This window comes from Hibiscus syriacus, unplaced genomic scaffold, assembly GCF_006381635.1.
Source record: "Hibiscus syriacus cultivar Baekdansim isolate YM2019G1 unplaced genomic scaffold, ASM638163v2 tig00117012_pilon, whole genome shotgun sequence".
Classification (NCBI taxonomy): domain Eukaryota; kingdom Viridiplantae; phylum Streptophyta; class Magnoliopsida; order Malvales; family Malvaceae; genus Hibiscus; species Hibiscus syriacus.
In genome coordinates, this window is record NW_024063524.1 from 1916873 (window position 1) to 1988961 (window position 72089).

Consider the following 72089-nt stretch of genomic DNA (forward strand, 5'->3'; position numbering starts at 1 on the left):
TCCTTAAATCCAGCATGTTTGCGCTAATCAAAGTTTGGGGAGCACAAAATAGGTTATCCTTTTATATTGTATTTTAAAACAAAAAAAATGATTGTTTAATTTGAATTTTTTCTCAAGACCTTATGATAAATTAACTCTCCATTTTACCGTACCCTAGGCCATCAGGTGCAAAATAATATGATATTAATCACATCGAGTTGCAGCTACCATAATGAGCAATCCTTCATTCAAAATCTAGTAGATATCATACAATACAAAAAAAGGTATTGAATGAAGGGTAAATTGTTAGTTTTATCATTCAACTTTCTTTCCACTTTTATTTTAGTCCTTAAAATCTAAAATTTGTCTGTTTTGTTGTTCAACTTTGACATTATTCATGTTTTAATCATTAGATGTTAAATAAAAAACACATGATGACATGACATATAATACGATGATACAACAAAATGATATTATTTTAAAGAAAACGAGACTCATTAAAAACCTCTTCTAAACCTTAAGGGGAAAATAATGTCCTAGGACCTTGTATTATCAGAAGAAGAATTATTGCATACAACAGAAGTATTAATATCGACAAATTGAGCCAAGGTATTTCCAGAACGGAGAGCCCACTTAGTCAAAGTATGTGTAATAGTATTACAAACTCTACGACCAAAACACACCTTGTAATTTAAATTGGCATCCAAAATCCTACGAGCTTTCCGAAGATGATAACTAAACGTGGATAAGTCCTCCTCCGATTGAAACAGCTTATTGACCACAAGCATTATGTTTGATTTAAAGATTAAATGCGCCCACTGACACTCAGTCGGAAAAAAAGTGTTGCATTCAAAGCGTGAATCTCCGAAAGCCTAGCTTTGACACAACCTAGTGACGATGTAGCCATGCCGCAAAGAACTTGGCCAACAGAACCTCGAGCAATAACCCCACAACCAATATACGCCCAGTAGGCTCAAAAGCACCATCAAGATTGGTCTTCACATAACTTGGAGGGGGAGATTGCCACTTCGCAGGATCAATACACGAAGCTACTCTTGGAGAAGACCGCAAAGTTCTCGCTCTCCCTGACACTTGCTTCCTGACCAATAGGTAGTTGTGCTGAAGGGAGACAACATTGGTGGCCGGTATCCATGGGGTTGAATCTTGAAAATGATGTTATTTTGAATCTCTACAAAAGTCATCAAAACAATATCGTTTTAGATACCTATAAAAACGTAAAAAACTCTTTTTATTTTGTTCTCTTTTCTTCTATTCTTTTCTCCATTTTTTATTGAATCAAATTAGATTTTTATTACCGTTCGTTGTGATCGGTCACTGTCAATTGTCATCACGATGATTGATGAGTTTTAACAATTTTCACCAATTTTGTATCACCCTCGTAAACATGAATATGGTCGTTTAAAAAAATATACTCCGTTTCATGAAGCTAATGTTGAATGCTTGTTACTAAAAAAAATAACGTTGAATCCTTTAAGTTTTTGTTTTCATTCTCCGTCACCTTCATTGAATAAAGCTCAGACGTAGGTATGTTATTATCCGTGAATCTAATCCAACTTTGATGAAGTTGATTAATTTCAACTCAGTATTGCAAACATTTTAACTTGATTTTTTGTTTTTTGCGCTACTTTTAGAGTTTTGCACTGCAACTGGAAGTATTGATGAATATCAGTTTTTGAATATGTACATTATATGTGATGAAAGACGGGCATGGTTCCTTGAGTCTAATTATTTATATTGTTAAGATATCTTTACTGCTACTGATAGCGAATTACAATATGTGGTTGATAATAGCATTTTTAAGAACTTAGTTATGGAAATATGAACTTTTTTAGCAATGGACATACATGGTCGTGATCAGGGATTCAAATAGCGGTTGCCGTCCTATTTTCAGTCGCATTTATCACGATTGCGGATATAACAGACGTTATTGCGGGGATTGCGAGTATAGCGGTCATATAATAACGATCACGGAGGACATCTGATTTTGAAATAAATAAAAATTTAAGTACTAAAACAAAAAAAAAACTGATAATTTAGGCACTAAACATGTAATTTTATTGTTAAATATTTTTAAAAGATGAGATAAATTTCATTTTAAAGGATGTCAAATATTTCTAAAAGATGTATTATTTTTTCTCTTATATATATATATATATATATATATATGAACAAAAAAATTAAAAACTTTTGGGGTGTCGATTGACGCCCCTCAATATATACTCACTCCGATTAATGCAAGCGTTGACAAACTCTAGATTAATTAAAGAAAAAAAAGAGGAAAATATATTTTAATAGGATCTAAAACTACATTTACGACCAAGTGTGAACTACGTTTTTGATTAGGTCATAAACCTTCTGTCATGTATTATAGTACTTTATCCATCCCATCAAAACAGACCAAGTGTGAACTAGGGAGGTTACTTGGCCATTCAACATTTAAGACCGATCTTCGTAATTTTAATTTTCTACATTTTAATTCTCTTCATATACCCTTGATTCTCATCAAACCTCGACTCCAGCATACTATCTCTCTTTCATCTGTGCTTTCCGCCATTTAGGAACTTTAGTTTCATCTTTCATTTAGTTGACCTTGTATAACATATACATATGGTCTTGAATAGCTGTCATAATGATGTTCTCTGCGTTTTGTGTTTTCTTTAGTCTTCTTATCTTGAAAATAGATCTAATAAACATGCTTTGATGTCAATTTCTCATAATTCAACTGTAGAATTTTATACTTTCAATGAAAATACGAGAAGAAATGACAACTTGGAAGAAGAAATCAGATAAGTTCCATTCATAAAAAAATTGCATAACCCCTCTTAATACCTCATTCTTTCATACATATTCAAATTACAGCACTGACATGTTATTTATTGATCCTGTTGCATCCTTCTCATTGCTGCTAACAAACTCCTAACCCTTATAATCAGGTGTCAGTTTTATTGTCGTTGTTTATCTTTTTTTTTTTTTTGGCTCAAAAAGAACTAAAAATTACATACTATTCTCTAAAGCACTAAGTTGCTTATTCAATTGTAGGAGACGAAAATTTTGGTCTGGAGGAGTATCCGCAAATGTATTATGCTCCGTCAAACATGGTTTATACGAACCAGCCAATCTCGCTGCATCCATTCGTGATTTCTCCAATCGCTTCTAAATTATCAGATTCCAATTTGATTTGTCGATACCCCCGTCTCCAAGGACGTCGAAGAGTGTATTGTCGTCGTTTATCTTTTGAGGATTATATGATGGGAAAAAGTTTTTTTTTTTTTGTTGATGCAGTTTTAGAATTGACTAAAGCAGGGATACGTAGTTCGTTCGTTCTTTCACTATCTAGTTTAATTTCAGTCTGAACCATTTGACTGTTCAAAATATGCTCTTATGATGGCTTATTAGTCATCCTTACCGCCCAATCCATAGAACAAACATTGACAGAAACAATTTAAAAAAAGAATTATGAACCTAACTAAGATAAATACATAGGTTTGTCCCTGCAATAACAAACGTAAACTATATGGTTTTGCCGACCGTGACGTCTGATAAACTTGGGCAGCTCTCCAGAAAAATGAGAGTATAAAAAGTGATGAAGAATTTCTACTCCTCAGATCCAGCAACCTTCTTCACATCATTGACCACTTCCGCTTGAAGTTACACTGGATCCACCTTTCAGTGATCGTTTTAGACCCTTGCTCAGTTCCCTTACACTCTGCCAACATAATGGTAAAAACCCCAACACCAATGTCAATTAAATTCCAGTCTTGTCCCTCAAGCTATCAAAAGAAAACAACAACAAACAGCATGAAGTAAAGAACTTCCATTTTCAATTGTTCCTAACCGCTATTTTTACCCTTCGGGTTTTCATGCATGATAAAGTTTTCTACTATGAGACTATTCGTTAAGACATTGAATAGCTCTTCGTTTAACTGGGAGCAGTAACTACCATCAAAGAATGATCACGTCCTGACTCTACAATCTTTTAGATAAAAACAGGTTCTATGATATAGAAAAACCTAACATTCGTGAACTTAAAGTGAAACTGCAAACACCTGAAGAAGAAATGAAAGCATGAAGTGACTCGATGTAACTTTATCAGTTATATGTGCTGCATAAAGCCATCAAGTTAACAAGTGAGATACCAAATCAGACAGAGAGAATTGAGAGCACTTCAACTGGTTCAATTACATGAAATCTCAGAATAAAAGCAACCACACAGGGTACCAATGAAGACAGTCATTTAAAAGACCAGAAACTGGAAATTACGACGAGAGTATACATGTCGATACCATTTTCATAATAGCTAACATGAGAGCACATAGCATGCTTAGTTATTCAATATCGAGAGCACATAGAGTGAAACCTTACCAACATCTGGTCTCATTCATTATTTCATTTGACCTAAGCTTATTCCTTTTCACCTTATGTACTATAGCACTCAATAACAGAAAAATGAACCATCAAACCCTTCATCTCAATGCCCTTCCACCAAAATTTTGTGGATAGACATTCCAACCTCATTGCAACACCTTACTTAATTGGACCTTCAACACTAGAGAGTAGAAGGATCCAGAATAAGATTAACAAAAGCTTCGTCAAACTGATTTCTTCCCCCTATGGAAGGGAAGAGCTGGAGGATTTCATTTCTATGATACTCTAACAGAATCGATAGAACAAATAAGGAGAGCAACTTAACCAGAAATGGCAACAAAATTGACTCCTTTCTTGGAACAAACTGAAGATAAACACAACCTAAACTGTTAATTTCCAATTATGGATCTTATTCAATTAATGATAATTCCCCAAAAGGATGTTGGAAATAAAAATATACTACTGTATGTATCTGTCTACATATATATACACATATAATTGTACACTAGGGAGGATCAATGGGCAAAAATTATGTTTGAATGGAATGAAAATTGCATTAAAATTAAACATTCCCTAAAGTAGCAAACAAAATAGAAATGAAGGGGCAATCCATTAAGCTATTAGCCAATCGTAATAGAGATCAAATTTCATGCAAAACGAAACCATATTGGAAGTAGCAAACCAGTAATCAGTTTAAAATTAATTCTAATGAATGGAGAAAAAAAATCCGTTTAAGCTAATGGCCAATAGTAATTAGAGGAAAACCTAGTTTGTTTGGGCACTACATGTAAATTGGACAATTATTCATTTGTTCGGTGAACTGCTCAAGTGCATGAATAGCGACAATTGTTCTATATCACCAAAAAAAAACTAAGCTAAAACGATAAATATAAATTACAAAACGAAACCCTAAATCGTCACCGTTGATTGGACAGGAGGAGGATCAAGATCCACGTAGCGCACGGACATCTTAGCGATCTCAGAAATTGCGGCCTCTCTAACTCCAGGCACATCACTGGTTAACTCCTCGTAGGCAGCTTCAAACGCCTCTTGCCAAAATCTCGGCAATCTAATCCGACGGCTGTTAGTGTACACATCCCACATATGCTTCACGACTCTCTCCCTCTCCTCCATTTCCTAACAAAAGGAGAAACAAGAAAAATAAAACAAATTGAGAAAAATTAACAGAATGCAACATTAGAAAGGAGAAAGAAGCTTTGGGGGAACATACAAGGACATCTAGATCGTCGTGAATGGGGCTACTTATATCATCAGAAAGACGGTTGAGATTACCGGCGGACCAACGGAGGGTAACGGTTCCGGTGAACATCGACCAGAATGCCAGTAACAGAATCGCGGCGAATGCCCAGAACTTGTAACGGCCTCTGCCAAATAAGCAGGAATCTGCGCTTTCCTTTTTCACATTCACTATCGTTGTCGTCGGCGGCGGCAGAGTGTCGTCATCCTTCATTTCGATTAGAAAAGGAGAAAAAGGAAAATTGTTTTTTGAAGAATTTTCTTTATAATCTTTCCGTCCCAAATTTATTAATTAATTTATTTATTAGGTTTTTTTAGAATGAAATTGAAGTATGGATTTGTGAATGAAAGGAAACAATGGGGAAATATTGGATTTGCCTTTTAAATGGACGGAAAATTTTGATTTCTTATATGATATTTTTTTAGAATGATTATTATTAGCGGGCACTACACTTGGATTATTTTCATTTTGGGGACGACAAGGACCGTTTGATGTAAATTTGATTAGAGATTTAATGGCAACCGACATTACACGGTGGCGCTTAGCAAGTTATCACTATCAATTAGATTGCATTTTTCAATATACAATATAATGAAAAAAGTGATAAGTAGAGATCTTGGCCAAATAATTAATGATATTTATATTAATTTATTTTGTATAAATTTAAGTTTTGATATTTGTTTTTAAAATATAATTTTTTTTATTTAATAGAAAAAGAGTAATAAGTAATTGGATGATCGAATTTTTTTAAATATTTTTTTAAATTTTTAAATGAATATAATTACATTTTAGAGTATTTAAATTTATATTTAGAATCACATTCTCATTACAATCTAAACTAAGATTTCAACTTGATTTTTGGATAATTTAATTTGAGATTTGAGAAAAAATTTGAGAGGAGAGAAAAAAATAATAATATATATTTGATGGTTTCTGTGATCAAAATAAATCACTATCGATGATGACAATGGACGACGATTAGTAAAGTTTCGTATGAGAGAATAGTGAAGGACGGGGAGAATGAGAAGTAGGGATGGGTATGAGATTTGAATACGATGATTTTTTATCTGACCTGACCTGATCGGGTTGGGGTTTTTTTTTAAAAAAATTGGATTCGGGTCGGATTTTGGTTTAGAGTAAAAAACATCCGACCCAACCTGACCCGAAAAAAATATAATTTTACCTTATATATTTAGGAATAATTATAATAATACCCCATTATATATTATTTTTTCAATTAAATCACTATTTTTATTGAATGAAAATAATATTTTTTATTATTTCAGGTCGGGTCGGATCGATTTCGAATTTTATCTCAAAAAGTCTGGTCGGATCGGGTCGGGTGAAGGATGTAAAACTTTCGGGTCGGGTCTGGTTGGCCCACACCCGACCCATGCCCATCCCTAACGAGAAGTAAAGAAAAAGTAAAAGGAAAAAATATTTTTAAAAAATAATAATAATATTTTTTAAGGTAAACTTTGTATGTGACTCATTTACATCACTAAACTTTTAATTTTGTCAATTATAACACTAAACTTTTGTTTTACATTCAACTATGTCACTCCGCCGTTAAGTCACTCCGTCGTTTTGGTGTGATTGTTCTGATGCTTAAAATGATGTCGTTTTAGAAACTAAACTTTAGGATTGTATCGATTATATTACTAAACTTTTAAACATTTTTCTGTTTAACCACTACATTTTTTACCGTCAGTGGCAGCCAATTGTCGCCAGTCACCGATCATCTTTCGCAACAAAATTGATACCAAAATATTCACATTTGACTCTTCATTCTTCTCATATGATTAGTTTTCTATGAAACTCACTCAAAAATTGACGAAATTAAACACAAAAAATCTATTATTTTTTAGATGTTTGGAGACTTTATTAGATTTATGGGATTTTGGGTGTTTGTTAAAAAATCTTAACGGTGAAAATTATTACTTCAAGAAAACGAATAGCATACCTCAAAGCTTTATAGATCGATCATTGAAAGAGATTAGACTATTAATACATTAAACTTTTAAATAAATTTTCCTCGCTTTCAAGTGTATTTAATGGAAAACCAATCATTAAAAAAAGAAAGAGGAGTGAGATACAAAACGTTTTGGTACCAATCTTGTCGTGACATATGATCAATGAACGACAGGGCTTCACTGTCGGTGGCGAACAAAATAGTGTAGAGGTAAAAAAAAGTTGTTTAAAAGTCCAACGGCAAAAGCGATATATCCTAAAAGTGTAGAGTCTAATACGATGTTGTTTTAACCATCAGAAATCTGCACCAAAACGATGTCATTTTGGTGTGACATGCCACATCAGCAACCATTAGTCATGTCATCGTATTATTAGTGATTTAACAACAGAGTGACATAATTGAATGTAAAACTAAAGTGCTGTAATTGGTAAAATTAAAAGTTCTGTGATATAAATGAGTTAGCGGACAAAGTTTAGTGATATCTGACGTAATTTACCATATTTTTTAAATTAAAGTAATTGGATAAATTATTAAGTTGTCCTTAAGGTTTTGGAAAAAAAATATTAATAAAATTTAAGGACTTGTTATAAAAGAATTGCCACGTGACAACAGTGAAAACTCAATGTGCCCTGCTACAACATCTTTAACAACATTAGTCTTAGTGATCATAAGAGAAGACCAAAACAAAGTAAAAAGAACAATTAAATATTTTGGAAGTACCTGTATCATACTGAAAGTTTTGCCGAAATTAAGGGGCATTATTGTCTTTATGCCTAATAAATTTTACATAGAATGAAATTTAAACCTACCATGGAATATTTCAAAATCTTAAACTTATAAAAGTGAAGACTTGATTAAATTTATCAAATGGTTTTAATGGTAAAAATAGATGTTATTCTTTAAAGGTTCTGAGTTAGAGTAGCAGTATGCCAGCATCTACAGATATATGTATTGTCCATTGGTTAATTTTTTTTATAAAGTACTCCTTATAATTATCCTAATTATTAAAAAATAAAGATTTACTTTATTTTTAATTAATAATGTTCTCTAGAGATATCTGACGTAATTTACCTTATTTTTTAAAATAAAGTCATTGGATAAATTATTAAGCGATACTTAAGGTTTTGGTAAAAAAAACGTCAATAAAATTTATGGACATTTTAGGTAAGAATTGTCACGTGACATCAGTGAAAAGTCAACATATCCTACAAATCTTTAACAACATTAGTCTCAGTGATCATAATAGAAGACCAAAACAAAGTACAAAGCGAAATTAAAATTTTTAAAAATACATGTATAATATTGAAAGTTTTGTCCAAATTCAGGGGCATTAGTGTCTTTATTCCTAATAAATTTTACATTGAATGAAATTTAAACCTATCGTGGAATATTTCAAAAATCTTAACCTTATTAAAGTTACTTAATTGAATTAATCAAGTGTTTTTAACGGTGAAAGGAGATATTTATTTAGAGGTTTTGAGTTTAAGTAGTTGTATTTAGTGGTGATAGTAGATTGGGTTAAGATTGGGTTTTTGTCAACCCGACTCGACATAAAAATAGGTATCCTCCACCTAAATCCGACTCGACCCAAAATTTTATATCCTACATCCGATTTGATCCAAAAATTATATATCCTCAACTCGACCAAATTTTTTAGAGTATAAATTCGACCTGATCTGATCCGACCCGATATAAATTAAGAATTTAATTAAAAATAATAATTTTTTTAAAAAATTACATTATTATCCTCAGGTCGAAGTTTTTTCGCCCTCCACCTGAACCCGACCTGACCTCACCCTTTAAAAAAACCCGACCCAAACTCATATTTTTTAAAATTTTTAACCCTATTAGATCGGTTCAAAACCTATCAGATTCAAATTAAATTATCATCCCTAATTGCATCCGCATGTATGTATGTCTTGTCCATTGGTTAACTATTTTAAAAAAGATATTGCCTCCCGCCCACTAATTGTTAATTGTTGACTTTTAAAAGTAAAAAATTTTAAATTTAATTATGATTATTTTAAATATTAAATATTTTAAATAATTAAATTTTATAAAATATATATTTAAAAGTAATTTAATTTAAAGTTTTTAAAATATATTTTTTTATATTTTTATCAATAATAAATTTTAAATAATAATGAGTCAAAGTTAAAAAAGTTTACCTAAAAAAATCAACAGTGGTGAGGTCATGTATCTTTATTTTTTAGTAGATTACTTTTTTTAATTAATCAATGATATCCGATCTATTGACCTACTAATTCAGACCGGATTTTGTAGATGTCTATTATGGGGGCGACCATCTCAATCCAATTTGCTGCAAACGCTAGGATTTGAACCCCTGACCTTGTTTAAGGAATTTAGTGTCTCATCCTACTAAAATAACTGGTTATTGGTAGATATACTTTATTTTTAATTAATAACGTTCTCTAGAGATATCCGATGTAATTCAGCTTATTTTTTTAAAATAAAGTGATTGGATAAATTAGCAAGGATCCTTAAGGATTTCGTAAAAAACATCAATAAAATTTAAGGCCATTTTAGGTAAGAATTGTCATCTGGAATCTGTGAAAGTCAACGCGTCCTTCAGCATTATCTTTAACAACATTAGTCTTAGTGATCATAATAGAACTCCATAACAAAGTATAAAGAGAAATTAAAATTTTTAAAAATACATGTATCAAATTGAAAGTTTTGTCGAAATTCAAGGGCATTAGTGTCTTTATCCCTAATAAAATTTACATTGAATGAAATTTAAACCTATCGTGGAATATTTCAAAAATCTTAACCTTATCAAAGCTACTTAATTGAATTAATCAAGTGGTTTTAATGGTGAAAGGAGATATTTTTTTAAAGATTTTGGGTTAAAGAATTTGCATCTAGGAATGACAACAGATCGGGTTAGAGTTAAATTTTTTGTCAACTCGACTCGACCTAAAAATAGGTATCCCCCACCCGAACCTAATCCGACCTAAAAATTTTATATACTACATCCGACATGACCCAAAAAATATATATGCTCGATCCGACTTCGACCCAACCGATTTTTTAGAGAATAAATTCAACCTGATCTGATCTGATCCGGTATAAATTAAAAATTTAATTAAAAAATAATATTTTTTAAGGAAGTTACATTATTATCCTCAGGTCGGGTTAGAGTTTTTTCACCTTCCCGAATTTGGGTTCAAATAGTTATATAAGTAGGTATGTGTGTATTATCCATTGGTTAATTTTTTTAAAGTTATTATCTTATAGTCCCCAAAACTATTAAAAAATATTGATTTAATATATTTTTAAATACTAATGTTCTTTAAATGTATACGACGTAGTTTACCTTTTTTTTAAATAAAAATAATTGGATAAATTATTAAGTGATCCTTAAGGTTTTGGTAATAAAATGTCAATAAAATTTAAGGACTTTCTATGTAAGAATTGTCACGTGACAGCAGTGAAAAATCAACGTGCCTTGTTGTAACATCTTTAACAACATTAGTCTGAGTGATCATAATAGAAGACCAAGACAAAGTAGAAATGCATATATCATATCGAAAATTTTGTCGAAATTCATGAGCACTAGTGTCTTTATCCCTAGTAAATTTTACATAAACTGAAACTTAAACCTATCGTGTTAACCTTATCTAATTGAAGACTTAATTGAATTTATCAAGTGATTTTAATTATAAAAGAAATATTTTTTTAGAGATCCTGAATTCAAATAGTTACATGTGTATGTATACATGTATTGTTTATTAGTTAAATTTTTTAAAATAAAATATTATCTTATTATCACCTTAAACTATTAAAAAATAAAATTTTAATTTATTTTTAAATAATAATATTGTTTAAAGATATATGACATAGTGTACACTATTTTTTTTAAAAGTAAACTAATTAGATCAATTATTAAAACGATCCTTAAGGTTTTGGTTAAAAAAAATGTCAATGAAATTTAAGGACTTTTTATGTAAGAATGTTACGTGACAGTAGTGAAAAGTTAACATGTCCTGCTACAGTATCTATAACAACATTGGTCCCACTAATCATAAAAGAATGCCAAAAGAAAGTATAAAGAGAAATTGAATATTTTGGAAATACATATATCATATAAAAATTTTGTCAAAATTTAAGGGCATCAGTGTACCTAATAAAATTCGAGTAGTTACATTTTGCAAGTATGTGTGTATTGTCCATAAAAGAATGCCAAAAGAAAGTATAAAGAGAAATTGAATATTTTGGAAATACATGTATCATATAAAAATTTTGTCAAAATTTAAGGGTATCACTGTACCTAATAAAATTCGAGTAGTTACATTTTGTAAGTATGTGTGTATTGTCCATATTTCACATAAATATTCTTAAACCTAAAAATTATAAAAATAACAATCATTCATTTAATTACGTACAAACTTTTATATGTGATGTGACACATAAATTTTAATTTGGAAAGTTTTGATTTTGATTTAATTATATATATTAAATCATGATTTCAATTCAATTATACACGTGAAGCCAATTGTGGGAGCAGCCATATAAGTTACAAGTCCAGATTCAATTTAGGGGTAGGTGAACTAAGCCCAAGAAGCTAGGAGCCGAATACCCACACTCGTCATCATACATGAATACAAATCCTGTCCCTTTCTATGTCTCTCTTTAACCAATAATATTTTGACGCATCATGTTTGTGTTTTTATAACAAAATTATGTACTTTTTTTAAAAAAAATTACTTTCCTATCTTACTTCATCTTCTACCTTCAAACTCAATAGATACATCCATCAATGGAAAAGAAGAATTTACAAGCTTTTGGTATGGTCGTTTATGCAACCTCTCCGGTTAAAAAGAAAACTCTGATAAACAAACTCTAACATCACATTATATGACCATTAGTTTAGAATGTTGCAGTTCAATATGTTCTCATATGGAAAAACTTGATTTAATTTGCATAGATAAGATGAGATGTTACTCTAAAGATTGTTGAAGTTGACTGCATAAATGGACCATCCCTTATCCGATATCATATAGCACTAAACTTTTTGGGATTACCCGATGTGGCTGTGTTTGTTGGATATGACGTAGGTTTATAGATTGGCCTTCAATTTATAAGAAACCATGGTCAGAACCTACATTAATGCGTATTGCATACGCGATGTGAGTCTGTGCATCTCGAACTGTAGAAAGTTGAAGATTTTCTCTGATCTACTCGATAAGAACCGAGCAGTGCAGGACAGGAGCCACCACAAAGGGGCGGAAAGGGGCTAGGAATAGTCATTGTTGAGAAATAGATATCTCTAAAAATCCTTAACAGTTAGAAATTGTGTTTAAAGTGATTTGCATGGCTAAACAAACTTATAGATTCAGATATGACTTCTGTTTCTATTTCGAAACTGATAATGAGGTTAAGTTTGTTGCTGGTGTTTTGATGGTTATAATTTATAAACTGGATGATCCAACTCTTCTGTTAAAAAATTTGAGACTGAATAACGAAAGTGAAGTTAGAGGTAAAAAACTAACCATATATAAACATTAAATTAATCAGAGTATGTCTATTAGAGTTTTCTTTTTAAAAACTTGTAAACTCTTCATCTTCCATTGTTGGGTGTATCTAACGAGTTTGAAGGTAGAAGATGAAGTAAGATAGGAAAGTAATTTTTTTAAATATATATATAATTTTGCTGTAAAAATAAAAACATGACGTGTCAAAATATTATTAGTGGGGGACAATAAGAGGCACAAGAAGGAAGCAGAAGATTTGTGTTCGTCATACATAAGCATTCAAATGAAGTCTGTCTGTCCCTCAAAATGAACAAAAAAAGGAGAAAACATTTGGAATTTGTATGATTTTGTCTGCTTGGATCCCCACTATGTGCGCTCTTCGGATTGACTTTCTTAATGTCTACAATCTTTCCCTCTACCCCACAGATTTTTCTTTATAGTCATCTTTTACAAATACAACTTTTTCCTTGTTGCACGCGTTTGAGCCCTCAACACTATCATTAATCCTCTGCCATATCTCATTTCCTATAAAGTATATAATTTGAATTCTAATTATATAATATGTATAATCTTTTCACCCAGTTGCAACCTTTTACTAAAACTTGAAAAGGACAGCACTTGTATTTTTTTTTGGTGAAGAGTATATGATCAAGGAAATCATACTCATGAAGTATTATGCATGTCCCATTAAAAGCTTTCTTAATTTTATATGGAAGAAAAAAATACACGAAGAATACTTAAAGTGAAACAACAGAATAACTATTCGCTAAAGGAAACCAAAACAATAAAAAGCAGTTAACTCTCTGAATCAAATTCATCTTCTTGCAAGAACTTCATCACCCCAGGCGGAGGAGCTTCCAGCTGGTGAAGGAAAGCACTTGCTTTAATTCAACTTCATTTTACTTTTCTTTTCTTTTTGATCCTCTAAACTGCTCCTCTTTCACCAGAAAGTAAACAGCTAGAAGTGGTAAAAAAGAAAACCAAGCGGTGCTTTAGGTTTAGGCGCTCCTTCTAATTACAGATCAGTGCAAGTAAATTCCAGATTATAAAAAATGAATAATGAGCTGTGATTTGTTTTCTTTTATTATTCCCCATGCATGCAAGCTTTTGGCTTTAACAACATATTCCCCATGCATGCAAGCTTTTATATTGACTCGTTTATTAGCTCATTTATTGACTCGCTTATAAGTTTGTTTACGAGCTCATTTATCGACTCATTTATAGGTTCATTTACTCGGTTGACTCATTTATAGGTTCATTTACTCGGTTCTCTATGTTCTTTTCTGCTTTTACATTTTAAATATTTGTTAAAGACTAGTGGCATAATTTCGCCATTTTTCTTTGCTTACAAATACAATAGTAAAAAAAGAGTTTTGGTTGCTAAACATTAAACGGACATATTTGCATATGTTAAACTAACGAACACAAATAACTTCAAAAAATAAATAAATGAACACTAGCGATACTAAAAATTTAAATAAACACAAATTAAACATGAATACCTTCAAAAAATTTAAATAAACATGAATACCTTCATAAATAAATAAATGAATATAGACCCAAGTTTATTCGTTAAAACTTGATTCATTTAACCCCTTCAAGTAATATATATAATGAATATAAAAACTATACAAGTATTCAAGGTTTTATTTTTCACCCTATATTCTTCCTGCTTCTGGTTCAAAATACATTAATGAAATTTGGAAATGAAAGGATCATGAAAATCCAACTTTCAGATACGAACTTTGTCCTGACTTGATTGGCATGGCCTTCTTAAAGAATAGAATCCGATTGCATGAACCTATATGTATATAGCTCTATACATATTTTCGTGAATGCATAGGCATATCATCATTATTACAATATTCCCAAATGTTTAGACTGTATTCAAGCAGGATGAGCGAAAACAAACCAACAGTGATGCAGGCAGCAGTAAAATCAGTAGAGGCAGAGCTGAGATCTGAGGGATAGATCCATTATCCAGCATGCTTTCAGGGTTGTAAACCTGCAAATCGTAATGCTATATAACTAAGGTCGACGATGTACTATAAAGTATGTACTTGTTGCGGAAGATGGCTATTGGATAGAGCAAAATCGCATATGATAATTTGAGAAAATAAAAATGAAGATAAAAAAGACACAAAATTTATGTGGAAAACCCCTAAAAATTTAGGGTAAAAACAACGGGCAACGGTAGAAGAATTTCACTATGAGAAAATAGAATTACAACCTCTCTCGATCTACCAAGGAGAAAACAATGATAATTCTCACTTGATAAAAAGGATAAAACAACTCTCAAGAAACTCTCTAAATTCTCTCTAGTATTGGAAGAAAGCTAGAATGCTTTGGGATGATTTTGAAGCTAAATGAGCTAGGGTATTTATAGTTGAAACTTAAGGACTAATCTTGAAAATACCCTAAAGTACAATGATTCAAGTGTGAGATTGTACAATTTCCAAAAAATCAATAATTTCAGCCACGTAATTGCACGTGCACCGAAAGTTTCCTTGTCTTCAACTCTCCACCGAAATGTTGCCATCAATTTGACCATTTGCATATTAAGTTGACTTTTCAACAATCTCCCACTTGAAGATTTGATTGGAACAATCATATCTTCACACTATTCTTTCTACCTTGTACCTTTATGTTGCTTATGTCTCTGACAGGCCACAAGAGGATCGACACCAGGTAAATTTATCAGCATTGATTGCCTTCGTCATGAAATCTGCTATGTTGTCTTTGGTATGGATCTTCTGCATATCTATCGTCCCTTCTTCCACCTTTTCACGAATGAAATGGTACTGAACTCGTATGTGCTTTGTCCTTGAATGAAATGATGGATTCCTTGCTAGATGCAAGGTGCTTTGACTGTCACAAAATAGAGAGACATACTCTTGATTGTGCCCAAGCTCCTCCAATAACATCTTCAACCAAATTGCTTCTTTACTGGCTTGTGTAGCTGCTACATATTCTGCATCTGTTGTGGATGTAGCCACAACTGACTGCAATTTTGAAACCCAGCTTACAGCTCCACCAGCAACTTTGAACACATATCCTGTAGTAGATTTGCTTTTATCCAAATCTCCTACATAGTCAGAATCGACATACCCATTTATAAGTAAGTTTGATCCTCTGTAACATAATGCAACATTTGAGGTCCTTTAGATGTATCTCAGGATCCTCTTTACTGTATTCCAATGTTCTTTGCCTGGATTCGCCATGTACCGACTAACCACTCCCACTGCTTGTGCAATGTCTGGTCTTGTGCATATCATAGTGAACATTAAACTTCCCACTGCCGATGCATACGGTACTCGAGACATCTCCATCCTCTCTTCTTCACTGCTAGGACTAATACTGGAGGATAATTTGAAGTTAATAGGAAGAGGGGTAGAAATTGACTTACAATCTTGCATGTTGAATCGTGACAAGATCTTCTTTAAGTAATTCTTTTGTGAAAGCCAAATCTTCCTATTACTTCTGTCTCGATGAATTTGCATCCCTAGAATCTTGTTTGCTGATCCCAAGTCCTTCATTTCAAATTCCCTATCCAGTTGTGCCTTCACTTCTTCAATATAATCTTTGTTGGGTCCTGCAACCAACATGTCATCTACATACAACAATAATATAATAAAATCGTTATCACCATACTTCTTGAAATAAGCACAAGGGTCTACATTAAGTCTGTTGTATCCAAGGCACATAATGAAGGAATCAAATCTCTTATACCAACACCTCGACGACTGCTTTAGATCGTACAGATATTTGTTCAACCTGCAAACCAAGTTCTTATTTTCTTCTTCTTCAAAACCTTCAGGCTGGAGCATGTAAATCTCTTCTTCAAGATTTCCATGAAGAAAAGCTGTTTTAACATCTAGCTGCTCTAGATGTAAGTTCAATGTAGCACACATTGCCAAAACTACTCGAACTGTTGTTAGTCGAACCACAGGAGAAAAGATTTCATTAAAATTAATACCTTCTTTTTGAGCATATCCTTTGACCACCAGTCTTGCACGATACATCTCAACTTGATCGTCACCATTTCGCTTGATTTTGAAGACCCATTTGTTACCAATTATCTTCCTTCCTTGTGGTATGTATTATTTTTATGAAGGGATTCAATTTCCTCTTGCATCGCCATCATCCATAGTGAAGCATTTGAGCTGTTTATTGCCTCCTGGTATGTTGATGGCTCACCATCCTCTGTTAAAAGGCAGTATGCAATATTACCTTCTATAACATAATCTGAGTACCAATTAGGACGTCTTCTCACACGATCTGATTGACGAGTTGTTGGAGCTTCAGAACTCTCTGGTTCTTGTTCTTCATGTGCTGGTTCTGCTTCAAAATAATCTCCTTATTCAAACTTCTTTTCCACATGTATCTGTGTAGTCTCTGACTTTTCAGCGCTACCATCTTCTTCTTTTCTTTGTAGCTTATCTTCTACAAAGATAACATCTCTGTTGATGATCACTTTGAAGGCAGTAGGATCCCACAAGCGATACCCCTTTACACCATCAACATCCCCCAAGAATTTGCATTTCCTGGATTTTGGATACAGCTTTGAAATTTCTTGGGAGTTGTACATCACGTATACAATACTTCCAAATACATGGAGGTTTGAATAATCACCTGGTTTACCCGTCCACATCTCTATTGGTGTCTTCAGCTCTATTGCAGTTGATGGAGCTCGATTCACCAAATAATAGACGGTATTGACTGTTTCTGCCCAGAATGATTTTTCTAGGCCTACATCTCTCAACATTGCTCTTGTTCTTTCTAACAAGGTTCCGTTCATCCGCTCTGACACTCCATTTTGTTGAGGAGTGTTCGCCACTGTGAACTGTCTTTTGATGCCTTCTTTCCTGCAAAAGTCATCAAATTATTCGTTTGTGTATTCTCCCCCATTATTTGTTCTAAAACACTTGATCTTATTTCCAGAATCAAGTTCCACCCGCGCTTTGAAGATTTTGAAAGTTGAAAACACATCTGACTTCTTCTTAATAGGGTACACCCAACATCCTGGAGTAGTCATTAATAAATGAGACAAAATATTTTGCTCCACCTAGGGATGTAACTGGTGCTTGCCATACGTCAGAATGAACCAATTCTAGAACATTTTAGCCTTTAGAATTTGACGTGTTGAATTTTAACCGGTGCTGCTTACTTGTTATGCAATGCTCACACAAAGGAAGTGTTACCTTTGTTAAGCCTGGAAGTAGATTTTGCTCCACAAGAACTTTCATTCCTTGTTCTGACATTTGTCCAAGTTTCTGATGCCATAGCATTGCAGAATCTGAACTACATGAGACAACAGAGGCTTCTGCTTCTACCAAAGTCTATCCCTTCAGCATGTATAAGTTTGCTGCTATCTTTTCGCCTTTCAGCACCACAAGCACTCCATGGAACACCTTCACGATTCTTTTCCGTGTTTCAATCTTGCTTGCATTATTATCCAACAATCCGTAGGATAATAAATTTTTCTTCAGTCCTTTCACGTGCCGCACATCTCGAACAACTTTAATTGTTCCATCATACATCTTTAATTTGATGGTTCTCACACCAACAATCTCTAAGGCATGATCATTGCAACTATACACAGATCCTCCTGGGACATTTTCATAACGATGGAAGCATTTTCTTCTTGAGGTCATGTGATATGTCGCTCCCAAATCAATGAGCCATATATATATGCAAATCTTTTTCTGTCTTCCACGGTGGTTGATGCTTCACAGCATAGAGCATCCCCATCATCTGAAGTGTTTGCGGTATTGCCTTGTAGATTGGAGTTTTTATTTAGACTCCAACAATCCTTCTTCAAGTGACTCTTCTTTCCACAGTTGTAACACTTTAAATTCTTCTTACATCTCGACTTAGATCTACCATGTTTGTGACTGCTGCTTTGGCCACGTTCCGTTGATCTCCCTCTCATCGTTGTCAACGCTTCTGCTTGTTGCAGATTTACTTGTCTATCTTCCTTGTTCTTGCGTCGATTTTCTTCTTGTAGAACAGTAGCTGCAACGTCATCGAAGACTAGATTGGTGACATTATTTTTTTGTCAAGTTGATGATGAGTTGATCATACGAATCAGGTAGACTTTGAAGTAGAAGTTCAGCACGTTCTTGTTCTCCTATTGTACATCTTAAGGTTGTAAGCTGAGAAAATAACGTGTTCAGCGTGTTTAAGTGCTCCGTCACTGAAGTAGATTCTGGCATCCGGAGAGTATACAATTTCCTCTTAAGAAAAATTTTATTGTGCAACGATATGGCCTCGTACAATTTAGTGAGATGATCTCATATATCCTTTGTTGTCTTCTTCTCCTCGATGCTTGACAATACTTCATCTGCTAATGCTAGATGAAAGTTTGCCATAACATTCCCGTCCATTTCGATCCATTTGTTGTCATCTGTGAAATCTATCGGCCTTTCACTGATAGCTGCTAGACACCCGTCTTTCCTCAGGATGACCTTCATCTTCAATTTCCACAATGAAAAATTTCTCCCATTGAATTTTTCAATATCAAATTTCGTTGCCATAGCTTCTATTACGGATATCTCCCACTATTTCACTATCGTGAATAGTTCTCTGGAACCTTCAAAGAATGGGTAATAACTTCTTACTTTCTTATGTTGGAGGATCTACATTTTGGTGTCAACCACAAAGACAATAAGCAGATATTACACACTCAAATCTGGCTCGGATACCAATTGTTGCGGAAAATGGTATCGGATAGAGCAAAATCGCAATTGATAATTTGAGAAAATAAAAATGAAGATAAAAGAGATACAAAATTTACGTGGAAACCCCCTAAAAAATTATGGTAAAAACCACGGGCAACGGTAGAAGAATTTCACTATGAGAAAATAGGAATTACAACCTCTCTCGATCTATCAAGGAGAAAACAATGATAATTCTCTCTTAATAAAAAGGAGAAAACAACTCTCAAGAAACTCTCTAAATTCTATCTAGTATTGAAAGAAAGCTAGAATGCTTTGGGATGATTTTGAAGTTAAATGAGTTAGGGTATTTATAGTTGAAACTTAAAAGACTAATCTTAAAAATACCCTAAAATAAAATGATTCAAGTGTGAGATTGTACCATTTCCAAAAAAATCAATAATTTCAGCCACCTAATTGCATGTGCACCGAAAGTTTCCTTGTCTTCAACTCTCCACCAGAACTTTGGTTATTCCTTTTTCAGAGTAGGCCATGGATGAGCACTTCTTTTTATGAGGGAATAAAAATGACTAATTGACGATTCCTTCCATTTCAAGTCATCTCCATGATTGCTGTTGATTAGGTTAGGTGCCCCCAATATCGATAAGTGATGATTCTCCATCGACTGGCTTTCTTGCTTTGTTATTGTACCATCTCCATTATTGCTGTTGACGAGTGTTTCTTCGTGTTCTACCTTTTTCCCCCCTGCAATTGAAAGCTGAAGTTACCCGCTAAATGAATAGCTTTCTTTTGCAAACGATTAATCTACATTATTCCAATGGTAGAAATCATTGCTGCTCACTAAACTCTTAATTGGTCAATGATTCAAAAATTATCAACATGTTTACAATTTTTTCTCATATATCAAACATCAATTTTGGCTGGTGATTGGTTAATCTCCTACATCTAATTATACGCTTGAACCCTTTTCTCTTTTGTTATCAAATCAAGTAGGCCCGCTCTTTCCTAGACAACATGGAAAAGTAGTCAAAACAAGTGATTGTTAATAAACTCACTGAGTCACTGTATGTTTTACATGTTTTCCTACAGCAAATAAAGTGTAGTACTCCGAGTTCATTTATTCCTTTTCCAGTAGTAGCTGACAACGAAAAAAAAATCGACAAGGGAAGCCACGTGATGCTTTCATTCCTCCCTCTGTATATATAATTCTTAACTTTTATCAGACAATTCATGCATATTGATATCGCTCCACGACAAGCCTAAACGGTAAGCTAGCCAACAGAACAAATCCACGAACATGAAAATGGCTAAACGCTTCAAGCTTAAGCTATCCCGAGTCTTCACTTCGTTCAAATCTTACCGTTCAAAAGACCCTTCTAATCTCCCATTAAATCATGTCCCTTCATTCTTCAGACTTTCTTCAGTTAAACGAAACCCTATCACCCGCCACCTACCACCTCAACCGACGTCGTCAAAGCTGCCTCATTACTCTTTCCTAAAACGACACGTTTCCTCGCGTTTTCGTTCATCGGCTGCTGCCTCGGGTCAAGATCGTCTGCAAAGTTCTTGTCTGAAACTGACCGCGGAGGATAACCGTCGCCGTCGACATTGGAGTTCCACTGGGGAATAAAAGACAGATGGCACGTTATTGCTAAAGTTTACGGTGATGATGAAACCCTCACCGCAAAATCTACAATAGCTCTGAAAAAGATGACGGTTTATTTCCACCTCCACCGCCTCTCAACACGGAGAAGAAAAAACGACGATACAGAAAGAAGAAACAACGTCAAAAATCCGGATAAGCACCTTGTCGGCCAGCAGGGGAATAGCGGATTGTTTAGCAGCGAAAGCTTGGAAGACGATGATATTAACGACGAAGAAACGGAAACCCTAGTCTCTTCTTTGAGGAGCTTCTCCACTGATTCCTCCTCAGAGATGTTCAACGCCAACTTACAAGTGATACTCGAAACAAAGCCTACGAGGCAAAAAAAGAAGAAATCCAAGAAGGTAAAGAAGGCAAAAAGGTATGCTTCGGAGAGCGATTCGCCAGCGCGGTTGTCAAGCTTTTTGCAACGGATGATACCGTGCACGGTGGAAGGCAAAGTGAGAGAGAGTTTCGCCGTGGTGAAGAAATCGGAGGATCCGTACGAGAATTTTAAGGGGTCGATGGTGGATATGATATTAGAGAAGCAAATGTTTAAAGAAAAAGATTTAGAACAGCTCTTGCATTGTTTCTTGTCTTTGAATTCTAGGCATCATCATGGGGTCATTATTCAAGCTTTTTCTGAGATTTTGGGAGGCTTTGTTTTCTCGAAGATCTACTGCTTTTCGAGTTTCTTGTACTTTTGATTAATGACCGTAAGTATTTATCAAATTTAATAAACAATCCGTCTTTTTAGTTTTAATCCTTTCTTTGTCACTAATATTAATGCAAAATATATTAATCTGTTGAAAGATTTATTAATTTCTTTATGAAATTATTATTTTGAGATATCATATGCAATAATAAAATAATATTATACAATTAAATCGTAGCTAGTTATGTTCCATAATTTAATAATAAAATAATTTTATTTGGTTGGAGGATGTTCCATAATCTACTTCCTACTAACCGAATACGTAAATTATATGACAAAAGTTTTAGTTGAAATAAAAAAATGGCATATGCAAACTATATCCAACGTCATACTCTACTCGACTGTAATATGTAATAATTTGAGTATATAATATTAATTGTAGTTTAACTTTTAAAAAAATAATACATATTCAAATTTAAGAAAAATCCATCGACTGATAATTTTAATTTAAAAGTTAATCGAATAAAGAGATTTCATTTTTAAAATTAAAAACGAAAGAACGGAAGAGTATCTGCCGCAGCAGATCTTTGTTCCCTTGTTTCACTTCCGGCTATAATTTCTTACGAGCGACTCCCGTAATCAGAAAAATAGTTAGCTGTTGATACGTATTGTGGGTGTGGTTCTTAGTCAGAACCGATTAGCACATCAGACTGTACACTTGTGGGGCGTGTAAGATCGTCAGCTGTGAGATGCTTTTACCCGACACTCGTCCTAAACTGATTTTAGGCGTTTCAATTGTTCTTTAAAAATAAGTGATGACGACTTTATCTTTTCTTAAAATCTTTTCAAAAATTCTTATTGTCATAATTAGTCGGGTCCTCCTAAAGGATGATTGTGATAACTTAACCACTCTGTTGGAGACTATTGTTTTTTAAAATAAAATAGAGAGTTAAATCTCTATATTTAAAATTTAGAAATTTTGAATTTAAGTTTATTTAATTTATGATTCATTATGAATTTAAAAAAATCTCTCTAGTTAATGTTTTCTCTTGGTTGAATATATTTAGAATTGTTGCATATTATAGCTCTATACCCGATCTTTATCCCATTTCGCCTAAATACGGGGAAAATGCTACACCACCTAGGAATATTGGTTTTCCTCATGTACGTCTGGCAAAGTACCTTTAGAAAGCACTCTTTATGTCTCTCATGATACTGTTTTCCATGACAACCGTTTAGTAATGTGATACATGAACTAAATTCGATTTGCAATGTCTGTAATGGGTCAGAATCGAAGTCTTTATTAACTTTAGCATGTTGTAAAGACAATTCGAGAATCCTTTTTTATAACCGAACTTCATATAGAGAATTTAGTAAGTCTACCCATCTAGAACCATGTAGGTACCTTAAGAGAATTAGAAAGCATACGATTAGGTCTTTTAAATTCATTTGTGTTTTATTCACAATTCTTATTTGCAGTCTGATCTATGAGTTATATTTTTTTTTTTTTGCAAATTCACATTCATTCATCATTACATCTATTAACTTGATTAACTTTTGCCATGTCGCATGTTTTTTCGTGCTTTATTTTTACATAAACATGACATTTCATAAAAATATTGATCTCTGAAATAGCTGGTTGTAATATCTGATTTTTTTCTGACCTATTTTTTCCCAAGGCCCTAAACATTTTATTGAAACCAATTTTGAAGTTTGAGACATTAGTATAGTTGCAACAAATTTTCAAGCAAGAGCCAAATGTTTTCAGGACATGATGTTTATTTGAGATAGAACCGACTTTTAGTTAGCTTTCTAACGCATCTTAAAACGCCTCAATCGGACATCGAAAACTCAATATATGCCCATTTTAGCGAAGACACTGTGTGCAGAAAATTAAATAATTTTCATTATTTATTTAGGCCAATTTAGGATCTTTCCATTACTTTTCTTAATTAGTGTATTTAACATTAATGAAAATATTTTAGAATTTTTTGTTTTTAGGGTTTTTGGGAGCCTACTCTTATTTTTTAATCGGACAAAGATTTTAATCGGAAAGATACGAGCAATAAAAAGACTTTGACTAGAGGTGGTTTTTATTGTTACTTTGTTAATTTTGGTCTCGTTTTTCTTTTCTTTTCTTTTTTCTTCTTCCTTAAAAAAAAAAATCCTTTTTCAGTTAAGAGAAAACCAATAAACAAAGAAAAAAATTGTTAAATAAATCTTTATATATTTAACCTTCCTTGATATTTTTTTCGATGAAAATCGATGGTGGATCTTGAATAAATTTCTTTTCCTTTATTTTATTTATTTATTTTCATTTGATTTTTATTTTTTATATTGATTAAATGATCCGAGAACCCGATTCATATTCTTATAAGATATGTGTATTTTCACACATGTAATAGATAATTACAATAGTCGTCTCTTTTATTCTTTTGAAAAATTCATCTTGTTCCTCCTCCCATTATCTTATTTTTATTTTTTAAATTAACTTTTCAATTGCATTGTTATTCATTTTTACTTTTTCCTTTTTTAAATTTATTTAGTTTTACGTTTTTAACTTTTAATTTTTGTTTTCTTAATTTGATAGGTTTATGTCGTTTACTTTTTTAATTTTGTTTTATGTTGTTATTTTGCCAGAATTTTGTCACCTGCTTTATTTTATTTCCTTTTTTTTAATTTCAATTCTGTTACTCTTTTTCTTAATTTTCATTTTCCTTTTTCATTATATCTAATTTATTTTTATATTCTTTCTAAATTTTATTTTAATTTTTTTACTTAATATTCTAACAATTTTTCTTTATGTTAAGTTATTTTTATTCATATTTATATTTATGGTTCATTTATTTATTTGTTTATTTATTTTTGGTATTTTTATATTTACTTATTTTGTATGTCCTTTAAATTTTTCGTCCTTTTATTTAAATTTAGTATTAATATCTTCCCTGTATCTTTTTAATTTATTTCCTTATTTTGGTACTTGTGACCCTTTTATCTCACTTTTTTTTTTAAATTTGATCTAAATTATTTTCTATTTTCTATTTTTAAATTTTTAAATTATTTTATTTTACGATAACCAAGTCTCAAAGGTAAATAGATCAGATCGAATCTTTAATTTTTCACTTAAAATTCAAATTTCGCAATTAAGACAACTGATAATCGTGTGGTACAGAAAGTGCAATTTGAAGGTGCTCATTCTTCGTCAATTGTAATCGACTCCCGAATCTTACAATTCTCTGGTAAGATGCATATATGATAAATGGGTAAAACTTAGGTGTATGATCTACCTAATTTGAAATCGATCGGTGGCAACTCCATCCGAATGATCATTAAGACAGCTTGACAACTCCGCTGGGGACACAAGGGAGTCAGGCCAAAAATCGATTATTGGTTGTCTTCTTAGGCGAAAGTTGTAAGTTTAGGTTTTAATTTATATTCGATCCATTTATTTACCTTTTTCTCGAATAAATAGTTGGACTAACCTTTTTCTAATATTTTAGTTTTTGAAATAATAAAAAGACTCGTATTTCAAGCTCTAAAGTAGAGCTCCAAACCCGTTTAAGTGAGGGTGAAAGCGAAGCCTTCATGAGAATTTATTCTCCGCATAGGCCTAACAACTAGCCCTCGAGATTCATATACCTTATTTCTTCGTAGGAATTCATTACTCACATAGGCATGAGGGAATGTATCTCCTCAAATTTAACTCAATCCGCATGAGCCTATGATGAGTTTAGGATGGATGGTCTGGCAGACCCAAGGGGGCAACGACAAGGAGAACTCGGGTCTATTTTATAAAACCTAATCATGTTGTGGTACGAGATTAAAGCCTACCCCGAAACCACATGCAAACCTAGGATATTGTTGCTTTATTTCCTGCTTTTATTTTATTGTTTGAAGCATCCTAACTAAAGATATATGCAGTTAGGATTTTATTTCCGAAAAAAATATGTGGGATTAGAAATCATGTTCGGGTAGGAACGAAAGCATGTCATGTAAATATCATGCGGGGTAAGAATCTTTATAATATATGCTCTTATTATTAATCTACCATACTAACTTCATTTCATTTTGTTTCTTTTCTGTTGTTATTTTAATTTTGCAGTTGCATCATTAAGGAGAAGATGTGTTGATTCACGGAAGTGTTCGTTAGTTCTAAAAAGTTTTCATTAATAGACAAATAAGTTGTGATGCAAGAGGCTGAAAACCCGAAGGTACAATATGTAGGATGGTTACATGCCAAGAGTTAACTAGTTACGATCGAGAAGAATGACATCTCAAAGTTGTGAAGCATGTGGGATAAGTAGAAACGTAGGAAGAGGCATAAGTGTTACCAACATTTGATTATTTACGAACAGAAGAGGTTCCAATTCGAACATTAGTTCAGTTCTGAAGATTGTAAAAATACGAAGTCCATCACTGAGGGGCACACGACCTTTAAACACTACGAGACAATCTAGATATGGAAGAATAAAACTTTAAACCCATAGTATCCTGGAAGGATGTAAAAAAGGGAAAACGAGCAAAATTCAGATAATCCTATACGGAGTAGGATATTAGTGGTGCTTTTGGTGGGGATGGGCTTAATGAAAGGTAAGCGATGCAATCATATGAGAGTTCATATATTGGGATTACAAGATGGTCAATCATTTATACAGAGAATCTGGGGTAGTGAGATAGAGCGTTCAACAGTCACCAATGAGGCAGAGAGACTTGTCGACCTACTAGAAGATGTCTAGAGTTCAAAGAATCTAGTTCAAGTATACCTTTAATTGTTTTTTGTCTCGTTGTAACAACACTTTTGTCTTAATGAATACTATTCTATTATGAAAAATATTTTTTTGGATCAATGCCTTAAGTTTAGCATGCATTTATCATGCATTCTTGTATTTTTAATTTAAATAACTTTTCATTATGCATTCATGATTAAACCCTAAACAAATAGTAAATGTTATTTCATTCATGAAGGGAAAAACACTTGACATATCATATTCGCATAACGCTCGATTCAATTCAAGATAAATAGAAGCTATAATGAAGGAGATTGAAGAAAACTTCACCAAGCTACAACAAGATCTGGAGAATAAACTGAGTTAAAATCTCAAGACTATATTGGATTCAATCGCCAAAAATCAAAATACTCTAATTTACCAACTGATGGTAAGATTAACAGGGAAATATTTAGTTAATGTTTCAGGGATAGGAACTACTGAGGAAATAACAACACCACTACCAAAATTGATAATTATGCCTGGATATCAGGCAGATTCTTCTGCCACTAAGGGGTAAGCTAGGGTAATCAATCTAATAGTAACCTCAAAAATAACATCACAGACTTTGACGAGGAAGATGAGTCTAAAAAAATGAAAGTAAAGATAAGATAGTTGGAAGACCAGTTGAAGGCTCTCAGAGGAGATGAGGGCTTCTACGGGATCGATGTCTTGAAATTAAGCTTGGTCCCAGCTCTTGTATTGCCGCCAAAGTTCAAAATTTTAGACTTTGAGAAATTTGATGAAAATAACTGCCTATAAACTCCTATAACTATGTTTTGTCGAAAGATGATGGGGCATATGGGAAATGACCAACTCCTAATCCATTACTTCCAGAAGAGTTTATCGGGTTCAACTATTCGTTGGTATAATCAACTAAACATGACTCATATCCAAACTTGGAAGGATCTTGCTAAGTCCTTCTTAGGGCAATATAAGCACGAGACAAAAATCACATTTATTTTAACGGTTCAAAAGACTCGAATACAAAGCAGTTTTCTAATGATAGGGGAGAGAAAGTTAATAAAGGATGATGCAAAAGAATTTGATAGGTCTGGAATTTGTCCGTTTCCATGGAGTTGTGTCACTCAAAAATGATATGTCTTGTTTGAATTTATCTTTTTTATAAATAATAATAATAAATAAATGAAATGAAATTTCTTTGACTATGAGCAATAAAACATTTTTTTGAAATTCATTGAATATCAAATATAACAAAATGCACATTTGGGAATCGAAATTATAACCTTTTGACATATGATGAGATCAAATTCCATGAAAACAATAAGGTTCATTTACCATTGACTTATCATACCTTTCACCCAAAGAAATTAAGATAACATTTCTCCCACATAATGAAGCCATCAAATGCTGAAGTAAGTATGGAAGTGGATAAGATGTGATGTCTTTGTTACATAAAATTGCAAGACCTATTAGTTTGCATAAATGCTGAGAACGTTAAATGACGATATATAATTTTCACAAATGGAATGATGGAATAAATTAATTTGGCTTAGGTCAGTCGCTAGAAATTGAGCTCTAAAAATATAAATTTCCTGGTTTTCATTGACACTCATACTATAACAGATTCTTCTTGATGAGCTTAAGAAATCTTGAAATTGAAACTCAATGAATAGTGTGATATTAATGTAAGTTATTTTAACCTTTCTGGGGGAACTGCACTGAAAGTAGTAAGCTGTCAATCTTCGGAGGTAATGTCTAAAGCAGTTATGGAGGTAATGTATAAAACAACTATGAAGTAAGTTCCATTTGAGTTGTCAAGTTGAATTTTGTTTACACTTGATTCCTCTAATTAGGGTATTCCATTAAAGTAATGGGCTATGTCAAGAGCCCTAACTTTTGCATTCTCATGTATGGGGGCCTTCCACGACATCGTCTTTGGGTGGATCTAGGTATTATGTTACTTTTACTGACGATTTTTCACAGAAAGTTTGGGGGTATTTTTTGAAACACAAGTCTGACGTTTTTGAGAAGTTCAAGCTGTGGAAAGCTGAGGTAGAAAACCCAAACAGGATGAAAAAATCAAGTGTTTGCGGTCCGAAAATGGTACGGAGTACACAGATTCACAGTTTCTAAACTTCTGTAAGGAGCATGGGATTAAGAGGCATTTTACAGTGCGCAAGATACCATAACAGAATGGTGTTGCGGAACGGATGAACATGCCATTGAATGAAAGAGTCAGATGTTTGCGGTTGAATGCGGGGCTTCCCAAACACTTCTAGGCTGAGGCTGTTAACATGGAGTGTTATCTTATCAATAGATCGCCAATGACATCATTGGCTGGGAAAGTTGCAGAAGAGTTATGGACTGGTCATGATGTTACTTTTGATCACTTACGGATTTTTGGTTGTCATGCTTATGTGCATGTACCTACTGATGAGAGATCTAAACTTGATGCAAAATCGAAGGAGTGCATTTTTCTGGGTTACAAGAAAGGTGTCAAAGGATTCAAGTTCTGGGATCCAGTTGCGAAGAAAATTGTGATCAGTATAGATGTTGTTTTTGATGAACAACCCATGTTGCAGCAGAAGAAAGACACGACAGTGGTGGATTTCGAGCAGTTTCCAGTTGAGAAAACAGAAACTTCTCAACCGACTTCTGGTAGTTCCGCTACGGATGATTTGCAGGATTATAGTCTCGTCAGATACAAGGTGAGACAGACGAATATAAAGCCTCCGAACATATTGGGTTTTGAAGACTTGGTCTCTTTTGCACTTACTGTTAGCAGTGATGATCCGGTCACTTTTCATGATGCTGTTACTAGTCAGGCTGTTACTAGTCAGGAAAACGACAAGTGGATGGCTGTCATGGTTAAGGAGATGGAGTCTTTGAATCACAATCGCACATGAGAGTTAGTTTGCCTTCATGAGGGTAAGAAGCCTATTGGTTGTAAATGGGTGTATAAGAAGAAACCAACAGTAACAGAAAAAGAAGGGGAAAAGTTCAAGGTTCGTTTGGAAGCAAAGGGTTTTTCACAGCAGAAAGGAGTTGATTATGATGAAATTTTTTCTCCTGTGGTCAGGCACACTTCAATCCGAGCAGTACTTGCATAGGTGGCTAGTTGGGATTTGCATTTAGAGCAGATGGATGTGAAAGCTACTTTTTTGCATGGTGATTTAGAGGAGAAGATCTACATGCAGTAGCCTGAAGGTTTCACTCAACCTGGAAACGAACATTTAGTTTGCAGATAGAAGAAATCTTTGTACGGGTTGAAACAGTCTCCGAGACAGTGGTACAAACGATTTGACTCCTATATGATCAAGATTGGCTACAAGCGATGTGAGTATGATTGTCGTGTCTATGTTAAGAGCCTTGATGATGGTTCTTTTATTTTTTTGTTACTGTATGTTGATGATATGTTAATTGCTGCGAAGAACATGGATAATGTTATTGGTTTGAAAACTTTATTGAGTCAGGAATTTGATATGAAAGATTTAGGTGCTGTAAAGAAAATTCTTGGAATGGAAATTTGCAGGGACAGAGAATCAAGGAAACTGTGGCTATCTCAACGGGGTTATGTTGAGAAAATGCTAGAAAGGTTTGCGATGAGCAGCGCAAAACCAGTGAGCACTCCATTGGTGAATCAGTTTAATCTCTCATCAGAACAGTGCCATAAGACAAATAAGGAAGCGAAGATATGGAAAAGGTTATGTATTCTAATGTGTTGGTTGCTTGATGTATGCAATGATATGTACTCATCCTGATTTAGCTCATGCTGTAGTCAATTTTGTAAGTATATGTCTAAACCTGGTAAGCAACATTGAGAAGCAGTCAAGTGGATCTTTAGGTACTTAAAGGGTACTGTGGGACATGGAATTATTTTTGGTAGTCAGAGGGATAATCCTTTGGTTGTAGGATATGTGGATCCAGACTATGCAGGTGACTTGGATAATAGAAGATCTACGACAGGGTATGTTTTTTCTCTTGGTGGATGGCCTATTTATTGGAAGTCTACTGTTCAATCTGTTGTGGCATTATCTACAACTGAAGCTGAATACATGGCAGCAGCTGAAGCTGCAAAAGAAGCTTTATGCTTACTGGTTTAGTGAAGGAGTTGGGTGTTCAGCAAGGTGGAGTTCAGTTGCTTTGTGACAATCAAAGTACTATTCACTTGGCTAAGAATCAGGTATATCGGGCTAGAACTAAGCATATTGATGTAAGGTTTCACAAGATCAGAGAGTTGGTTGCATCTGGAGAGATTTTGTTTCAGAAGGTACATACTGATGAGAATATCGCTGATATGTTCACCAAGTCAGTTATGACAGACAAGTTCAAGCATTGCTTGGACTTGTTGAGTGTTTCGAGTTGTTAAAGAAGTAAGGTAACCCAACCCACATTGAATGTTTCCTAAGGGGCATAATATTTGTCAAGGTGGAGATTTGTTAGGTAAGGCAAGATATATTTTCTTTGTAAGGAAAGTCTCGTAGTGGGGGTTACGATTATGTGGGTTGGGGGTGCGGGGGCGCAGTCCTCACGGTACGGTACATGGTTATTTTTGTAAATATGTACCAGCGTTTATTTATTATAAAAGGAGATGTAACATAAACCTATGAGACATTGAATTGAATAAAACTTCTAGCGACGCTTAAGGTACCGATGACGTAAACACATTGCTGAACCTCGTTAAAATTATTGTGTTCTTTCGTTTTCTTTACCCGATTATTCAACAAGTACCAACACTGGCTAAACAAAAATTATATATAAAAATAATAATACGACACCAAAATATTGAGAAAAAATTAAGATAAAAAAGGAAGACTTACCCTTTGTATTTTTATCTTTTGTTTGATTGATGAGAAAATATGATAATGGGAAGACAATTTTATTCTAAGTAGAAAAAATATCACTTTAACTTGCTTTAATCATCTATAAATTGAAACTTGAAAAAGTTTAAAATTTTAAAATCAACTCTCAACTCTCCATCTTAGTATATGTTTATTTTATTTTTAACGAACTAAAACATAAAAATCTAGTGTCGACATCTGTTTCAGTTCATTATTTACCCACTTTGTTATTATTTTTTAAGTTTATGCTTTTTTATTTTAGTTTTCAAATTGTATAAATTTTTATTATTATTTATATTTAAATATTGTTAAAGGAACAAATTGATGTTTTAACTATAATTTTAAAATCGAATTGAATATAAACCTTTTTAACGTGTCATATTATAATTTAATGAAAACTAATGATGAAGTGCTCATTTTATGATAAACAATAACGTCAGTACCATTTTAAAGATAAATGTCAATGGTAATAATCCTAATGATCATATATGTAATATGGCCGTGAATAAAAGGCAACTTAGCTAAGTGGGCTGACAAATGAAAGGGCCTAAGACGACAAGGATGACTCATCTTAATTTTAGAAAGTGTTGTGACTAGGGGTGTTCGCGGTCGGTTTAAATCGGTTTTTAGTTAAATATTCATCCGATCCGAAAGTATAAATGTTTTCGGTTTGGATGTTTTTAAAAAATTCGATACGATCCAATTAAGTGTGGTTTAATTCGGTTTGGATTTGTGTGATTTTTGGATTCTAATTTTTTTTAACCAGCAATAAACTTCCATTAAGAAACAACAAAGTACTCATAAAACACTTCCAAGGTCCCAGAATAAACTCAACAAAAACATGTTCTTAAAGCTTCTTCTAATCAGAAAACCATACTAAAATGGTACATACTTGAACGAATTCCTCCCTCCTTCGCATCATAAATCCCTCAGCGGTACTTAACGAATCCAATTTCCTTGGCATTGCTACGGAAGCACAGTCTGCAACACATTGTTTTTTTTTTGAATCCAAGCATTAAAATTAGCCAACAGTTAATAACACTGCAAACCAACATTGTTCGAAGAACTAGAAGCAAACTTAATTGAGTTGAGATAGCCAACTATCGGTTCGGTTTGGATCAGTTCCGGATTTTCAAACCGAAACCGAACCGAAGCGATCGGTTTAAAAAAAAAACCAAACACACTAAATCAGTTTCGGTTTTTTTCGGTTATCGATTTTTTAGATCGGTTTTCGGTTATTTTTTTTTCGGATTGGATCTGAACACTCTTAACTGTGACTCATCTAAATAGGTCACCATTATTGCAGAAAAACTAATCATTAACCGAAATCCCCACAGAAACCAAACCAAAATCTATCATAAAACAATGATTGGTGTTAAGAATGTCCAAATATCAAGTACATTAGTTGTGATCAAGTCTTAACAAAAATGAAACAACTCTGCAGAAGATTGTTATTTTGGTTCATACAAATCCAACATTCAGACAAGGATGTTGATTAATGGAGAAACCAACAGTCCAATTGGTATCTGCAAAAATCTCTTTAAAATCACCCCGAGTCGCTGTAATTATGATCCGTTTCCCCCATGTTATTGCAAAATTCATGGGAACAAATTATCAAATTCGGCCATCTGAGTTTTCTTCTTCTTCGGTATCCATGCTATCGCCTCCAGTGGTACTGGACAGGCCTTTAGCACGCTCATTGGCAAAGAGGGGACACTGTGGGGAAACTGACTGAAATGTTTGCTTTCTTATTGCACTGATTTTGACTTCCTTGCCCAGCTGAAGAAGCCGGAACCTTTCGAAAATGAAGTCTGTATTTCTGCACGTTCAACACACAAATTCAGTAAACATAAAGGAGATCAAAAAGGCTACAACATGAAATGAAAATTAACCTGCAAATGGCTTTTCACTTCATCATTGGTGAGACCATCAACTTGCATCAATTCTCTAATCTGTTTAGGAGTTGCCACTATGGAACATTAAGACACCAAGAAAGAATCAGATTCCTGTCTTTTTTTTTGTCATAAAAAAGACATAAATCTATGAAATTGAGAACATAAAGAAGCTGCTAAGAAAAGGTTCTTTAGAACTCATCAAATCTGATAAATCTATTTGCAAAGGCGCCTGACCTTTGGAACCTCCAAGCTGTTGAAGAGCTTCGACAAATCGTCTATGAAGCTCAGGTGACCAGCACCGCCTTTGTTTCCTAGAATTCTGCATATGCTGCAGCAATTCATGCTGTTGATGTTTGGTCTGAATTTCAAGTTGGTTTTGGTCTGAATACAAGTGTCGCAACCGTCTTTCGGTTGGGCCCCGGAATTGGGCTTCGACTTGAAATGAGTTGGTTGGAGTCGCCACCGACCACTTTAAAACGAATTTAGGTGGGTCGGACACCATCTTACCTGATCTACGTTGTACCAGAAACGTGTCGGGCTCGGGAGTCGGTTACGGTCAAGGAAGGATTAGCACTCTTGAATCGCCCTTTCGGTACCAATTAATTTGTCGGTTGTCTTTATAGCGAAAACTAGAAATTTAAATTAAAATTAAAAAAAAATTCGATTCGAATTACTTACATTTGATTTGTTGGAATTTATCTACAAAATTAAAAATGTTAGTGAAGACAAAAGAAAGAAATTTAAAAAAAAAAATAGATATAAGAAAAATAAAAAAAAATATTAAATAAAAATGAAATAATGAAATAAAGAAATAGTAAGAGGTAAATAATAATAAATATAAAAAAAAGATAAAAACAAATGTACGGAATTGGAAATAAAAAACGAAAAGAAATGAATAAATAAATAAAAGGGACCAATTTGAAAGGAAATGTAATTAGGGGACAATATTCGAATTAAATGGGTGAACATAAATTGAAACAAAATACGGGGGACCTGAAACGGGATTAACCCGCAGATAAAAAAAAGCAAAACCCCCCCCTCTTCAAAACGACGTCGCATGGGGGGGCATATCTACCAAAAACGGCCCAGAACCCCTCCCCTATTCTTATTTCTCACCCGGGTCTCTCTCTCTAAAACGAGAGAACTGGAACTCTCTCTGGCCTCTCTCCTCAAGGCGATTTCCGGCCGCCGCCTCGTGTCTCCTCCGCCGCTCCGGCCACCGCGCCGGCCACCACTGCCGGCGGCCTATGAAAACCCGAACCTCACCAAAATAAACCTCACGTCCCCGTGAACCCAAAATCAACACTCAAATACCCAAACAACCCCCTTATCGGAGTAGATCTAAAGAAAAACCCTTCGGGTTTTTACCTTTTCCGGAGACCTTTCGCCTTTTCCGGTGGTTTCTTCTCGGTTTCGACGCGTATTGCTTTTTTCTTTTTGTGTTATGTTTGCATGTGGGTTTTGGTTGGTTATTCTTGATCTGTTGTCGTTTGGTTTTCTCTCGATCTGTTGTTGGTTGTTTGGGTTTTCTGTTGATGTAGTTGGTGTTTAGTTTCTTGCGTTGATGGCCTTGTTTGTTCTCGGTCGGTCGTGTTTTGACTGTGTGGTACTCGATCCTTGATGGGTTCTCCTCCCTTTTTGCATGGCCTCACCGGGGTATTTATAACCCCTCGGTGAAGGCCGTTTCCGATGATAACGGGGTCGTTCCCCTCAACGTTCACGTGGCCGGGATTCTCGGGATGGTGCAGTCCCGATTTTCCCGGTCGGCCGGTTCGGGCTTGACGTTTGGTTGCCCCCTTCGTGCGCCGCCTGTGACATGTATGACTAGGGTTTCCAGACCCTAAACCGTATCCTCTGCTGGGCTAGTTCAGGCCCAGTGTCTTGGATTTGGACCATGGCCGTGACTTTTGGACATGAAAAAAAAGTAAAATAAGTAATAATAATAATAATAATTATAGTAATAATAAATAATAATAATAAATATAAAAAACTATATAATATACATTTTTTAAAACTGTTTCTTTTAAAAACTATATATTATATATAAATTGCCAAAAATATTTTAAAAAACTATATAATTTTCAAAAATGTCTTTAAAAATCATATAATTTTCAAAAATATTTTAAAAATTATATATTATATATGTTTTCAAAATGTTTTTCAAAAAAATTATATATTCTATATTTATTTTCAAAATGTTTTTAAAAAAATATATTATATATATATATATATTTTCAAAAATGTCTTGAAAATTATATATTATATTTATTTTCAAAAACGTTTTAAAAAACTATATAATATATAAATGTTTTTCAAAATGTTTTAAAAACTATATATCATTTATTTTCAAAATGTTTTTTTAAATTATATAATATATAAATTAAAAATAAATAAAAAAGATATGGACGAAAATGAGTGTCTACAGCTGCTCCTCTTTGTCCTTTTTCGTGGAACGAAAAATAGGACAAAGATATAAAGACACAAATTTTCGTTCGGTGGAGTTTAAGAATAACTCCCTGTCGAATTTGAGTTCCGGATGGCTCATCATTTGCGAAGTCGAGTCCATCTTGAAACGATATAGAATTGAAGCCGTAGTTCAGAATTTGAATCAGAATGTGGCTTCTCGTCGTTAAATTGTAGTCAACTTCGGTCTTCTTCTCGGTTTTAAAAACCTTAGTTAAAAAAAATTCGACTGTAAAGTAGTTCTTTGACTCCACCATGTGATTGATAGGCCCTTGAGCTGAATGAAATCGAACTCGAAAGGTCCTCGTCGACAGATGACTTTTCTTGACTTAAGCTATGCTGCCGGAAAGTGATTTTTGTCACTTAGGCACGGTTAACCCAGGTGTTCTTCTTGACTTTAAAACCTCGATTGCAGCCGGACAATAGTGTGATTGAGGTGTCATCGAGCTGAATGGAACCGAACTCGACAATTTTATTGACAGATAGCCCTTCTTGCCTTGAGCTATTCTGTAAGCTTGATTTGCCTCTAAGTTGAATATAATCGAACTCGAATGTCTTTAGCAGATAGCCCTTCTCGACTTAAGCTATACTGCAAATGATGTGCCTTGGAGCTGAGCGTAGTCAAACTCATAGGTCTTTGGTCACAGATAACCCTTCTAGCCTTGAGTTATGCTGTAAATGATGTGCCCTCGAAGCTGAGTGTAATTGAACTCGGGGGTCTTTGGCAGATAGCCCTTCTCAACTTAAGCTATACTGCAAATGATGTGCCTTGGAGCTGAGCGTAGTCGAACTCAAAGGTCTTTGGTTGGCAGACAACCCTTCTAGACTTAAGTTGTGCTGCAAATGATATGCCCTCGGAGCTGAGCGTAGTCGAACTCGAAGGTCTTTGGCAGATAGCCCTTCTCGACGTAAGCTATGTTGCAAATGATGTGCCGTTGAGCTGAGCGTAGTCGAACTCAAAGGTCTTTTGCTAACAGATAACCCTTCTAGCCTTGAGTTATGCTGTAAATTTTATGCCCTTGAAGCTGAGTGTAATCGAACTCGAGGGTCTTTGGCAGATAGCTCTTCTCGACTTAAGCTATACTGCAAATGATGTGCCTTGAGCTGAGCGTAGTCGAACTCAAAGGTCTTTTGCTAACAGATAACCCTTCTAGCCTTGAGTTATGCTGCAAATAGTTTGTTTAAAAATGGCTTCCCTTTACGGGTCGAAAATGGTCATGATTCTTCAGGTGGTTCCCCTAAGCTGGTATGGGAAAACCTACTGATAAATTCTGACAGCCGGATATCTTCCGTTTTGGAAACATGTTGCTCATTGTTGAGTTGAGCTGAACTGAATTTGATCTGAATTGGTTCTCGAACCCATCTGAAATTGGTTCTCGAACCCATCTGAAATTGGTTCTGAGATCTGTAGATATGTAAAGTCGGTTGAGGTGTAGCTTCTTGCTGCTGAGTTACACCATTGTTTTTTAAAGGTGCTTGCAAGTCGAGTAGCCTTCATCCTAAAGTCAAAGCTTGACTCTGAAAGCCGCAACATTATGTATGCTAAAATGATGAATGTGATGCACCTAAGTATGCCTAAGATGCATGCAACATGAATAAATTATGTGTTATTTCTTGGATGGAGTCTCGTGATTTGTCTGCCAATCTGGTCCTTGGAATCGATCGTGCCCCATTCCCTTTTCCGGGCCTTGGCTTTACAGACCTTTCATATCCGAGACTATCCTGTTTGAAAATGTTTTTCTCCTTTTTTCTTGTTTTAGGAGGGAAGATGATGAAAATTCTGTAAAATATTGTTCGTAATTGAATCAAATTGTAAACATGAGTTCAAAATATATCAAAGGAATCAATAGCACTTTTTATGATTTCAGAGTTACAGGTTTTTGACAAATGTTCAAAGGGATGAGTTGGCTTTAGGTTGGTCTCCTATTTTCTAAGGTTCTGGCAAAAAGAAGAAAAAATGTCATTTTTCTTGGTCATTGAACATGTTTTGACATTTTGATTGGATGCGGACAAAATGACGCAACTAGCATTATCAACTAGGCCTTATATTTCGGTTCTCCGAAATCTTTCATTTGTTCAAGTTTTGTAGGCTCCTCTAACAAAGGTAGTGTAGAAATATCGGTCTAAAAATGAAATTCTTGAGTGCTCGTGTGTAGTTGACTATAACAGGTGTTCCTTAACTCCCTTAGTTCATTTTACCGAAAATTTCTTACTTAGATAAATTTGATTTAACTTGTCATTATCTGGCTAGCTGAATCCATAAAGCCGGGGCATTAAACCAATTACTTTAGAGGGACAGCTTAATATTATAATTACTCCTATCAAGTTAACTGAAGGGTTCATCTCATCACATAGTCTTCGGCCTGACAAGAGCAGTGGAGCAAACACCGAATTGCCGAGTGTCCGAGCAATGTCATGGTTTGAACGTAATCTACTCATAAGGCCAGGGCTTTCAAGTTTCCTCTATAACTAATTGCCTTAGCGGAATAGCTCAGTTTTTACGGATTTAATGTATTAAGATTGTCAAGAAGAACCTGTCATAGTCTAGGTGTTTTTGAAAGTCAAGGAATCTCATCTTTAGAGTTCAATTCTCAAACAACTGACCTAAACTGGATTCACCTACTCGACTCTTTCATTTGTAAAGATCATCATCGTCATTGAACGTCCTAAATAAAAAGCATAGTAATGGTCATATGCAAATGATGCCCCGTGTTGTCCGCACCTTATGAAAGGAAAAAAGGTATATTGGTTAATTGCAAGAGCAGGGTACGGTGTTTGAGGGTATATTCTGGGTAAGGTCAAAGTCCTTGTTTTTAAATCATGTTACTTCGTCAAAGATCTGTAACTTTGAACCATTTACAGAGTTTCTTAATTCAGATGATATACAAAGAATTGCAAATTTGCAAATATGATCCATTGCTTGACATCTTTTAAAGTAGCATAAATTTGATAAAAATGTTCTTACAAAAACTTGAGAAAAAAATGGAAGAAAAACAAAGTCAAACAGAATGCCTCAAATGATGAAATGATATTCCTCACTTGGATGCCCCCAAGTTGTTGAAGTCGATCCAGTTCTGGTTGCGCATCTTTTGTACGACACTCTTGAATGCGTAACAGTTCTCAATTGTGTGCCCTGGGACTCCGCCATGATATTCACAATACACATTCTCGTCATACCACTTGGGGTATGGGGGCTTCATTGGTTCTACTGGATATGGTGACACCACATGGGTGTCAAGAAGTTGCTGATAAAGCTCTTTGTAGGTCATGGGAATAGGGTCGAAATGTTCCCTTTCCCTCATGGAATCTTGTTTAGAAGTACCTGATGGTACAGCTGCAGTTGATTTTGGGCTGGAGATTGTGACACCTTTGCTGAAATGTTTGATGTTGTTAACCTCTCCATCCCTCTCCCTCATAGGAGGCTTCTTACTGGCTTCCCCATCCTTAATCTTGCCTTGCTTTATGGCCGACTCAATCATTTCTCCGGCCATAACCAAGTCTGAAAAGCTTCATGATGTGATCGCCACCAGATGCCCGAAGTATGGAGCCTTCAGAGTCTGTACGAAAAGTTTCCGGGTTTCCTTTTCATCTAACGGTGGATGAACTTGCACAGCCAAGTCCCTCCATTCTTGTGCGTACTGCCTGAAACTTTCGTTATGCTTCTTTTCCATGTTTTGTAGCATAACTCGATCTGGCCTTATATCATTGTTATGCTTGTATTGTTCCAGAAATGACTTGGCCAGGTCCTTCCACGTCTTGATATTTGATCGGCTGAGCTGGTTGTACCACCGAATGGCTGAGCCCGACAGACTATCCTAAAAACAGTGGATCAGGAGTTGGTCGTTTCCTCCATATCTTGTCATCTTTCGGCAAAACATGGTGATGTGAGCGGATGGGCAACTGTTCCCGTCAAACTTCTCGAACTCCGGGGACTTAAATTTCGGGGGAAGAACCAAGTCCGGGACTAGACTAAGTTCCGTTGCATCGATTTCATGGTAGTCACGGTCTCCTTTGACTATATTCATTTGGTCTTCCAATTGTTTGATTTTTTCCTCCATCTTCTTTGCTTTGTCCTCTTCGTCCAAATCCGGTACATGGTAATAACCCGGATTGTTCTTAGGGTTAAATACAGAGGACGAGGGCTTTGCTTTTGCCGCAGATGAGTCCCCTCGAAGTTCTGGTAGGATTTCAGGTGAGATAACCGCTTGCGGGGTAGGTTGTATAGTTACCCCTTCCGATGAACCTGCCCCGGGCGCACTGGTCTGTTGTAGGCCAACTAACTTGGCAACGATCTGATCAACCAAGGACTCTTGGTTCTTTGTGATTGTTTCCAGAGTATTTCGACTGTTCTGGTCTATCTTATCTTCTAGCTCTTTCTGTAATTTCAACATATTCTCTTCGATTTGTGTAATTCTGGCTTCCATCATCTTCTTCTTCAAACGAGTGTTATGTGGATGGGGTGTGTCCAACGCTTGAGGCGGTGTATCCAGTATTTGCTCCCCCTTCGAGACATGTTTATGTTAGTTAATAACAAAATGCAAAGAAAATAAGAAATGCAAAATGTCTAAATATATGATGCATGAAATGTCCGAGGCATTGATCCAAAAAATGTGCTTGTTATTCTGAATAACCCTTATTGGTGACAAAAGTGTTATGTCTGAAGAGACAAAAAAACTCTTTTTGATGGTACAAATCCTGTACAGCTTCTGACAAGTTGATTCGTCTTTTTTACTAGTTGAATATCCTGTCGAACCATTCCGGCTCCTCTGGCTAAAATGTGCAAATAATGAGATGCTTGCCCCAAAAAAAGATCTCGAAAGACTGCATCTCCGACTTTCACTTTCTACCGAGCTTGTTTCTAATGAAAGTGTCATTGGAGCCTTCCATCGAGAGAAACTATCCGAAGCTTGCTTCTTGAATTCGTCAGTAATGGCATCCAGCTCAGCTAGGGTTTTACCATCTTGTTCTTGTAGTTTTCAAAAGGAGCGACCGGGTCAGTGACCTTTTCCTCGTATTGCCCCTGCAACTTTGCCTTTGAGTATTCTTTGACCACGGTTGGACTTCTGAGTTTTTTATCTCTTTGTATTATAACCCCTTTATCCATTAATACAGATTATTCATGTTTTAACAAACACATTTTTTGGGGGATCAATACCTCATTTAAATGATGCAATTGATGAAAATAAAATGAGAGAGAAAAAGAAAAAAAAAGAGTTAGTGAGGTAAAAATAATAAAAAATAATCATGAAAAATGAAAGTCCTACCCCACATGATATCTACCCGAACATGCTTAATATTTCTACCCGGACATGATTTCTATCCCGCATGCTAATTTCAAACAAAACCTAACCACATGTTTGTCTAGTTCGCATGCTTTGAACAGAAAATAAAGCAGGAAATAAAACAGCCTAGGGTTTGGAATGAGGTTTCGGGGTGGGCTCTAATTCCTTGTACTCTCCCGGTTTAGGTTCTAAAAACGGTACTCGAGTTCTCCTTGCCGGTGCCCCCCTTGGGCTTGCCAGACCCTTAGTCCTAAACCCATCACAGGCTTGTATGGACTAAGTTAAACTCGAGGGGACACATTCCCTTATGCCCGCACGGTGAATAAATTCACACGAAGACATAAGGTATATGAATCCCGAAGGCTACTTGCTAGGCATATGCGGTGAATAAATTCACACGAATGCGTCGCTTTCACCCCCTCTTAAAAGGGTTCGGAGCTCGGGTATAGAGCCTGAGATGAAACTTTTCGAAAATCTGAAATCATTGAAAAAATGTTAGTACAACTATTTACTTGGAAAAATAATCAAAGGTAAATAATTGGAATCGAATAAATAAATTAAAATTTAAATTTACAATCTTCGCATAAAAAGACAACCGAAAATTAATTCTGGCCTGACTCACTTACCGGTCCCCAGCGGAGTCGCCAAGCTGTCGCAACCGTCTTTCGGTTGGGCCCCGGAATTGGGCTTCGACTTGAAATGAGTTGGTTGGAGTCGCCACCGACCACTTTAAAACGAATTTAGGTGGGTCGGACACCATCTTACCTGATCTACGTTGTACCAGAAACGTGTCGGGCTCGGGAGTCGGTTACGGTCAAGGAAGGATTAGCACCCTTGAATCGCCCTTTCGGTACCAATTAATTTGTCGGTTGTCTTTAAAGCGAAAACTAGAAATTTAAATTAAAATTAAAAAAAAATTCGATTCGAATTACTTACCTTTGATTTGTTGGAATTTATCTACAAAATTAAAAATGTTAGTGAAGACAAAAGAAAGAAATTTTTTAAAAAATAAAAAAAAAATAGATATAAGAAAAAAAAAATTAAATAAAAATGAAATAATGAAATAAAGAAATAGTAAGAGGTAAATAATAATAAATATAAAAAAAAGATAAAAACAAATGTACGGAATTGGAAATAAAAAACGAAAAGAAATGAATAAATAAATAAAAGGGACCAATTTGAAAGGAAATGTAATTAGGGGACAATATTCGAATTAAATGGGTGAACATAAATTGAAACAAAATACGGGGGACCTGAAACGGGATTAACCCGCAGATAAAAAAAAAGCAAAACCCCCCCTCTTCAAAACGACGTCGCATGGGGGGGGCATATCTACCAAAAACGGCCCAGAACCCCTCCCCTGTTCTTATTTCTCACCCGGGTCTCTCTCTCTAAAACGAGAGAACTGGAACTCTCTCTGGCCTCTCTCCTCAAGGCGATTTCCGGCCGCCGCCTCGTGTCTCCTCCGCCGCTCCGGCCACCGCGCCGGCCGCCACTGCCGGCGGCCTATGAAAACCCGAACCTCACCAAAATAAACCTCACGTCCCCGTGAACCCAAAATCAACACTCAAATACCCAAACAACCCCCTTATCGGAGTAGATCTAAAGAAAAACCCTTCGGGTTTTTACCTTTTCCGGAGACCTTTCGCCTTTTCCGGTGGTTTCTTCTCGGTTTCGACGCGTATTGCTTTTTTCTTTTTGTGTTATGTTTGCATGTGGGTTTTGGTTGGTTATTCTTGATCTGTTGTCGTTTGGTTTTCTCTCGATCTGTTGTTGGTTGTTTGGGTTTTCTGTTGATGTAGTTGGTGTTTAGTTTCTTGCGTTGATGGCCTTGTTTGTTCTCGGTCGGTCGTGTTTTGACTGTGTGGTACTCGATCCTTGATGGGTTCTCCTCCCTTTTTGCATGGCCTCACCGGGGTATTTATAACCCCTCGGTGAAGGCCGTTTCCGATGATAACGGGGTCGTTCCCCTCAACGTTCACGTGGCCGGGATTCTCGGGATGGTGCAGTCCCGATTTTCCCGGCCGGCCGGTTCGGGCTTGACGTTTGGTTACCCCCTTCGTGCGCCGCCTGTGACATGTATGACTAGAGTTTCCAGACCCTAAACCGTATCCTCTGCTGGGCTAGTTCAGGCCCAGTGTCTTGGATTTGGACCCTGGCCGTGACTTTTGGACCTGAAAAAAAAAAGTAAAATAAGTAATAATAATAATAATAATAATAGTAATAATAAATAATAATAATAAATATAAAAAACTATATAATATACATTTTTTAAAACAGTTTCTTTTAAAAATTATATATTATATATAAATTGCCAAAAATATTTTAAAAAACTATATAATTTTCAAAAATGTCTTTAAAAATCATATAATTTTCAAAAATATTTTAAAAATTATATATTATATATGTTTTCAAAATGTTTTTCAAAAAAATTATATATTCTATATTTATTTTCAAAATGTTTTTAAAAAAATATATAATATATATATATATTTTCAAAAATGTCTTGAAAATTATATATTATATTTATTTTCAAAAACGTTTTAAAAAACTATATAATATAAAAATATTTTTCAAAATGTTTTAAAAACTATATATCATTTATTTTCAAAATGTTTTTTTAAATTATATAATATATAAATAAAAAATAAATAAAAAAATATGAACGAAAATGAGTGTCTACAACAAGGACTGGCGAAGACCATTTCCACGACTGCCATTGCCCTTTGAAATTGGCTTACAAGAACCCAATTCAGAACATGGGAACATAAGAGAAAGCCCTAAATTTTCCTTATCCACTTGTCCCTTAATTATTTTGTCATTACAAAGTTCATTTGGGTTCTCTTCTTCTTCTTCACTTCTCTGTCAAATCCATGCCCCTTTAAAAGATAAGTAATAAATTTCCATAAAATAAGATGAAAACCAGACAGCTAGTTTGGAATTACCAGTTTCAGTTCTGGAACTTGGTTTGATTTCTTGCTGTGATCAACGTTGTCGGAATCAGAGGTCCAGAGTTGAACAGAACTCATCCAGTTTTTCCTTTTTTCCACATTTACCCTTCCATTTTCCTCAGTATTTCCCTTCAATGGCAACATCGACTCTTTCGTCACTGATCCATCATCCATTTCCTTACACTGCATTTCTTCCTCCTTCAATCTCTTGATCCCTAACATCCCATAAAAGTAATCAAATTAAATCCCAGGAAAAGAAGTTAAAAAATCAAAAAAAAAAAAATACCATCTTTCAAGAGAAGCATGCAAAGGGGAAGTTCGCGTTTAAAGGCATCGATTTTCTTCATCTCATCTTCCAATCTTTTAACAAAATCACAAATCTTCAATAATCTTTGGAACCCATTTTTTATACTCGAAACTTCTTTCAGAAACTCAGATATGCTTGCTGGTACATAAACAAAACTTAAATCCAAGCTCAAGTCCATTATTTTTCTCTTTTTTTCTTTTTCCTCTTTTTTCTAACACAGCAGACCAGTCATAAGTTTTATATGGATGTGTAAAAGAGATTCAAGATTCGCTGCATGTTTCGCAGACGGATCCTCGCGTATTTTAAACTTATAAGGCTAAAAACTCGTGTCTGAATCGGCAATCTAACTCAGCGATATTTGTAAAGATTTTTAGGTTTCGTTCACCCACGCGTGGCAAATTGTTGGAAAATAACACTTTTCTAGTTAAAATGATTCCTAGTATTTTTTGTGTGGTTTTGTGGGAAAAAATTATTGTGTAAAATTTGACCATAAAAAGTTGACCGTTAATAGGGTATACTTCGTAAAAAATATGTAGAAGAGGTATTTTCGTCTTTTCATGATTCTAATAGAAACTTGGAAAATTATGCGGTTAGTATCTAAACTAGTAGTTTTATTTGTTTTAGTACTTACATTTTTAATTTTTTCAAAATCATACCTAAAGTTTAGTTTTGTTTCGTTTTAGTACCCCTATTCAGAATCTAACATTAAGTTTTGAAAAAAAAATCAAAAGTTTAGATACTAAAACGGACCAAAAATAATAGTTTATATACTAAACACATTAAATTTTTAATGTCGGCTACTAAAATGAATCAAAGACTAAATGTTAGGTGCAATTTTGAAAAAACTCAAAGCTTAAATACTAAAATGAATCAAAACTGATAATTTAGGTACTAAATGTATAATTTACCCTAGAAACTTTAGTTATGAAAGGGGAAAGCATTTGTATTTGATAAGATGTCCTTAGATTTTTCTTTCTTATTCGAGATTATGTAATTTAAATACTAGTTATCTTGCATTTGGGTTTTGGATTTTATAATTTCTCTTTTATATAAGAAAATATATTTAATAGTTTTAAACATGAGTTTAGGTAATTGTGGACTGGGTTTTAAGGTCGGTTTAATATTGTTTTTCTTTAATAAAAGAGTATGTTATTAAAATATTTTTGAAAAATATTTTTTGCTTTTCAAATTTTCAATGCCTTAACTAATTCGAATCGACTTGAGTCGCACATGTAATTTTGGTGAGTGAGTCTCCCAATGGAGTTTTTCTGCATGCACAAGGACTCGAACTCGAAAGTTACTTAAGTGATATCAAATTATTTACCATAACAATTTTTAATATTATTTTTAAATTATTTAGTTTAAAGTTTAATTGTTTTAGAATTATTATTAAAATGTGTTTTTGAGAAGACAAATATTAATTTTAGACATGATATTATAAGTGAAAAATATATATTTAAATAATACTTTAATTCTTTGGTATTATAATCTCATGTATAGTTTAACCTTTATAAATTAATATTCGGTAAATTAATATTTTTTCTAAAATAATTAATTTTCAGTCCTGACTTAAGTTAAAAGTCTAAATTAATAATTTTTATAAATTAATAAGATAATAATTTTTATAAATACCTCTATATAAATTTATGGCCCCTTCAATATTATAAATTAATAATTCTATAAAATTATAATATAATTAAGAAAACTTAATAAAATATGATTCTACTATTGTTTGTTTCTTTTTAAAATTTAAATGCAATTGTATTTCATCTCTAGCTTTTCTTACTGCATCCAAAAGTTTCGATGTTGTATTCTGATACTACAATAAAAAATTATGAAGAGTTATTATCGATACGAGTACTTCCTTTCATGTAATTTGTTGTAAATGTATTGTATCATATTTCTTACCATACATGAACTTGTATTAAGTTTTAATTAGTACTATGTACTACAAAGAACTTTGTTTTTAGGGGTATATATTATATTTAATTAGTCACATTGTACATGAACATCATTCAATTAATTAATACAATATATGTTTTATTTAAAAAATAATAATATTAGTTTTTTGAATAAAAAAATTTCTAAATTTCTAAATTATTAATTTATTGATTAATTAATATATTTTTTTAATAAAATTATGTGGTTCTAACATTATTAGTTTTTAGAGGTGTTTATATATATATATAGGGGTGTAAACAAAAACTGTAAAAATAAGCTCGACTCAACTTTGAAAACTAATGAACTAAAAATTATCAAATTCAACTCGAACTCAAAATAAAATATTAAAACTTGAATCGAACTCGAAAAGGCTCGAACTTGAAACTTGAAAACTCATAAACTAAAAATTATCAAACTCAGTTCAAACTCAAAATAAAATATTAAAAATTAACTCAAACTTGAAAAGGTTCAAACTCAAAAAAATTTCAAGAACTCAATTAAAACTCAAGCTTGAGCTCAATTCAGGCTCGATTCAAGCTCAATTTTGAGCTCTATTTGAGCTCGATTTTGAGCGTGAGGCCTAATAGGGGATTTGAAAATTTTTTATTATAATATCCCCAGCGCAAAGTTGGCTTAAACCTACTGATGTGGGATAATGGGATTGTTTTCATTTTTTTTGAAAACCAAAGGAATCTGATGCATGAGTCTAAATTAAGATTAAAGCAACACAAACATTTAAATTCTGATGCTCAGTCATGGCTAATTTTATCCCCACAAACATGAAAAAACTTGATTCAAAATGAAGACAGCCACAGTATCACCTTAAACGCAACAAAACTAAGCTTCCCAAACAAACCAGAAAAGTTCTTCAACGGTAACTCTTCTGGAACCTTGCCATGGCACCTCTTCCACCGTACTTCTTGTGTTCCCACCTTCTCGGATCAGCCACCAACAAAGTCCTGTCGTAAAGAAGACGATCAATGAGAGAATAATACCCATCACCAAGAGGTTATCGATACCTTAAAGAAGCTCGAGACCGATCTCGAGGAAACAAAGGCGGAGCTGAAGCTGCTGAAGGAAAGGGAATTCGAAACAGAGATTGCGTTGGCTTCATTAAACATTGAACTCCATAAGAGCATGTCGAAGTTGGCTATAGCCGAGGCTGCTGCAGTTAAAAAGGCGGCGGAGACTACGCCGATGCCGAGGACGGTGAGTTTGGAGATGGGGAAGGGAGAAGATATAGCGAGTGAAGAAGCGAGAAGAAATGAGTTGATGAAACGAAAGAAGAATAACCCGACGTTGTCTCAGATACTGAGTATAGGTGAAAACAAGGGTATTTTGCAGGGAAAAGAGAGAGGGAAATTGATGATGAAGAAGCTCATTGTTCCTCTGGTGGGTGGTTGGATTTTCAAGAAGAAATTGATGCTATACATGTTGATGTAGCTAAGGTGGATTTTCAAATATGCTATACAACTAGTAATATATTAATACATAAAGAAGTATTTTTTTTCATAATTATCATAGAGTAATACAGTTTTTCTTAAACTTTAACTTGATCCAACCCGAAGTCCAAATTTTAAATAAAAAAATTTGATCTTATTAGATCGGATCAAATCCGTTGGGTACTGATTTTTTTATGTCCCTAACTATATAACATTCTATCTTCCGAAAAGGGCAGCTTGTTCCTTTTAAAATTCTCATTAAAGTTAAAAAATTTAAATATTTTTAATTAAATCCCCTTTTAAGTTTTTTAAATCTCATAAAGACTAAAATTTTGTAAAAAATCTAATTTATATTTCTAAAATTTTTAAAAAATATTAAGTATGTCCCCAATTTTTTTTTATCAAGATCCAATCCATCACTGTATGTAATGCACTATTATCATGTGCATAACTTAACCTCTATCACAGAATTAGATTAAGGGTTTAGAGTTTAAGGTTTAGGGCTTAAGGCTTAAGGTTTAGGGTTTTAAGGTTTAGGGTGTAATCTAACATGTGCTTAATTAAATAGACTTTTATTTTTCTTTTAGTATCCTATCACATAATCAGATTAAGGGTTTAGTGCTTAGGGCTATGGTTTAGGGTTTAAGGGTTTGAGATTTAGGGTTTAGAGTTTAGAATTTAGGGTTTAGGTTTAGGGTGTAATCTAACATGTGATTAATTAAATGGACTTTTATTTTTTCTTTTAGTAATATACAATGTAACAATTGGACTTGGGTTGCTTAATTAAAAAAATTAAAATTTGAGGATAGTTGTATTATAGAATTTTTAATATATTTTTAAAATTTTATAATTATCAATAATGTATTTTTAATAAATTTTTTATAATGTAATTTTAAAAATCTAAAATTATAATATAAATTTTTTTCGAGCTGCTCACGAGCTTTTCGAGTCGAATATCGAGTAGCTCGTTTCGGCTCGTTAAGAACTCGAGTCGAGCTCGAGCTCGAGTCGAGTCCATTCGATCCGAGTATTTATCGAGCCTTGATCGAGTCGATCTCGAGTAGCTCGCGATCTATCTCGTTTCATTTACAACCCTATATATATATTAAACATTGTCATTTTAGTAATATGATTAGCGCTCTTAACTGTCGACTAGCCGTATTAGAAGAATTGTATTATTATTTTAATTGAATAAACACCAATTAATATTAAATTTGCGAAAAGAAGGAATATGAAGGGAAAAAAGTTCGTTTTTCTTATAATTCATGAGTTTGTATTTGCTGTTAAACCAAACTCAAAGCAATTTTATCCTTGACTGTACTTATTCTGAAATTATATATATCTTTTGTCATTATTCCTTCTCATTCTCTTTTAGGAAAGAAGGTGCAAATGCGAAGAATGAGCAATCAAATTAATTCAAAAATGATCCATCAAGTGTGCTTGACCTTATCCTATAATTGTAAGATAAAACATGCCAAAGATTCCTTTTTGACAAAGCCACTTTATTTGATGGTTTTGTTTCACTTTTTTTATCTAATACGAGTAATATTTTCCTTCTCTTCTTTTGGATTGGTCTTCTAACAACATAAATTTAATATATCTTTAGGCATTTGTGTGCCCAAGAAATTAGAATCTCTTTGATTAACTAAAATAATTGGTTCTCGGCCCCCAATCCAACCATAAAATGCGGTAAGTAACATGTAACACGCTAGACCAGTACGACACATAGTCACCCGATCTAGATGCCACACAGAACTACCGGAGTGGCTGACCAACTTTTTCTCTTCTACTTCTCTGACTTTAAGGCAACCATTTTAATAAAACTAACCATAAAATGATATAATAAAAACTTGTTACAATGGAGAGCTCTCAAAATAAATAAATATTTTTCAAAAAAAATATACAGATTCACTCATAATTGACTTTACAACTTAATACAATACAACTAGGTTTATGAATATACATGCACTTTAAGAAACTGGATAACGTGCTTTGCACTCCACTGGATATGGACCTCAGTCACTCTAAATCTTCTCGAACTGACTGATCTACTAACCTGCCCACGGAAACATCAGCGCCACTCTAACGGCTAAAACATACTAACTATAATTCATTGAAAGGCTTAAACATTCAAGTCTACTGATCTATTTTGTACTGCTTTAGTGAGTATACTTGTATACTCACTCTTTACTCTATGGTAGAAATCATGGTGAGGCTAAGGGTTCTGCATCTCGAAGCTCACACACCCCTATAGTCTACCGAGAATATGACTTTCGGAATCTCTGCATCGGACACCACACTCTCGACTAGCTCACTTCTTGAGCGTCGGACCTTGAGCCTAAACTATTCAAGCTTAAATTTCCTAGTGTACTCCCTAAAGATATATTCTGACTGAATCTATACTTTTGACTATGCTATCTTTTTTAAAGTAACTCGGCTGTCCTGGTCGTTTTCCCGAGCATTCAAACAAGGCTAGTATTATTTGATCTTACTCTATTCTTGTTTCTACATTTGAATTAAAATTTCTTTTCGTTCTCACTTGTAGTCTTATTTGATGATAAAAAGAAGTGTTGGGGTACATCGAGTCTAATTCCCTTAAAAACTGACATTTTTGCCCAAAACATACTGAGTGTACCGATACTAGCCCAAGAGTGTCGATACTCCTAAAAAAGTTTTGATACTTTATATAAGTACCAATACTTATAAACATTCTATTTTGTCCAGTTTCGAAACTTTCTTGGAGATTTGAAACTTTGACCCAAAGTTTCGATACTCTTGAAAGAGTACTGATACTCTTGCCCAGAAACTCACAAATTTGCCCAAAACGAAGAACAAATATTGATAATATTCCTATAGTATCGATACTCTACCAGCAGAAGTTATAAAACAAGTACGAAAAACTCTATTTCTCAATCCCAAAGACCTTAGTGAGGTCCCCAAACATGCTTAAAGTTTTATGTGAATACAAGGAGCATAAATAAGGCTTCAAATCATGCTTATAACATAAAATGAATAATCTACCATGGAAATTGCTAAACATGCTTTAAACTTAACTTTCTACGAACTATACTTGGTATGAGAAAGCTATAAGTGTGTTGCCTAGCCTTCTTGGTTGCTAAAATTAACTTTCTATGATCTATACTCAGTCGGGTTAAACATAACCGATTCAGATCGGTTTGGTCTGGCTCAATCTGGTTGGACCATTTTTAGAAGAGTTCTGGTTCATGGACGAGTCCCATGCATATATGGCGGTGCGTGGTAGTGACGAAACGCTCGGGGTGGTCGGTCGATTACTCCATGAACACCTAAACACTATTAACAAGCCATAATCAACTCAAACATCAGCCAAAATCCATCGGAAATAAAAAAAAAGGCTGAAACACTTACCCACGCCATTGATCGGAAAAACTGGCGACGTTGATGCGAAAATCGGTTGTGATTTGAGCGAAACAGGTTGGGGAACACGTTGGTGATGGAGGTGAGGCAAGACACTCGCCGGATCGGCAAGAATCGACGAGAAAGGCGATAGTGATGCTATAGGTTTTCTTCATTCGATTAACGACGCTCGGTGATCGATTGGGGTCGTTGACGGCTGAAGACTGGTCATCGGAGGATGCCCTGTAATATCCCAAATACCAGGTCAGTGACTATATTGAAAGGATTTAAAATTTTAGAGGATTAAATTGAATAAATGGTAAAGTATAAGAAAATTATTTAGAAATTGTGATTAAGACCAATTAGTAAGACTGGTCGAATGAAAGGGTATTTTGGTCCTTTAGAGGGAAATGGATTTAAAATTCATTTTTAATTAGGGTATTTAAGATGAGGAAAAAGGGGAAAGGTTAAAAAACAAGCTAAGTTCTATTCTTCTTCCCCGTGACCGTGCTCTCCCCATAGCCAAAGGTGAGTTCCTTCCAAGCTGGGTTTTCCTTTAGTTTAATGGCTGGTATTAAAACCTTGAGTGTTATAGAGGCTTAAGGAATGGTTAAAGATGATTAAAACTAAGAAATGAATGATTTATTTGAGATTGAAGAAAATGTGTTTTTGGGTGATATGTTGGAATATGAGTTTTTATTGATGTCTACAAGTATATTTGATTTGTCAAATAAGTAAATAAGAGATTAGAAGCATCGGATGTGATTAAAAACATGTATGAAAAAGTAGTATGATTTTTAGTTTGGGATGTTCTTTGGAGATTGTAGATGTTATAAGAAGCTAAATGAAGGAAAGTTAGTTGAGATAAGTAAAGAAGAGTTTAATAGTATTGTTGGAGGTAAAAGTAAGGGAATTTGACAAAATTTGGGAGAAAATCGAGCTGAAAATGTGAAATATGGGTAAGGGTATCGGCACTAGAAGAACAATACCGATAATATAGATTTAAATTTGAAGAAATACGATGAACATTATCGATACTGATGCAATTAGTATCGATACAGATGTGGGTATCGATACTAAGAGGAAGGTATCGATACCATGGATTCCAGAATGCAAAAATGGTATCAATACTAAAAGGGAGTGTCGGTACCATATTATAGAAGTATCGATACCATGGTAGGGGTACTGATACTATTGAGCCTGGAAAATTTAAGATAGGAGGAATTTTGATAGAAATTGAATATAATAGTACTTTTGAGTATTATTAAAAGTATAAATGTTAGAGAGTATACTAACATTGGTATGTTATGTGTACTTAATGGATGCTTGTGTAGATCCTAACCAAGCTCCTAAGTCAAGCAATAAAAAGGGCAAAGATAAAGTTGTCGAATAGTCGGACATCATTACAACATACTAGCAAGGCTTATCAGGTGAGTGCATTTATTGTACTTGTATAAAAGGAGGAAGACTCGCGATGAGTCAACCTCAAATGTTTTGTTAAATGTATGTTTTACAGCATGTTGGTATGTTTTCATAATGTATATAGAAATGATATTATAAATAAGTTTTAGAGTATGAACTGCTCTAAAATAAATGGATGAATGATTGTGTTGTGCAATGGTTATCAATGTTACCAAAATAAATGTTTAAATGTATGAATTGGCATAAAATGTGCCACTAATGAAAATGCATAACGGTGCATTATCGGCATAAAAGATGCCACTAATGAAAATGCATAAAGGTGCATTATCGGCATAAAAGGTTCCACTAATAAAAATGCATAACGATGCATTATCGGCATAAAAGGTGCCACTCATGGTATTCATAAAAGGTGAATGACCATTTTGGCACTTCGGTGCAATGCATGTACTATACATTCTCGTTTAACATACATTGGGTAAAATAAAGGATAATTAGGAAAAAATATACAGAAAAATAGGTATGTTGGGCATACTAAGAATAATTTTGATGACTATATGAAAGAAACTTCGTTTAACTGAGATGGTTAACTAATTCTTATGAAGTATGCAATTTAGTTCGTATTTGAATAGCCATGATATAATTATGTATGAATTGCATATCATTTACATTATTATGCCTCACTAAGTAAATACTTAACGTGTGTTGATTTCACGCGTAGGTAAAAGCAAAGACTAACAGAGTAAGGAGTGCAGCAGAGAACATCAATCCAAGGTTGACTCATCAGTAACTATAGGACAGTCATGTCTTCTTTTGATAATTTGATGGAATGTATATAAATTTAAGAAAAATGCTTTGTAATGTATTTAAGTTATAATTTTGTAATAGGTTACAATGAATGTTTTATCTTATATCAAAAATGTTTTGTTTTTAAGTTCGAAACAAAATTGTATGTGTTTACAAATAAGAAAATGTTTTTAAAAGTCATGTGATACCTGTGACTTGTGTACGGAACCGTATACGAGAAATTGGTGTTACATTTATTGGTATCAGAGCTATAGGTTTAGCCGATTCTCGGCCGAAACCGAGTTTATTTGAATTTAAAAAAAAGGGATTACATGCCATTAAGATTGTCAATGTTACTGATATGGTGTCATTAGAGTGTGATTGATGTCACTCCTTACTAGTATTATTATTATGTATGTCCTAGAAGATGTCGGAATATTCGAACTCACGAAGAGCGGCTGAACGAGAAAATAGAGAGAGATCGAGTAGCGAAAGCTATGAGGAGAATAGTGAGCATCCGATTCCATCTGAGAACGTTAGCACACCGGCACATCAGGGTAGTATGTTCCAGAGTTTGGAGCTTTTATGAAAGCTCTCGATGCCATATTGACCCGATTCCAACCTCATCCGCCTCCCCCTACTCCTCCCGCACCAAGGATGTTGATCCCAAAAGAGCTGAAGAGTTTGAGATCTCCAGAGTTCCGGGGAGAAGAAGATGAGGGTCATATGGAGGCTGAATTATGACTAAATGATGTTATGGTAATGCTTGAAAGTCTTCACTGCTCAGATTCGGAAAGGCTGGGTGGAGTTGTATCTTTACTTCGGGGATTAACTCGAGTATGGTAGTCAAATACTATGATGTATGTACCACCGGAACAAGTGACCTGGCAATTCTTCCTAGAGGAATGTAAGAATAAGTATGTTGGTGAGTAGTTTAGATGGACGATGCTACTGAAGTTCCTTAATTTGAAACAAGGTGATCGAGTTGTAAAAGAGTACGAGACTGAATACAATAAGCTAAGCCATTTTTTTTACTGAGGTGGTTCTCAATAACAAGGCTCGACGTGATTGGTTCATTGAAGGTTTGAGGCCAAAGTTGAAAGAGATGATTTTGGCTTTGAACTTGCCTAGCTTGCAAGAAGTCATAAACCGAGCCAAGGGTATTGAAAGAGATCAAGAGGAGGCCCTAGCAGCGGAGTAGAGTATGTTGACGGGGAAAAGAGTTGGAACGCCTTCAACTCCCCATCATGCTAAGAGATGAAAGGGCTCGAGTTCCCGATATACTGATAGAGATAATTCTGATGCAGCTTCACAGAAAACTAAACAATCTTGGTCTTTTGCTGCTAGCTCGGGTAGAGCATTTGGAGATAGAGCTCGATGTCAGACATGTGGTAAACTGCACCGTGGAGTATGAAGATTTCTTAGTGGAGCTTGTTTCCAGTGTGGTGAGACTGGCCACTTTTCCCGAAATTGTCCTAAGAAATATGTGTACAATTCGGTGCAATCTGAAAGATTTGTGGTAGCTTTTAATAGAAGCAAAGGTAAGGGTGGATCCAGGGGACAATCTGAATCAATGCAGTGATAAGAGACTCGGGGAGTCGCCAGAATTTACAACATTAAGACCAATGAGGATCAGGATGACCCAGAGATCATAACAGGTATATTCCATCTTTTTGATGGGCCTATATTTATTTTAGTTGACCCTGGTTCTACACACTCATACATTATTACAAAGTTGGTTAGAGCTAGAGGAATTCCTTTAGAACCAATTGTTAGTGAGATGATAGTGGTAAACCCTATGGGCCACAGTGCGAGAGTAACTCGGGTATGTAGAAAATGCCCGATAAAGATTCAAGGGATTGTGTTTCCGGTAAACTTAATGGAGTTGCCTTTCAAAGAGTTTGAAATTATTTTGGGCATGGATTGGTTGTCTCCACATCATGGATGGGTCAATTTTCGCAAGAAGCGATTATTTTTTAAGGATGCGGAAAGCTCCAAATTAGTAGTGATCGGCGAAAAAGCGAAATCACCATCCAATGTAATATCAACCATGACTGCAAGAAAAATGATTTCAAAAGGATATATAGCTTTCCTAGCTAATGTAATAGACACTCGAGTACCGGAAGCGAGATTAAATGATATCCCAACAGTTAAGGAGTTTTCAGAGGTTTTTCTAAAAGAATTATCGGGTTTACCTCCAGACCGTGAAGTAGAATTCAAGATTGAGGTTTACCCCGAGTTCCGAACCTATTTCTATGGCTCCATATCGAATGGCTTCAACGGAGTTAAGAGAATTAAAAACCCAATTGCAAGAGCTACTCAATAAGGGATTTGTGAGACCCAATGTTTCTCCTTGGGGAGCCCCTGTGTTGTTTGTGAAAAAGAATGACGGGTCTATGTGATTATACATCGACTAACGTCAGTTAAATAAAGTAATGATAAAGAATAAGTATCCTCTTCCGAGGATTGATGATTTGTTCGATCAATTAAAAGGAGCAGCAGTGTTCTATAAGATAGATCTGAGGTCGAGGTACCACCAATTAAAGATAAAAGAGGATGATATTTCAAAGACAACTTTTTGGACTCGGTATGGACACTACAAATTTGTAGTGATGCCATTTGGATTGACTAATTCTCCTGCAACATTTATGTACTTGATGAACCGATTATTCCAATCTTACTTGGATCAATTTGTGGTGGTATTTATAGATGATATTTTGGTGTACTCCAAGTCAAGAGAGAAACATGATGCCCATCTTCGGAGTGGTTCTTCTGCACTTTGAGAAAAGAAGTTGTATGCCAAATTATCCAAGTGTGAATTTTGGTTAGCTGAGATTGCTTTCCTTGGTCATATAGTCTTCGCAGAAGGCATAAGAGTAGATCCCAAAAAGATTCAAGCTATAGTGGATTGGAAACCCCCAAAGAATGTTTCTGAAGTTCAGAGTTTCTTCGGGCTTGTTGGTTATTATAGACGGTTCATGAAGATCTTCTCAACGTTAGCTTCTTCGCTAACTAAGTTGTTACGGAAATATGTGCCTTTTGTTTGGACAGAGAAATGTCAAGAAAGTTTTGAAATGTTAAAGAGAATAGTAACAGAGGCCCCAGTACTCGTACAACCTGAGTCGAGTAAAACCTATATAGTCTTTAGTGATGCATCTCATAGTGAGTTGGGATGTGTGCTAATGCAAGATGGAAAAGTTGTGGCTTATTCCTCAAGACAACTGAAGAATCACGAGAGAAATTACCCGACACATGACTTGGAATTGGCAGCGGTCGTGTTTGCTTTGAAAATTTGGCGTCATTATCTGTACGGTGAGCATTGCCATATTTATACAGATCACAAGAGTCTAAAGTACTTGCTGACTAAAAAAGAACTAAACTTGAGACAGAGGAGATGGATCGAGCTTTTAAAAGATTATGATTTGATCATCGATTATCATCCAAGAAAAACTAATGTGGTAGTTGGTGCACTTAGTCGAAAGACTTTTGAAGCTCTACGGGCTTGGGATGCGCGTATGTCTTTAAAGAAAGATGGTGCCTCGATCGCCGAACTTAAGTTAAAGCCAATGCTTTTGGATCGGGTAAAAGATCTTCAAGGTCAATATGAGAAATGCTTGGCAAGAATGATGCAAGTAGAAAAAGAAGAGGTCAAAGACTTCAAAATGATGGCTGATAGATGTTTATATTATCGTGGAAGACTTTGCAATCCCGATAATGATGAACTGAAGAAAGATATTCTTTCCGAGGAACAATATAGTCATTTGACGATGCATCCAGGTGGGAATAAGATGTATCAAGATTTAAAGAGTTTTTATTGAGGCCTGGTATGAAAAAGGTTGTATCAGAGTTTGTTGCAAGTTGCTTGACATGTCAGAAAGTGAAAGCTGAACATCAAGTGTCGTATGGATTGTTGCAACCGATATCCATTCCTGAGTGGAAGTGGGAACCAGTTACAATGGATTTTGTTTCGGGGCTACCTTTTTCACCAGGTAAAAAGGACTCGATATGGATAATTATAGACTGACTGACCAAGACAGCTCACTTTATTCCAGTTCGGGTAGATTACTCGATGGATAAATATGCGAAATTGTATGTAAAGGAGATAGTTAGGTTGCATGGAGTGCCTATATCAATAGTATCCGATCGAGACCCAAGGTTTACTTCAAGATTTTTGAAGTCCTTGCATGAGACATTGGGTACTCGATTGAATTTCAGTACAGCTTTTCATATGCGGACAGATGGGCAGTCAGAATGAATGATTCAGATATTAGAGGATATGCTAAGGTCATGTGTGATTGAGTTTAAAGGATCATGAGAAAAGGTATTTTCCTTTAGCGGACATTACTTATAATAACAGTTTCCAATCGAGTATTAAGATGGGCTCGTATGAAGCTTTGTATGGGAGGAAGTGTCGAACACCATTAAATTGGTTTGAACTACAATATCGAGACCTAGTTGACCCGAATTTGATGAAAGAAATTGAAGAGATAGTGAAAATTATCCAGGATAATCTAAAGATAGCCTCCGATCGACAAAAGTCTTATGTTGATTTGAAAAGAAAAGAAATTGAATTTCGAGTGGGAGATAAAGTATTGCTGAAAGTGTCGTCCTGGAAGAAAGTATTGTGTTTTGGGCGCAAAGGAAAGTTGAGTCCGAGATTCATTGGACCTTATGATATTTTGAAAAGGGTCGGAGCAGTAGCATATCAATTAGCTTTGCTTCGTGATATGGATATGATCCATAATTTTTTTCACTTTTCGATGCTCAGAAGGTACCGATTAGATTCATCCCATGTTATCACACCAGAGGAAATAGAGATCCAACCAGATCTGAGTTATGAGGACGAACCAGTGCGGATCTTGGCTAAAGAAAATAAAGAACTGCGTAAAAAGAAGATTCCTCTAGTTAAAGTGCAGTGGCAAAACCATAAAGTAGAAGAAACTACTTGGGAAAGAGATGAGGACATGAGGAAGTAGTTCCCACACCTCTTCGTATTAGGTACTTCTTTAAATTCGAGGACGAATTTTCTTAAGGGGAGAATAGTAATATCCTAAATATCAGGTCAGTGACTATATTGAAAGGATTTAAAAATTTGGAGGATTAAATTGAATAAATGGTAAAGTATAAGAAAATGATTTAGAAATTGTGATTCAGACCAATTAGTAAGACTTGAAGAATGAAAGGGTATTTTGGTCCTTTAGAGGGAAATTGATTTAAAATTCATTTTTAATTAGAGTATTTAAGAAGAGGAAAAAGGGGAAAAATGAGTAAACAAGCTAAGTTCTCTTCTTCTTCCACGTGATCGTGCTTTCCCCATAACCAAAGGTGAGTTTCTTCCAAGTTGGGTTTTCCTTTAGTTTAATGGATGATATTGAAACCTTGAGTGTTATATAGGCTTAAGGAAAGGTTAAAAAGGATTAAAACTAAGAAATGGTTTATTTATTTGAGATTGAAGAAAATGAGTTTTTATGCGATATGTTGGAATATGAGTTTTTATTGATGTTTACAAGTATATTTGACTTGTCAAATAAGTAAATAAGAGATTAGAAGCATTGGATATGATTAAAAACATGTATGAAAAAGTAGTATGATTTTTAGTTTGGGATGTTCTTTGGAGATTGTAGATGTTATAAGAAGCTAAATGAGGAAAGTTAGTTGGGATAAGTAAAGAATAGTTTAATAGTATTTTTGGAGGTAAAAGTAAGGGAATTTGATGAATTTTGGGTGAAAATCGAGCTGAAAATGGGAAATATGGGTAAGGATATCGGTACTGGAAGAACAGTATCGATACTATAGGTTTAAATTTGAAGAAATATGATGAACACTAACGATACTGATGCAATTAGTATCGATATTGATGTGGGTATCGATACTAAGAGGAAGGTATCGATACCATGGATTCCAGAATACAGAAATGGTATCAATACTGAAAGGGAGTATCGATACCATATTATAGAAGTACCGATATCATGGTAGGGGTACCGATACTATTGAGCCTGTAAAATTTAAAATAGGAGGAATTTTAATAGAAATTAAATATAATAGTACTTTTGAGTATTATTAAAAGTATAAATGTTAGAGAGTATACTAACATTGGTATGGTATGTGTACTTAATGGAAGTTTGTGTAGATCATAACCAAGCTCTTGAGTCAAGCAAGAAAAAGGGCAAAGATAAAGTTGCCGAATAGTCAGACATCATTACAACATACTAGCGAGGCTTATCAGGTGAGTGCATTAATTATACTTGTATAAAAGGAGGAAGACTCGCGATGAGTCAACCTCGAACGTTTTGTTAAATGTAGTTTTTATAGCATGTTGGTATGTTTTCATAATGTATATAGAAATGATATTATGAATAAGTTTTAGAGTATGGACTGCTTTAAAATAAATGGATGAATGATTGTGTTGTGCAATGGTTGTCGATGTTACCAAAATAAATGTTTAAATGTATGAATTGGCATAAAAGGTGCCACTAATGAAAATGCATACGGTGCATTATCGGCATAAAATACGCCACTAATGAAAATGCATAACGGTGCATTATCGGCATAAAAGGTTCCATTCATGTTATTCATAAAAGGTGAATGACCATTTTGGCACTTCGGTGCAATGCATGTACTATACATTCTCATTTAAACTACATTGGGCAAAATAAAGGATAATTGGGAACAATATACAGAAAAATAGGTATGTTGGGCATACTAAGAATAATTTCGATGACTATATGAAAGAAACTTCGTTTAACTGAGATGGTTAAGTAATTCTTATGAAGTATACGATTTAGTTTGTATTTCAATAGCCATGATATGCTTGTGTATGAATTGCAGATCATTTACATTAGTATGCCTCACTAAGTAAATACTTAACGTTTGTTGATTTAACTCGTAGGTAAAAGCAAAGAATAACAGAGTAATGAGTGCATCAGAGAACATTAATCCAAGGTTAACTCATCAGTAACTATAGGACAGTCAGGTCTTCTTTTGATAATTAGATGGCATGTATATGAATTTAAGAAAATGCTCTGTAATTTATTTAAGTTATAACTTTGTAATAGGTTACAACGAATGTTTTATCTTATATCAAAATGTTTTGTTTTTAAGTTCAAAATAAAATTGTATTGGTTTACAAATAAGAAAATGTTTTTAAAAGTCATGTGACACATGTGATTTGTGTACGGAACCGTATACGGGAAATGGGTTTTACATTTATTGGTATCAGAGCTACAGGTTTAGTCGATTATCAGCCGAAACCGAGTTTATTTGAATTTAGAAAAAAAGATTACATGCCATTAAGATTGTCAAGGTTACTGATATGATGTTATTAGAGTGTGATTGATGTCACTCCTTACTAACTTTAGTATTATTATTATGTATGTCCTAAAAGATATCGAAATCTTCGAACTAGCGAAAAGCGGCTGAACGAGAAAATAGAGAGGGATCGGGTAGTGAAAGCTATGAGAAGAATATGTCGATTCCATCCGAGAACGCTAGCGCACCGGTACATCAGGGTATGCCCGTGCCAGAGTTTGGAGCTTTTATGCAAGCTCTCAAAGCCATATTGACCCGATTACAACCTCCTCCCCCTGCTCCTCCTGCACCGAGGATGTTGATCCCAAAAGAGATTAAGAGTTTGGGAGCTCCAGAGTTCTGGGGAGAAGATGATGAGGGTCCTATGGAGACTGAATTATGGATAAATGATGTTATGGTAATACTTGAAAGTCTTCACTACTCAGATTCAGGAAATGATGGGTGGAGTTGTATCTTTACTTCGGGGATCAACTTGAGTATGGTGGTCAAATACTACGATGCATGCACCAACGGAACAAGTGACCTGACATTTCTTCATTGAGGAATTTAAGAATAAGTATGTTGGTGAGTAGTTTAGACGGGCGATGCTGCTGAAGTTCCTTAATTTGAAACAAGGTGATCGAGTTGTACATGAGTACGAGGCTGAATACAACAAGTTGAGCCATTTTGCTACTGAGGTAGTTCCCAATGACAAGGCTCGACGTGATTGGTTCATTGAAGGTTTGAGGCCAAAGTTAAAAGAGATGATGTTGGCTTTGGACTTGCATAGCTTGCAAGAAGTCATAAACCGAGCCAAGGCTATTGAAAGAGCTCAAGAGGAGACCCTAGCAGCAGAGCAAAGTATATAGATGGGGAAAATAGTTGGAATGCCTTCAACTCCCCATCATGCTAAAAGAGGAAAGGGCTCGAGTTCCCGATATACTGACAGAGATAGTTCTACTACAGCTTCGCAGAAAACTAAACAATCCCAGCCTTTTGCTGCTAGCTCGGGTAGAGCATTTGGAGAGAGAGCTCCATGTCAGACATGTGGTAAACTGCACCGTGGAGTATGCAGATTTCTTAGTGGAGCTTGTTTCCAGTATGGTGAGACTGGTCACTTTAACCGAAACTGTCCTAAGAAATCCGGGTTCAATTCGGTGCAATCTGAAAGATCTGTGGTAGCTTCTAATAGAAGAAGATGAGGGGGTAGATCCAGGGGATAATTTGAATCAATGCAGCAAAAAGAGACTCAAGGAGTCGTCATAATTTACAACATTAAGACCAATGAGGATCAAGATAACCTAGAGATCATAACAGGTATATTCCATCTTTTTTATGAGCTTGTATTTGTTTTAGTTGACCCTGGTTAAGTCTATCTCGGTCACTTCGAAGTCTCCTTAGTAATTTGGTCATTTTCGCAATTCGGATACATAAATTACTTCCATTTAGTTTGACTTAGTAATATAATTTAGTCATTTCGAGAAATTCAGACGTGTAAAGTACTTTCGTAATTTAGTCTCCGGTTGTTTGCTAAGGAAATATGAACTCTAGGTCATTTTGGAATTGGAGATTGATTTATTCATTTTGGAGCTTTAGAGTATTTAGTTATTCCAGGGCTTGGATGTATTTCAGGTCATTTTACACTTCAGGGGCATTTCAAATAGATCAGGAATTTAATCGGTGATTCCAAGGTTCAAGTGGATCAAAATATGAGCTCTCTGATCATCTCCATTATCGTAGCCATCCATAGTCAATTTTTACACTTTAAGGGTATTATCGTCATTTCATTCAATTCTGTTAGTGATATTACTTCCGATAAATTAGGCTTCAAGTGTTTATTCAAGAATCAGAGTTTATAGGTCTTGTGCTTTCTTTGAGATTTGAAACTGATTATAAGATATTTTCCAAATAAACTAGGAGTTAACAGGTGCGTCATAAATTGTATCAGGTCAAAATACAGATTCTCGGAGTAATTCCACTATCAGGATCAATACATACCATGTTTACAACTTAAAGGTATTTTCGTAATTTCTTATACATGTATATCCAACATTTAACCTTTACCGAAATTAAATCAAAGTTTAAGGATCTTGAATTCAGTTAATTTACTGATTAATCATTGAACTTGAATTTATTTCTTATCTAAATTCGAATTCCTTACCCGAGTTATTCGAGTCTTATACAGTTTACCACCCTCTTATCGTAATCATACCGGATTTACGTCAATCAACGGTGTCCAAACATATTCGTATATGCATTAACAATTGCCAACATGCTCCATAAAGCATACATAAGGTAGTAATATATTACCTCGATTTAAGAGCCACATCAATCGACCATTTAAACTTCATTCGATCACCCTCAAACTTTAATTCCATGTCCCATAATGTATCGGATACATAACAAACGAATTTATGTCCGAAACTGAACTTAATTGAAAAACCAAATTGTGTCTGAAGATAAAACACTGAAAACGGCTTACCGAGTGGGAATTTGGTAAAACAGACTTCAGAATCAGACTCAGGACATCAAAAAATATAAAATATGACTTTTTGAAAATTTTAACTCTTTGGTCAAAGTCAACGGCCAAATTCAACATGTTGGCTCAGACGAGTTGACTCAGTCGAGTTGACTCGGTCGGGTCAAATAGGCCCGGTTCAGACCGGTTCGGGCCGGTTCAATCTGGATGGATCGTTTCTAAAAGAGTTTTGAGGTATGGACGAGCACCACACATATATGGCGACTAGTGGCGGTGACGAAGGGCTCGTGGCAGTTGGTCGATTACTCCACGAGCAGCTAAACACTATTATCAAGCCATAATCAACTCAAACATCATCCAAAATCCATTAGAAATAAAAGAAAAAGGCCGAAACACTTACTCACATTGGCAATTGGCAAAACTGGCAACGTTGATGTGACCCACCGATCGGGTTTTGAGCAGAACAAGCCGGGGAAGACGTTGGTGATGGCAGTGAGGCGAGACGATCGCCCGATTGGCCAGAATCGACTAGAAAGGCGACAACGATGCTATGAGCTTTCTTCCTTCAATTAATGATGCTCGGTGATCGATTGGGGTCATTGACGGCTGAAGACTGGTTGACGGTTAAAGACTGGTAGTCGAAGGATGTCGGTTTGACTGGTCGCATCGGAACGCGATAATAGCGGCCGGATCGGAGCGAATTACGGTGGAGAGGCGGCAGCTAGGGTTGGGGTAGGGAATTTGGGGATAAATTTGGGGGGTTTTGCATTCGATCAGGGGGATTGGGTATTAACTAACCAGAAAAAATAGGAAAATTCAGGGCTAAGTTCATGAACTTTCCACATGTTCTGAAACTAAGCTACAACTTTTAAAAATTTTCAATTTGACCATCAACTTTTCCCTTGTTAAGACTTTAATTTGATACTTTAAATTAATAAAATTTAACCCCTAAATTAGGGTGTGGCAATTCTCCCCTCCTTAAAACAAATTTCATCCTCGAAATTTACTCTTTTACCTTAATTACCAATCCTTAATCAAAATAACACTTGTTTACTTTCAGTGCAACATGCAAACATAACTATTTTTTTATACGAACATCATCACCTCGAGATTTACACTTACCAAGTATTCGAACATTTACTTTAATCTAATACATGTCAAATCATTGAGGTACATGGCTCGACACCTATTGGATTTCAAACTCGTAAAATTGGAACAAGAACCATTTCAAAAATTATTCAATTCAGTACATCGGTGCAGAACTTTAGGGGAAGAACACCTTATCACAGCTTGAACTAGAGTCATACTCTTTAATTCATTTGGGTAGCAGTTCTTAATATCAAAACATTACTTATAATGTTTGGTTACGAGTTTATCATCACAGAACGTTTGCGGAGTAACAAATCTCAAATTCACGTAAGATGTCAGGTCAAAATTCTTGAACGAATAATCTCCCACGTTAATCGCGGGGTAACTTCCAAGATTGGGAAGAATGCTGAAATTATTCCATTTTTGCATAGATTCAGTCATAATAGATAAAATACTTTGATATACTTATTACAAAATGATTTCGTAACATCAGAGTTTCGGCTCATAGAGTATAGCCATAATCTAGGAGCATGTACAAACCAGACATCCTATGACAGTCGATCGGTCGATATACCCATAAGACTTAACTCAACCATATCTTTGATACCACTAAATGTATCACCCACAGACTGATGCAAGTGACTCGATCTGATCCGAAGTGTCACGTTAGGGCCACCGAGGCGACCCATAGTAAAAATCTTGGAAAAATTTAAAATTTATGTTAAAACGCGTAAAGTCATAAGAAAATTTAAAATTTAAAATACAATTTCTAGACTCAGTATAAAAATAAAATGTGACCTACATGCCCCCTAATCACATACACCTTACTCTGCAAGCAACGTCGGTGGAACTCCTTTATTGATGTCAATAGCTACACTGGTTCAATTCTTTTAACCTGAAATGATGAGTAAATGAGTGAGCTTTGGGAAACTCAGTAATATAGAACTACCAAGTGATGCTGAAGGACATGCAGATAAATGGAAAATCATAAATTGTTTCTTATTGATTTAGACGTCCAGAAATTTTCGTGAGTAGCTGAAGTTCCACTGATATTTCTTCAAGTAAGAGACATGAAAATTAAGGAAACATTCAGAGGACCAGGTTCAGGAGATCAGAATAGGGTGTCTAGTGTGTTCCTACAAAACTAGTGACAAGGTACAAATCTTTTTTTAACAGTAAAATTTTAAAACATATTTTTAAAATCATAATAAAACCCTCCAACCGAACACCAATATGAAGTTCCCCAGAACTGCATCCATAAGGACTTACCCTAAGCACACATCAAAGGAGCCACCCTAAGGGAATACCTTGAGGCATGTGGGCCTACCCAAGGGTCTCATTAGGTCCATAAAGAATTACCAGCTTGATCAGAGTTGAACCTCCATACTCCAGAATCCTACCCATATAGTATCCAGTAGAAATCATATTTAACAGTAAAAAATAATATTCTAATCGTGATCCAGTAAAATCTCGTAAGAGTGACCATGATATAAACCACATAACTGCCCTCCACCCGTACACCATATGCAGTCCCATGATTTACCCAAGGGAGTGTATTGGGGCCTTAAAGCCTACCCAAGGTCACCTTAGGTCCGTAAAGAATTACTAGCTTGATTATAGCTGAACCTCTATACTTCATCCTACCCAGATGATGTCCGAATAAAACAGTTCAAGTAGTAATCAATAGATCGCATGATCCATAAATCAGGAACGATTATATTTTCCAGTGAAAACGGTAATCAGAGAACACCTACCATGTACCATGGTTTATATGCCAGTGAAAATACATTTATTTTCCATAGGAGCTTAGCAATTATTAAGTGGTGACCATGATACTTCTGTAATTTAATAGAATTCCAAAATTAAGATCCCTATAAAAAGGGGTTAGATAGCTAACAAAGTCATCAGTCATTCATGAAATGATTTATCAATATCATATAGTATTTGGATATTTTTTGGAGGCACTAAGCAACTAGAAAGGTACTCAGAACCTTTTACATCGGAGTTACTTAAGATTTCAAGCATGTCAAGAGTAATTCCATTATTCCAACAAATAGGGGTATTTTAGACATTTTGATTATTGGAGGATTCTCAGTAATTTAACTCAATTTATGTCGATTTATCAGGATATTGAGTCAACTCGAACTGAACAAATCATAGCACTGTGATACCTATCAACCAGTCAAACCGATGCACTTCAAGGATATTCACATTTTAATACTGACAACTCTTGTCGAAATGATCATCTTCAAAATATCGTTGAATGAATCTTAGGGAGACGAACATGTATTCCAAAGGTATTTATCTCATTCATGAATTGCAACGATATCAAGAAATGTCGATGTGCTTGATTATTAGTTTAAAACCCTTATGGACGGTATGAAATATAGGTTCATCATTGTTTCCAGACTTATCTAAGTCATTCACTTAATTCTAGGACATTGAGGGTATTTAGGTCATTTAGTAGTTAATTTTATCCCGATCACTTCAAAGTTTCCTGAGTAATTCGGTCGTTTACGCAATTCGGATACATACATTACTTTCATTTAGTTTAACTTGGTCATATAATTTAGTCATTTCGAGAAATTTAGACCTGTAAATTACCTTTGGTATTATAGTCTTCGGGTGTTTGTTGAGGAATTATGAACTCTAGGTTATTTTGGTATTCAAGGTTGATTTATTCATTTCAGAGTTTTAGGGTATTTAGTTATTCCAGGGCTTGGATGTATTTCGGGTCATTTTACAATCCAGGGGCATTTCAAATAGATCAGAAATTTAATCAGTGATTCCAAGGTTCAAGTGGATCAAAATATTAGCTCTCCAATCGTCTCCATTATCGTAGCCATCCATAGTCATTTTTTACACTTTAAGGGTATTATCATCATTTCATTCAATTATGTCAGTGACATTACTTCCGATAAATTAGGCTTCAAGTGTTTATTCAAGAATCAGAGTTTATAGGTCTTGTGCTTTCTCTGAGGTTTAAAACTGATTATAAGATATTTTCCAAATAAATTAGGAGTTAACAGGTGCGTCATAAATTTTATCAGGTCAAAATACAGATTCTCAGAGTAATTCCACTATCAGGGTCAATACATACCATGTTTATAACTTAACGGTATTTTTATAATTTTTTATGCATGGATATCCAACATTTAACCTTTACCAAAATTAAATCAAATTTTAAGGATCTTGAATTCAGTTAATTTACTGATTAATCATTGAACTTGAATTTATTTCTTATCTAACTTCTAATTTCTTACTCGAGTTATTCAAGTCTTATATAGTTTACTACCCTTTAATCATAATCATATCGGGTTTACGTCAATCAACAGTATCCAAACATATTCGTCTATGCATTAACAATTGCCAATATGCTCCATAAAGCATACATAAGGTAGTAATGTATTACCTCTATTTATGAGTCATATCAATCAACCATTTAAACTCCATTTGATCACCCTCGAACTTTATTCCACATCCCATAATGTCTCGGATACATAGAAAATGAATATACGTCAGAAACTAAACTTAATCGAAAAACCAAATTGATTCTGAAGATAAAACATTGAAAACGGCTTACCAAGTGCGAATTTGGTAAAAACGGACTTCAGAATCGACTTGACATCAAAAAACATAAAATATGACTTTTCAAAAATTTTGAGTCAACGGGTTGACTCAGACGAGTTGACTCAGACAAATTAACTCGATCGAGTTGAAGCAGTCAAGTTGACTCAGTCAGGTAAAACAGACTTGGTTTGGGTTGGTTAAATCTGGTTGGACCGTTTCAAGAAGAGTTCTAGGGCATGGTCGAGACCTACGCGCATATGGCGACGTATGGCGGTGCGTGGCAATGATGAAGGGCACAAAGGCAGTCGGTCGATTACTCCATGAGTAGTTAAACATTATTATTAAGCCATAATCAACTCAAACATAAGCCAAAACCATCGAAAATAAAATAAAAAGGTTTGAAACACTTACCCACTCTGGCGATCGGTGAAACTACCGACGTTGATGTGCCCCACCGGTCGGGTTTTGAGTGGAACAGACTGGGGAACACGTTGGTGATGGCAGTGAAGTGAGAAGGTCGCCGGATCGACCAGAATCGATGAGAAAGGTGAAGGTGATGCTATGGGTTTTCTTTCTTCGATTAAAGACGTTCAGTAACCGATTGGGGTCATTGACGGCTGAAGACTAGTCGTCGGAGGACGCCGATTTGACTGGTGGCGTCAGAGCGCGACAATGGCGACCTGATCGGAGCGAATTGCGGTGGAGAGGCGATGGCTAGGGTTTAGGTAGGGAATTCAGTGATAAATTTGGGGGATTTTGCATCCGATCGGGGGGATTGGGTATTAACTAACCAGAAAACTTAGGAAAATTCAGGGCTAAGTCCCTGAACTTTCCAATAGTTCTAAAACTGAGCTACAACTTTTAAAAATTTATAATTTGGTCCTTAACTTTTCCCATTTTATGACTTTAATTTGATACTTTAAATTAATAAAATTTATCCCCTAAATAGGGGTGTGATAATTCTCCCCTCCTTAAAAGAAATTTCGTCCTCAAAATTTACTCAAGTGCTAGAAATGTAGAAATTGAGCTTCCATCCAGTCTTCATTCTCTCAGTTCTCCTTTACAGGTATATGATTCCTTTACTAGACCTTAACCGGTTGAATAAGAGTTCTAGGCCAAAACATTTTCTTATCAAAATATCAGAATTTGAACAGAATTCTCCTCGTATAACCAAATTTACCTTAATTACCAATCTTTAATCAGAATAACACTTGCTTACTTTCAGTGCAACATACAAACATAACTATTTTTTTATACGAACATCATCACCTCGAGATTTACAATTTTACCAAGTATTCGAACATTACTTTAATCTCATACAGGTCAAATCATTGAGCTACATGGATCGACACCTATTGGGTTTCAAACTAGTAAAATTTGAACAAGAACGATTTCAAAAATTATTCAATTCAGTACATCAGCGCAGAACTTTAGGGAAAAAACACCTTATTATAGCTTGGACCAGAGCCATACTCTTTAATCCACTTGGGTAGCAGTTCTTAATATCAAAACATTACTTATAAAGTTTGGTTACGAGTTTATCTTCACAGAACGTTTGCGGAGTAACAAAACTCAAATTCACGTTAGAAGTCAGGTCAAAATTTTCGAACGAATAATCTCCCACGTTACTCACGAGGTAACTTCCAAGATTGGGAAGAATTCTGACATTATTTCATTTTTGCACAGATTGAGTCATAACCAATAAGATACATTGGTATACTTATTACAAAATAATTTCGTAACATCAGAGTTTTGGCTCAGAGAGTACGACCATAATCTAGGGGCATGTACATACCAGACATCCTGTGACAGTCGATCGGTCGATCTACCCAGAAGACTCGACTTAACCTAAGCTCTGATACCACTAAATGTAACATCCTCAGACTGATTCAAGTGACTCGATCCGATCCGAGGTGTCGCATTAGGGCTACCGGGAACGACCCAGAGTAAAAATCCCTAAAAACTTTAAAATTTATGTTAAAACATGTAAAGTCATAACACAATTTAAAATTTAAAATACAAGTTCCAGAATCAATATAAAAAAAAATGTGACCTACATGCCCCCTAATCAGATACACTATACTCTGCAAGCAACGCCGGTGGTGTTAGGACCATCGGCGTACCCCACGGCGCAGCGGAAACAAAACTTAAAGTCTCATCGACGATCCAAGTATGCAAAAACCAAAATTGGGAGGAAAGGATGCAAATACTTACAATGGGTTCCTTGAAAAACAACAAAAACAACAGCGACAAGTAGTAATCCCGAATGGTTTGAATCATAAGCCTCCACGAAAACACGTCTCGACCTCTACTTAGTTCACCCGATTGAGAGCAAAATTTTATTTTCCCAAAATCGGTTTTGAGAAAGACGGCTGAAGTAGTCGGCTGCTAGACCTTACCTCACTTAAATATATCAGTTACCCTAACACTTAGGGATTTTTAAGTTATTTCGAATTAATAAAAAAACTTATTTAATTAATTCAAATTAAATATACATTAAAGGCTTATAATCTGAATTACAATTTTTAATGTTTATTTAAAATCTTATTTAATTATTCCGAATTAAATATCAATTAAAAGAGTTGTAATCAAAATTAAATTCTTTTAATGTTTACTTTCTATATTCGGGATAATTAAAATCATATGTATATCAAATATACATATATTAACTCTAGATATATTTTAGTAACATACAACAAATTGTATATCTTTGCTCATTTCAATCCTAGGGTGTGACCCTGTAGGTTCTTGTAACGTTAGTAGTAATTATTAGAACAATTATAATATTACATACAATGAGTGACATCTAGCAATATATCATTGTCACCTAAGTTATAAGAAATTATGATTTGACATATTATCTTCGTGATTAACTCTTTTATGTATTACATCCTTTTGTACTTTATATCTAAAATAGGCACAAATCTTCAAATAATCACACTTGTATAACCCATCTATTGTTTCTTGATATCTAGAGTAGACTTTAATTAACGAATAATTTGTGATATCTTATATCAACTTATTTGAGCATGGCCATGCGTTTCTAGTCTCACTCAATCAAGTGGCCTATAATATATTTCCTATTATGTATAAAGGACAAATCCTATCTTAATCATACACACCCACTACATATATTGAGATATATTCAATAACAGTCTTTATAAAAGCAACCAGTTACGGAGTTTGTTTAACTGCATCAAAACATACAACAATATATGTTGGGATAGTATTGATCTCAAGTCTGAGGATCATACATAGAGTCATCACCATGAGAAATGTTATGACTGTCACATAATAATCCAAGACATATGCTTATGGTGGGTTAATCCAATACATTGTTCTCTAATAATATAATCATGTATCAATCCTGACATCTCTATATCAATGACAATTCGTTATCATCAATCAATAACATGTTAGTCTTAAGCGTATTATTATTGTCCATGCCCATAATAATACTTGACTAGGGATATTTTAATAATAACAATTACGTTATTATATAGACTTTATTATCTTTCAGTTTATGTTAAACACATATATATAACTGAAAATAATAGTGGCAATGCCTTTATTCAATAAAATCGATAAATAAATGTATTATTACAATCAACATATGATTGGCCTTTGGGCATACTCTAACAATCTCCCACTAGCACTAAGACCAATCACTCACATATCTAATACCGAGTGACTCGGTGTGACGATCATGCCTCTACTGTGTAAGAGGCTTCATCAAGGGATCAATAATGTTGTCATCCGTGTGTACTCTGCATATTTCCACATCTCCTCGATCTATGATCTCTCAACTGAGATGAAAGCGCCTAAGAATATGTTTGGATCGTTGATGAGATCTAGGTTCCTTTTCTTGTGCAATGGCTCCATTATTGTCACAACAGAGTTCTACAACATCTGATATGCTGGGAACAACCCCTAATTCTGATATGAACTTCTTGATCCAAACAACCTCTTTTGTTGCTTCACTGGCTGTAATGTATTCAGCCTCTGTTGTAGAATCAGCTAATGTGTCTTGCTTTGAACTTTTCCAGCTCACAGTACCTCCATTAAGACAAAACACAAAACCTGATTGCGATCGTAAGTCATCATTGCCAGTTTGGAAGCTGGCATCAGTATAACCTTTTACACTAAGCTCTTCTTCCCTTCCATAGAC

The 72089-nt window shown here is 34.7% G+C and overlaps 3 protein-coding genes and 2 pseudogenes across 3 annotated transcripts; 2 read left to right on the forward strand and 3 right to left on the reverse strand.

The window, feature by feature from the left end:
- Positions 1 to 3596: 3596 nt before the first annotated feature.
- LOC120195426 lies at positions 3597 to 5875 on the reverse strand. Its single transcript, XM_039197457.1, has 3 exons — positions 5597 to 5875; positions 5287 to 5502; positions 3597 to 3706 (listed from the first exon to the last, which is right to left on the reverse strand). The coding sequence occupies exons 1-3, from the start codon at positions 5834 to 5836 to the stop codon at positions 3626 to 3628; spliced, it is 537 nt and encodes a 178-aa protein (XP_039053388.1). The 5' UTR covers positions 5837 to 5875; the 3' UTR covers positions 3597 to 3625.
- Positions 5876 to 21014: 15139 nt separating this feature from the next.
- On the forward strand, positions 21015 to 22120 carry LOC120195416 (annotated as a pseudogene).
- Positions 22121 to 33060: 10940 nt separating this feature from the next.
- Positions 33061 to 33916, reverse strand: LOC120195427 (transcription factor HHO3-like). The gene is made up of 3 exons (XM_039197458.1): positions 33765 to 33916; positions 33528 to 33604; positions 33061 to 33454 (listed from the first exon to the last, which is right to left on the reverse strand). The coding sequence occupies exons 1-3, from the start codon at positions 33853 to 33855 to the stop codon at positions 33332 to 33334; spliced, it is 291 nt and encodes a 96-aa protein (XP_039053389.1). The 5' UTR covers positions 33856 to 33916; the 3' UTR covers positions 33061 to 33331.
- A 10038-nt stretch (positions 33917 to 43954) lies between these two features.
- On the reverse strand, positions 43955 to 44859 carry LOC120195359 (transcription factor HHO5-like). The gene is made up of 3 exons (XM_039197413.1): positions 44513 to 44859; positions 44221 to 44441; positions 43955 to 44137 (listed from the first exon to the last, which is right to left on the reverse strand). The coding sequence occupies exons 1-3, from the start codon at positions 44709 to 44711 to the stop codon at positions 43955 to 43957; spliced, it is 603 nt and encodes a 200-aa protein (XP_039053344.1). The 5' UTR covers positions 44712 to 44859.
- A 258-nt stretch (positions 44860 to 45117) lies between these two features.
- On the forward strand, positions 45118 to 47917 carry LOC120195360 (annotated as a pseudogene).
- Positions 47918 to 72089: the final 24172 nt, after the last annotated feature.

Coding starts and splice junctions, on each gene's coding strand:
- LOC120195426 (XM_039197457.1), bottom strand. CDS start 5,836: ATGAAGGATGACGACACTCTGCCGCCGCCGACGACAACGATAGTGAAT. Junction 5,503..5,596: donor ACGACGATCTAGATGTCCTT/GTATGTTCCCCC, acceptor TCCTTTTGTTAG/GAAATGGAGGAGAGGGAGAG. Junction 3,707..5,286: donor CTCCTCCTGTCCAATCAACG/GTGACGATTTAG, acceptor TTATGTTGGCAG/AGTGTAAGGGAACTGAGCAA.
- LOC120195427 (XM_039197458.1), bottom strand. CDS start 33,855: ATGCAGAATTCTAGGAAACAAAGGCGGTGCTGGTCACCTGAGCTTCAT. Junction 33,605..33,764: donor ACAGCTTGGAGGTTCCAAAG/GTCAGGCGCCTT, acceptor AATGTTCCATAG/TGGCAACTCCTAAACAGATT. Junction 33,455..33,527: donor AAGTGAAAAGCCATTTGCAG/GTTAATTTTCAT, acceptor TTGAACGTGCAG/AAATACAGACTTCATTTTCG.
- LOC120195359 (XM_039197413.1), bottom strand. CDS start 44,711: ATGGACTTGAGCTTGGATTTAAGTTTTGTTTATGTACCAGCAAGCATA. Junction 44,442..44,512: donor CATGCTTCTCTTGAAAGATG/GTATTTTTTTTT, acceptor ATGGGATGTTAG/GGATCAAGAGATTGAAGGAG. Junction 44,138..44,220: donor AAGTTCCAGAACTGAAACTG/GTAATTCCAAAC, acceptor TGGATTTGACAG/AGAAGTGAAGAAGAAGAAGA.